Source organism: Mustela erminea, chromosome 6, assembly GCF_009829155.1.
Source record: "Mustela erminea isolate mMusErm1 chromosome 6, mMusErm1.Pri, whole genome shotgun sequence".
Lineage (NCBI taxonomy): Eukaryota > Metazoa > Chordata > Mammalia > Carnivora > Mustelidae > Mustela > Mustela erminea.
This window is the reverse complement of record NC_045619.1, coordinates 87406926-87473104: the sequence shown is the minus strand read 5'-3', so window position 1 is coordinate 87473104 and position 66179 is coordinate 87406926. Positions and strand designations below refer to the sequence as shown.

At 50.9% G+C, this 66179-nt stretch overlaps 5 protein-coding genes and 1 pseudogene across 6 annotated transcripts in view; 2 read left to right on the top strand and 4 right to left on the bottom strand.

The window, feature by feature from the left end:
• Positions 1–5445: 5445 nt before the first annotated feature.
• LOC116593800 (keratin, type II cuticular Hb6) lies at positions 5446–12475 on the bottom strand. Its single transcript, XM_032348288.1, has 9 exons — positions 12072–12475; positions 11146–11354; positions 10298–10358; positions 9444–9539; positions 9073–9237; positions 8684–8809; positions 8224–8444; positions 6346–6377; positions 5446–6211 (listed from the first exon to the last, which is right to left on the bottom strand). The coding sequence occupies exons 1-9, from the start codon at positions 12438–12440 to the stop codon at positions 6033–6035; spliced, it is 1458 nt and encodes a 485-aa protein (XP_032204179.1). The 5' UTR covers positions 12441–12475; the 3' UTR covers positions 5446–6032.
• Positions 12476–22638: 10163 nt separating this feature from the next.
• On the top strand, positions 22639–28134 carry LOC116593797 (keratin, type II cuticular Hb1). The gene is made up of 9 exons (XM_032348281.1): positions 22639–23048; positions 23765–23973; positions 24598–24658; positions 25596–25691; positions 25902–26066; positions 26333–26458; positions 26709–26929; positions 27197–27228; positions 27518–28134. The coding sequence occupies exons 1-9, from the start codon at positions 22680–22682 to the stop codon at positions 27796–27798; spliced, it is 1560 nt and encodes a 519-aa protein (XP_032204172.1). The 5' UTR covers positions 22639–22679; the 3' UTR covers positions 27799–28134.
• A 4843-nt stretch (positions 28135–32977) lies between these two features.
• Positions 32978–38085, bottom strand: LOC116593792 (keratin, type II cuticular Hb5-like). 2 transcript variants are annotated; one of them, XM_032348277.1, is made up of 5 exons: positions 37964–38085; positions 36648–36773; positions 34999–35219; positions 33983–34014; positions 32978–33501 (listed from the first exon to the last, which is right to left on the bottom strand). In XM_032348277.1, the coding sequence occupies exons 1-5, from the start codon at positions 37964–37966 to the stop codon at positions 33311–33313; spliced, it is 573 nt and encodes a 190-aa protein (XP_032204168.1). In that variant the 5' UTR covers positions 37967–38085; the 3' UTR covers positions 32978–33310. The 2 variants fall into 2 exon arrangements, with proteins under 2 accessions (XP_032204168.1, XP_032204169.1); XM_032348278.1 differs by having other exon boundaries at positions 32978–33486; positions 37964–38084.
• An 8156-nt stretch (positions 38086–46241) lies between these two features.
• On the bottom strand, positions 46242–56373 carry LOC116593793 (annotated as a pseudogene).
• On the top strand, positions 51194–58737 carry LOC116593789 (keratin, type II cuticular Hb1-like). Its single transcript, XM_032348273.1, has 9 exons — positions 51194–51998; positions 54182–54390; positions 55017–55077; positions 56012–56107; positions 56333–56497; positions 56678–56803; positions 57023–57243; positions 57429–57460; positions 57986–58737. The coding sequence occupies exons 1-9, from the start codon at positions 51615–51617 to the stop codon at positions 58159–58161; spliced, it is 1470 nt and encodes a 489-aa protein (XP_032204164.1). The 5' UTR covers positions 51194–51614; the 3' UTR covers positions 58162–58737.
• A 1526-nt stretch (positions 58738–60263) lies between these two features.
• The window catches only part of KRT7 (keratin 7), a 14035-nt gene continuing 8119 nt past the window's right edge, over positions 60264–66179 (bottom strand). The window contains exons 7-9 of the mRNA XM_032348274.1: positions 63600–63820; positions 60955–60989; positions 60264–60580 (exon numbers count right to left, since the gene is read on the bottom strand). Coding sequence (XP_032204165.1) covers positions 60426–60580; positions 60955–60989; positions 63600–63820 — 411 coding nt within the window. The 3' untranslated portion in view covers positions 60264–60425. The remainder of the gene's footprint in view (positions 60581–60954; positions 60990–63599; positions 63821–66179) is intronic.

Genomic DNA, 66179 nt, shown 5'->3' with positions numbered 1-66179 from the left:
TCAGGCTCCAGGGAGAGCCACGTGCCTCCTCTCTAGAAGGTTCCCATTGATTGCGAGGAACATGAGTGATCTGGATGTCAGATCCCCATGGGCCAACAAGCCTGAGGCAAGGTAGGTATGGGTCATGACCATCCCCAGAGTAACAGTCCCTCACCATCTGCCCAGCACTGCCTGGCAGCAGTTTCAGTTATTATCGCAAAACATGGAGAAACTGGACTTCCCAAAGCTGCAGGGCCTCGACCACGCACTTTTGGTGACCAAACCAGGACAAGAACCCAAAAGTCCAGACTTTCAATACCCAGCCTTTTACTAACCACCCCCTACCCCCTCCCAGCTATTTCGACCCTTGGAATGCTGTGCGGTTATGATACCACAGTCATAGTAGTAACAATCAGAATAGCAGCTTTGGAGTATGAGTTATGTGCCACACTATAAACTTTTATCTGTGGGTCTCATTTGATGCTCCTGTGGTAGCTGTCTTCAGATGCGGTCCCCAGCCATCCCTGTCTGTACGTGCCACTCTTCACCTCCGAGATGAAGCCCATTTCCCCTGGGTCTGGGCCGTCCTGCAACTGCTTTGACCAATAGGATGTGGTAGAAGTGACATTGCTGGGATTCTGCACCCGGCCTTAGGAGGACTGGCAGCACATGGAGAGAACAGAGTCTCCTGGCCTTCAGCCCCAGCTGAGCTCTCAGCCAGTGGCCAACACCAAATGCCCCCCAGGAGAGCGAAGCCATTGTGGACCTACGGGAGTCGCAGCCAATAACATGAAGCAGAAGAACCATCCCTCCAAACTACACGATCGAGAAAAATAGTGTTGTTTGAAGCCGCTAAGTTTTGGGCTAATGTTTGTATGGCAACAAACTAGTGTAGAAATCAGTACCTAGAAATAACCGCTACTGTAAGCAAACCTAAAACCTGTGACATCGTGAAACCATGCCCCCCAGAGTTCACGAGATTGAAACACACCAGAAATGTAAAGCCTGTTTTTCAGAGAAAATCTCCCTAATCAGCTACTGTGTCTTTACAGACCTTACTGACAAATCTACTAGCTGTCCTTACAGAAACCTGGTCAACAGATATGTTTCCAGCCCAGAAACAAAGCAGGAGGTGCCTTCCTTGCAGGAGACAAGGAGCCCACCCAGTATGAACCGGCTGGCAAGGCAAGCCCATAGACCCTCCTCCTTGTCCCAAGATAACTGCTTAACGCTTAATGGGGGGGGCAGAATTTTGCCTTCTTTGGATATTAAGTGTCCGCCCCAAAGTGAACATAGTATGTTTGTTATGAATATGTTTGCTTAGTGCACATGCGCCACCTGTTTTCCTGAATGCTTGTAAGTTTCCCGCCCTTTTCATTAAGATATTTATAATATCAACTCCTGTGATTGTAAACAAACTTGTTCTCTCCCCTTAGAAAAGGGGGATTGGAGACTTACCATCCTGTCTCCTCATTTGGCTGCCTCTCGAATAAACCTTTTCCTTGCTACGTACTCGATGTCTCAAATGATCAGCTTGGCTGCACGTCGGGCAAACAACTTGGATTTGGTTACAACTGATTTGGGGACAAGGCACCAAGCAGAGTCTAAACGTCCTCAAGGAAGCCATTAGTGAAGGCAGGAAGGACAATGAGGAAGTTATTAGTAGATGCTGTAAGTGGTGACCTGTATTATGTAGTGGTGACAAGTTTGGCAGGACTATAGCCTGTGGCGACAAGGAAGACAAAAAGGACATCTAATGGATTTGTGGACCTGGCTGAGGTATCCAGTTAGAAGGATGAAAATGCCACTGGCTTCTCCTAGCCGCTTATGATAAAATACAAGAGCAGAGAAAGGGACTAAGGAAGGAAATGTTCGGGTTTTTAGCACAATCCAGAAGAGATGGGGACTGTCTTTCCAGTCAGCAAAAGGTTCTCCAATTAAGAAATGGCCTCAGAGCAAAGATCAAACGCAAAGCACTGCTAGTAAACCATGCCCTCAAGTAAAAGTTGTATGAAGACCACGGCTGTTAGACCCTTTGCTGAGATCTCAGACTTAATTCAGAGTCTCTTAGACTCACTCAGCTGACCAAAGGTATTCTAAGAATCTTAAAGGCAACTTCACAGCTGCCTTTAAGCAGAGCTTCCAAGAATCTTCAGTGTTGTCCCAGAGCATAATGACTCACGGCCCAAGGGTGGGAGGAGCCTGTCCCAAAGATATTTATAGGGATAGCTTTTGTCTAACAAAGTCCATTATCATCTGATACACCAAAAACACTTTTAAAAGAATTATAGCAGTTCTCACTAAAAGGAATGGTTCAAAATGAAAATGTCCTCTGGGCCCCTGACCACCCACAAACAGGAAGCAGGCTAAGAAAACATGGGTTATTTATCACAAAAAAGAAATAACAACCTGGAAAACGGAACCAAGATCCCAAAGGATAGAGCCAAGAACAGAGGAGAACCACTTCTAGGGAGTAAAAGTGGGCCCCAAAGAAACACACCCTCTGCCTCGACCATGAGGAGAGTTAGCTGTGCCTGCCTGACTGTACTTGGAATTGCTTTGACTCAGTGACTTCTAAATGCTCCCAATTTTTCCTCCCACTGTGGGAGTGCCTGTTGTGGCTATCTTGTCCCTAACTTGTCATTGCATGACAGGTGTGTGGTGGACATAAAAACACAGGTCTTCTGGGTGAGGTAAACCATAATGGGTTTACCCATGGGGGAGCTGCAGAAAAGGAACCAGGTCCCAAGCCTTGTGCATACTTGGATCTGATCCAAATAGTGAGATCCTGAACTTCAAGCTGATATCATGAAGAGATGAAACTCTGAGGGGTTTTGGGAGGGGAGAGCTCATGTTCTTTGGCAGGGGACACATGAATTGTTGTGGCCAGCAAGGGCACCATTGGACCAACAATTCTTTCCTCTCTGTACATGAAGCCATCAAGAGAAGGAGCCCAATTCTCCTTCTCTGGAATCAGAGTTGGCCCTGTGACAGGTTTGGTCAGTAGAATATGGCAAAAGTGACCTTCTGAGGTCAGGCCTAAAGAGGACTGGCAAGTTCTGCCTCCTTCCTTCATTCTTCTTGGAATGTCCTGAAAAACCTGCCACCAGGTTGTTGAGGAAGTCCAAGCAGCCACGTGAGAGAGGCTCATATGGAAGATAACCAAGTCTCTGTTTGCCACTTATCAATTTATTATCTCTGACCTCCAGCTTTATATCCCTCATCGCATGCTCTGTGAAAATTTAGAGGGGCCCTTTAAATGTTTATCTGCTAACGCAATACTGAGTTTTGTCAGTAGAGGGAGGTGAAGAGGTATTGCAGGAGAAAGGGGCTTTCGCTCCTGGTTCCCCTGTCTTCTTGGCAGATTCCTGTAGCACCACGGTTCTCCAGAGCTCAGTTCTTGTATAGTGATCAGCACCATCCTGTGGCCAGCAGCCTCTGGTATCCTTCTTGGGTGGCTTTGAGGTGGTGACATGTATTCATGAGCATCTCTCCCTACCAGCATAGAAGGTAGAATACCAGCAAAGTTCAAAAGGGTAGATTACCAGCAAGTCCTACCAGTATAGTACTGTTATGTACTATGAGTCTTCAACAAAATCTGGACCTCCACCACAGGGTGTCCCCTTCCATGGATGCGCTTTCTCAGGACTGAGGGTAGGGACTGTCCCTTCTATCTGAAGCTCCTGGACGCTTTAGATTTCTTGCTTTTCACTAGTCAATCTCTCGTCACTCTAATCCCTTGTTATAATTAATAATTCTTTATATGAAACTTTACCTGTTCACTTTATTATCTCCTGATTAGACCCTGACTGGTATGCCCTGATCAGCAGCTCTAGCTGGTCTCCCATGTGAAACAAGCCTGTTTTGGACCTCACAGACACCCTAGCACCCCTACAACATCACAGAAAGTAGAGAAACTTCTCCCTAAGCCCACAGAATCATAACCAATGGAGAAAAACAGTTTTCCCTGCTATCCGAACATAGAGCATTCCTATGAAATATTTCATAAGCTGATATGCCATTAAGTGAAGAAGTGTTTACCATTAATTTATAAGGAAAAATTTTGTGAGCATCCCAGGCTCAAAAAATAGCCCCTCTTAGGCTTTTCTGCTACCTTAGGACACATCTTCCTAAGAGCACAGAAAATAAATGGGACACACAGACGCTCCCAGAGGCCCTTCAAAGCTCTGGCAGCTCCATGTTGAGATGCTGAGTGTAGTTCCCAGGGAAGGCGCTTGGAGGTGCCACTCTCACTGCTGGGCTGTGGGGTGTCTCTGTAACAGCGGGCTGCCAAACAGATGCTGACTGCTCTATTGGCTTTTCACCTCTTTTAGTAAAGGGAAAACCCTCTTTTGATTTCTTTCCATCAGTGAAAACGGGTACTACAGTCTATGTCTTTTGTAAAAACCAAAGTGGTGTAACGCACACTTTCTGCTACTAAGGTAGCAGAAAAGCCCAAGAGGGGCTATTTTTTGAGTCTGGGATGCTCACAAAATTTTTCCTGTATTTTTTCACCTGCTTTTTTTCACCTGTATTTTTTTTCACCTGTATTGTTTTAAGCCTCTAACTTTTGGAGTACTTTGGTACAAGCAATAAATATCTGACTACAACCTAGTAGGCACTGTTATTCCATTTACAGATGAAAAAGCTAAAGCTGAGTGAGGATTAGCTCCTTGCCCCATTACAGGGGAAGTGAATGGCTGACCCAGCATTCAAGCATAGGTTTGCAGTAACAGCACCATTTTAAATACATAATCTCACTTAGGAAGCCAGAAGGGACCTTAGGTTTTTTATCCAACTTCCTTCATCCCATACCCGAAGAAACTGAATCTCGACCAAGGAATGAGTTGGCCCTAAGTCACACATCTGAGAAATGGGAGAGTCCGGACTCTGAATTAGAAGCAGCGGACTCCTGACTCTAAGCCCAAGGCCCTTCCTCTCCCCAACATTGCTTGTCTCACACTCTTTCCTTCCATTCTCATCTTCACACCTTTCCTCATGCTTCTTCCCCTCCAGGTTTGACCCTGGGGGGGCAAAAATCACCCTGGTCCAGCCTGCCACAGTATATTTGGTCTTTTCTAGGGACATCTTTAATTGTCACAATTTGGGGCATCTGGTGGGCAGGGTCCCGTGATGCAGTTAGTGTCCTGTGATGCACGGGACAGCCCCCAACAAAGAAGGCGCCAGCCCAAAATATCAATGCTGTTGAAACTAAGACACCTTGGTCTAGAGATATCCATGACCACACAAGATCTCCTGCATCCGTGGGTCCTCTTTTGCTTTCCCAAGGCTGAGGTTTCTCAAGGCCAGCAGGACAACACCTACCACAGTGCTCCTAACTGGGGTGGTGGAGGGGGATGTTCCTGAGGAAATCTCTGGCAGGGACCCCCTATCACAGGATGGCTCCTGCATTTTCAAGACTCTGAGGCACCAAGCTTGATAAGCTACAATTAGTTTATTGGAAACACAGATGAAACAAAGGCAAAGAAACAGACTGGCAGTTGAGCCTTGGGCTTCGTCGAAGCCTCTGCAGGCAGCCCTGGAAGGAGGTGCTCTTCCCTTCCACCGCTCATGTCCCTTACAGAGTTTCAGGAAAGCCACCTTCAGTGTCCCCCACCTACGTTCCACAGGTAGGAGCGCACAAGAGCATTCCCAGGAAGTGCAGGACAGTGAGGATTCTGGGGCTCGCTCTGTCCCTGCAAGCTAGGGTGAAGGGGTCAGTCAGGACGCACGAATCCAGCGGAAAAAACAGAAGGCAGAAGAAAGGATGAATCCTGAAGACAACAAAGCCACTACTAGGAAAGGCTACGGAGAGAGGCCGAGGGGCCGCCCCAACCTCCCTGGGGCTCAGGGCGCCTGGGGGACGGCATACGGGGGAGGGAGCAGGTAGGGAGGATGCGCAGAGTGCTCACACCTAGCCACCGGCTGGGGGCGGGAGGGGGTGCCGGCAGCTGGCGGTCGTGGGGTGGTGACAGCGACAGCGGGGCGTTCGGGGTGCAGGAGGTCCTGGCCGGAGGATGACGCAGGTGCACGCTGGTGGCGGCGGCATTTCCCTAGCACTTTTTACAGCTCCCGCCGCAGGTGCTGGCCCCCGAGCACGGGGCGCAGCAGCTAGTGCCCACCACCATGTTGCCGCTGCAGGGGGCACTGCAGACTCTGCTGGTGACAGCAGGGGCAGCACCGGAGGCGCAGAGATCGCCACAGACGACGCCACCGCGGGAGCTGCTGACGCCTGAATGGGGAACAGAACACATCAGGCGCGGCCACAGCAGGCGGCTCTGGGGGTGGGGGGATGTCAGCCAAACCCGCCCTCCCCCAAGACAGGGGCCGCCCCAGCTGGAGAAGGGGAAGGCTCCGACTACTTACACACATTCACTGCGCCAACGCCCTCACACAGCCTGTTAAGAAATGAAAAGAGAGAGAGGTCGGTGCCACCGGCCAGCCGCGGAGCCCACGGGAGCCAAGGTGAAGGGGAGGACCGTGCCCTCCTCTGGGGCACTTGCTGAGGGGAAGGGGTGGAAACCGGCCCCTTCTGGAAGCCGGAGACACAAAGTCCCGTGTGCCCTGCCGCCCTCCTTAGCCCAGCAACCTCAGATTTGCCCTGCCTGGCTCAACCTCCCTGTTCTCCGGGGTATCTAGACTAGAGCCTCGGTGGGCATGGGATCGATGACCCATGTAAGGGCTTAGTGCCTGCCACAAGGCAAGTGCACTTCACACCTATCGGCTGCTGCTATTTCTGCTGGTCCTGATAGACTTGTAAACATACATTTCGGGGGCGCAGATTTGACTTCCTAAATCTGGCCTAATCAGGGTCACTAAAACCTGGGCTTCAGAAGGGGAAACGTTTCCATCTTGTCTTTTCCCCGGCGTGGAGTGGACACTGCCTAAAACAATGTTTGTCTCCACAAATAACTTAGAACCCATTTAGAACAGGCTCAGAGACTGTCGCCACGAGTTCCTTCATTTGACAGATGGAGAAACTGAGGCCCAGAGGGAGGAAATACCCAGTGACAGAGGCAGAGCTGTGATTTAGAGCCCTAACTCCACGCAGCAGCCCTCACACCCCTTCCCACACAACACATCTCCCAGGGACGTGAGTCCCTTTGATAGCACTGAGGCGAAGGGTTGACAGCACCAGCTTCAGACACGAGGACAATCCACAGCCCACCGTGTACTCATCCCATGCCCGGGGTTCATAGGGAACCCTCACCAAAGCTCCTGAGTTCCCCCCAGGGGCCCTATGTGGCACAGGGGTGGGCCACTCAGTTTCCAGTGCTATCTCCTGGCATCTCTTGAACTTACAAACACAGTCTTGAAAAATTCTTCATTCTGGAGGTCTCCACTAATGAAACTCCCTAGGCTCAGTGAGCCACAGGGCCTCCGAACTCTCCAAAGCAATTACTTGAGGCTGTGGCAAGTCTCACCATGGGACCATTTTGATTCTATCAAACCTGTGTCCCCATCTCCGCACTCCCCTTGTGCTCCCTGTGGCTCCCTCGCCTCCTCACCCTGCACTCTCTTCTGCTTGAGAGGAGGGGCTTGGCTTTGCACAAGACAAGGGAGGCTCAAGGAGTGAGCATCTGACCAAGCCAGGGGCAACATTCTAGAGGGGTTGTCCTCATAGGAGACCATCAGCTGCCCTCCAGCAATGCATGGGACTGGGTCTTCCCCACCATGTCCAAAACTAACAATTAGCAAAAAGGCTAGAACTGGACACAGGTGCCTCAAGGGACACATCTCTGTTGTCTGTCTACTCTCAGTCCTACCTACTGCAATGGCAGACCACTTAGGGGGACCCACTGTAGTTTGAATATATAAGAGTGAGTTGATAAAATTCCCTGTGGAGGCAGTCATTGTGGGATAAATACGAACTGCCAGGGCTGGGCCCAGGGCCAGCCTTGAGAAGAGAGCTAGAGTCTGGGTTATGTGCAACAGGGGCCAGGAATGGGAAAGCACTTCGGGGGGAAGGTGGTTACAAGCCCAGGCTAGGGTTCTCAGAAACAATTCCTATGGCCCGACTCCTGGCTCTCAGGGGCAGGTTTGCAAAAGGTTCCAATCCCATTTTAGCACATAGGTGGGCATGACTAACTCAAAGAGGGCTAGAAACATACCGAAAGGACTTACTCATTACCTGTAAATGCAGGATGGGGAGATTTGGAAATGGGAGTCCAGTGATGCCAGCAGGCACATGGCACGCTGGGAACCCAGGCAAGGCTGGGAGAGAAAATAAGCTACAGTACCCACCTCTGCTCCTCGCCTTCCAGCAGCCGCCTGTAGGTGGCAATCTCGATGTCCAGGCCCAGCTTGGAGTTCATCACCTCCTGGTACTCCTTGACCAGGCAGGCCATGTCCTGCTTGGCCTTCTGCAGGGCGGCCTCCAGCTCTGCCAGCTTGCAGCGGGCATCGCTCAGAGCCGTCTCGCCTTGTTGCTCAGCCTGGGTCACTGCGGCCTCCAGCTTGGTGTTCTGGGGACCCAGAGGAGAACAAGGTGGGTTATGGCCCAGGTCTCTCTGCCCATTTCCTGTTTCAACCCTCTTCCAGCTGGGAACACCCCAAGAGAAAACCTCTCCCTATCATCAGCTGAGTCTCCCCCAGGGACCACAACCAGGGACGCTGATCATGTTGATGGCCTGGAGCATGAATGGTGAGATCCACTGGGGACACACATGCCTCTGTGACCTGGGATGCCCCAAGTGACACTTACCTGGCACTTGGCATTCTCAACCTCAGCTGTCAGCCTCTGGATCATGCGGTTGAGCTCGTTGATCTCTTCCTTGGTGCGGCGCAGGGTCTCCCCGTGCCGGATCACCGTGGCCTTCATCTCCTCACACTGGGGAGCGGGGGGAACAGAAATGCTCCTGAGGCTCAGGATGCAGTCTCCCACCCACTCAGACACCACAGACCATTAGCAGGTTGTACAGTGCTCAGCCTGTGTGACCATACATGGCAGCCCTGCCCAGACTGTATAACCTGAGAGTTGTCTGCTCTTCTGTTACCATCCAAGGGATCAGAATCCATGGACAAAAGAGGCCTTGTTATTATACACCTGGCTTCCCTCCTACTGCCATGTCTAGGAGGCAGGTGCCTCCTCACCTTGCTGCGGTACCAGGACTCGGCCTCAGCCCGGCTGCGGCTGGCGATGTCGTCGTACTGAGCCTTGATCTCGGCCACAATGCAGTCCATGTTCAGGTCCCGGCTGTTGTCCATCTTGACGATGACCGAGGTGTCTGAGATGTGGGCGTTGAGAACGCGGATCTCCTGAAGATGGTCGGGGATGAGAAGATGGAAGGATCTTATTTACATCCCAGCCTCACTCACCAATCATCCCCGGTCTCCAGACCCCGCTCACATGACAGGCTCATAGACTACAGTGCCCAGCCCAAATCCCTGACCAACTCTTCATCTACTCTAGAGCCCCACTTCCAGGCCAGCTGCTTCTTTCTGCCTGGACCAAAGCCCCTCACCTCCTCATACAGGCGCCGCAGGAAGTCGATCTCCTCGGTCAGGGCCTCTGCATTGGCCTCCAGGTCTGACTTGCGGAGGTAGGCGCAGTCCACATCCTGGAAAGATGGGGTGTCTTTGAGTGAAGAGGACCCATGGTAGTCATCACTCCTAACTCCTCTCTTCTCCCCCATCCATGGAGGCCAGGGGAAAGGATTCCCAGTGTTCCTATTCCCATCTCATCTCCATACCCTTCTGGCCTACTCAGCATGGGCTTCACGACCTCTTGCCCTTCTGAGAATAAACCCCTTTGTGCTTGGAGATGGGCCACCAGCCTCTCCTCCTCTTGCGATCCCAGCTCTCTTTTTTACCCTCCCTATTCCAAGAATCTCCTCAAATGGACTCCCTGGTTGGCCACCTCAACCCCTCCCAGGTCTTCCCACAGTCCTCCCACACTCCACCTGGCCACTGCTGGCTCTGGTCCATCCTCCCCCACACCTTGGGGCTGTACCCCTCCTTTTGGTCAGACTTCCCACAATGCTAGACAGGTCACTGTCCCTCAATAAAGAGACTATGGCTATTCTGCCTCCCTGGGACCCCCAACAGAGACCACGACCTCTGAAGCAGAACAAGACATCCAGAGGTCAGCCCAGCCATCCCCCTGCCCCAGGGCAGGGTGTTACTGGACATCCCAAGGTTATTGCCCTTCATCAGTGATCTGAGTGAGACTTTCATGATCTGATCTCTGGGATTTCTCATCCAAATGTTGTCAAGTCATGTACCCCACACTGAGGTTGAGACCCTCTGTGTCTTCCCAGGAAGAGTCTGTCATTCCAAGATCCCTGGTGGCTTTGTTTCCAGATCCCATGTTACTCACCTTCTTCAGGGCCACAAATTCATTCTCAGCGGTTGCTCTCAGAGAAACTTCCTCCTCATACCTGAGGCAGAAGAGGACACAGAAGGAGGTCAGGGAAGGGCAGGTCTCCCCAGAGGCCATCACCACTTCATATCAGCGATATCAGGAACTTTCCAGCAGCTGGGACCCCTGCAGCTCTGCTGGATCCTTTCTTTCTGATTGGATCTGGCAGATGTCTGGGATTCTCTCCCCACTTTGAACTGAGGGGTCTAGAGAGCCTATGTCTGGGACCTCATAGTCCATTCCCAAAGCTGCCATGAGGTCCCCCTCAGGACCCAAATAATGACTCAGCATGCAGGCCCAGGCTAGGATTGCACAGCAGCTCCACTGGGACACTGTGGCACCAGTATCCCTCCCCTGGGTGTCTATCCTAGCACAGGCTAGGGGCCTATACCACCTGTTACTCACCAGCACTCAGTACCCTAGGCAGTGGGACACCCAGAGCCCCAGGGCCCATCAGCCTCGAGGGACCAGATACTCAGGTCCTATAGGTGGGAACTGAAAGATCAGCGGAAAAAGGCCTGAAGCCTGCAGAAGCCCCTGTCCCCTGCCCACTGGGCCCAGGGGACAGGCTCTGAGAAGGGAAGACCAAAGTTGGAGAGATATGTGTGCTGGGGGAGTCCTGGTTTGGCATTCAGGCAGACCTCTGGGCACCAGTGGCACAGATGATAAGATCCTGCTGCACACTACCATCCCCTTCCCGGCCGGCATGGGCACTGACCCTTCTGGAAAATTCTTCTTAAGCCTATCCAATGGGCTCCAAGTCAAGTCCATTTCCTGTGCCCAGCATTGCTCCCAGCCACACTCACTTCTTCTTGTAGCCCTCCAGCACCTCCTGCACGTGGTTGAGCTCTGAGGCCAGCCTCCCGCTGTCGGCCTCCACGCACTCGGCCTCCCGCCTCAGAGTCTCGATGTAGCCCTCGAACAGGGGCTCCAGGTTGCTCTCGCAGCACTTGCGGTTCTGGTAGAACTGCCACTTGGTCTCCAGCAGCTTGTTCTGCTGCTCCAGGAAGCGCACCTGTGTTCAGGGTGGTAGGAGGGTGTCAGGTGGCTCCTGGTGTCCCAGGGCCAGTTTGGGGGTGGGCCCGACAGCTTTAGGGTAAAGTCCCAAGCCTGCAGCTCAGCAGAGATTTGGCAGAGAAGGGCAGTGGGAGACAAGGTGACTTCTGGCCTTTCTGATTGTCATGCGTGTCTGCAGTGTCCAATGTAGGGATAGGAGCCAGGGTTGGGGAGGGTCAGTCCCTGCTCTCACGGAAACGGACAGATCCCGACCTGGTGAGTCTGGGTGGCATGTGGTTTGGAGATAGCCAGAGGTGTCTGTTTTGCCTCTGAGCCCGTGTTCAGCCTGGGTCCTGAGCATGGGTGGAGTACAGGAAGGGTGTGGCTCAGGACCTCCACCTAGAGGATGCCCCTGTGGTCCTCTTCCTAGTTCTTCTGTTCATTCTTGTGTCTGTGGGTGCAGACTGCCCTCTTGCTCTGGCCTGCCAGTTCCAAGCCTGTCTCTGTCTCTCTGTGGGGACCTGACTGCTTGAGTGGAGGTCGCCTGTACTAGCAACACTGTCAAATCAGGAACCTCTGCTACTGTTGTCTTTGGTCCACCTGGGCCCTGGGTGTGCTTCCCTCTCCTCCATCAGACTGGCAGCTCCTCTGAACCCTATGTCTCCTGTCCCTGACTCTCCTGAGTGCCTAGTCCAGGACCCAGAGGTTCAGGAAGGGTGTGATCAAGGGCACCCACCTTGTCGATGAAGGCAGCAAACCTGCTGTTGAGGCACTTGATCTGCTCCTTCTCCTCATGCTTCACACACTGAGCATTGGGGTCGATCTCCAGGTTGAGGGGCGTGAGGAGGCTCTCGTTGACAGACACGCTGGTGATGCAGGGTGGGCTGGGTCCACACACACCTCCGGAGCGGTAGCCGAAGCTGCGGCCACAGGAGCCAGCGCGGAAGCCCCCACAGACACTGTGGCTGCCAAAGCCCCCAGTGAGGCCACGGTAGCAGGAGACTCCGCGGTAGGGGGCGGCTGTGATGCAGCAGCGGCCTGGCCGGGGCCCACAGGCTGACATGCAGCTGAAGGCGGGGCCAGCACAGTAAGATCCACAAGTCATGGTGTTTCTTGGGGCAAGGGAAGCTCTGAGGAGGGAGTCGTACTAATGGAAGGCACAGTGGCTGAAGTGTCTGTGTGTCGGACATCTTTGGGCCTTTTATATATACGGAGAGCCTAATGCGTCCATGGATTAGGGACAATTAGATGTCTTTATTGGCTTGGGTTGTTTAGCTGCCTTGGCTCCTCCCTTAATGTGCTTAATTGGGGGCCAGATGTGGCCAAATATTTATGGCCTTTTACCCTAAAATCCACAATGTTTATCTTCAAAAGCCCAGCTCACCTCCCCCACACACTCCCCACAGGCTCTCCCATACACATGTGGCGGAACTCAGGGATTCCAGGATGGGGGGAAGCAATGACTCATTAGAATGGAGGGAGGAGAAAGGCCGGGCTAGGGCTCCTGTACCCGCCCAATTTAAGATGTTTGTGCTGCTGTCCATGGTGCTGATCAAACCGGCCTTGGGACCCTGGGAGACTACGAGATTAACAGAAGATGATTTGAAAAGGGGTGTGCCTGGTGGTTTCCCACACACCGTTAGCACATTTCTCCACCGCCAAAGCTCCAACACCCCCACACCTGCCCCAAACCCTCACCCACACCTATCAACATACTCCTTATGACTCTCCCTCTCTCTCTCTTTGTCTCACACACACACATACACACACACCATGAATTCACATACTGGCCCTCCCACCCACAATCTCACACACACATATACTCACCTTCTCATGTGCATTCTCATCTACCTTGATTTGCACACAGACCAGTCCCTAGGCGAACTTATTAGACAGTCCTGGACAGCCTATGCTGAGAAGAGGCATTCCCTTCCTAAGACTCTTCCATGGGGCCTAAGGGGGCACATAGTGGTTTCACCGGCTTTAGGAATGCCCAGCTTGGGTGCCTAGGTGGTTGAGTTGGTTGAGCTACTGCCTTCAGCTCATGATCCTGGAGTCCCGGGATTGTGTCCTGCTTCAGGCTCCCTGCTTAGTGGAGAGTCTGTTTTTCCCTCTGACCCTTTTCACTCTCAAGCTCTCTCTCACTATCTCTCTCAAATAAATAAGTAAAATTTAAAAAAAAAAAAAAGGAATGCCCAACTATTTCCAACAAGGCCCCAAGAAAAGATAGCATATCTGGATTTCACCTCAAACATCCACTTTCTTCCTGGGTCCAGGAAGCTTGGAGTAGACACTACTGTTATAAGTCTGGATAGCATTTAGCTCAGAATACAATCTAGACAGAGAATAGAGATAGATAGAGAATACATTTAGCTCAGAATAAAGCTAGATAGAGCCATGAGGAGGGTATCCAGCCCACTGCCACCACCTCCCCCTACCTCAGATCTGTGCCATTTCCTGTGCTATACCAATCCTATAACCCCGTTCCCTTTACAGCAACCTGTCAGTAACCTTGGCAGATGTCAAAAGATATCACAGACCCATATCGGTGTGTGCCACCCGTAGTGTGTATAGTGTGGGCCTTGAACTCAAAAGGTTGGATGGGAGTCTGCCATGAATAGTTCTGTGTGATATGAGGGCAAGGCACTTCATTCCTTTGGGAAGTACGTTAAGTCTTTCCTTTGGGAAAATTACGGAGATGTCCACATGCTCAGTAAACTCCAGAGCACAGTGCAGATGTTCTTTGTTCAAATAATTAAGAAGCTGTGGTGCTTTTTAAAAAAATTTTCTTTTTCAGAGTTCACATTGAATTATTTGATTTTTTTTTTTTATTTGACAGACAGAGATCACAAGTAGGCAGAGAGGCAGGCAGAGAGAGATGGGGAAGCAGGCTCCCCACTGAGCAGAGAGTCCGATGTGGGGCTCAGTCCCAGGACCCCGGGATCATGACCTTGGCCAAAGGCAGAGGCTTTTTTTTTTTTTTAATTTGACAGAGAGACATCACAAGTAGGCAGAGAGGCAGGCAGAGAGAGAGAGAGGAGGAAGCAGGCTCCCTGCTGAGCAGAGAGCCCAATGCGGGACTCGATCCCAGGACCCTGAGATCATGACCTGAGCCGAAGGCAGCGGCTTAACCCACTGAGCCACCCAGGTGCCCCAGGCAGAGGCTTTTTAACCCATTGAGCCACCCAGGTGCAGGTGCCCCTCGCATTGAATTTTTAAAATTTTTTAATTTTTAATATTTTTAAATATTTTTTTAAAATTTTAAAGACTATATTTACTTCTTTGAAAGAAAGAGAGAGCACATGAGAGACAGAGTGCACTCACAAGCAAGGGGCAGGGGTAGAGGGAGAAGCAGACTCCTGACTGAGCAGGAACCCCCACATGGGATTTGATCTCAAGATCCTGGGATCATGACCTGAGCTGAAAGCCCAACTGACTGAGCCACACAGGCACCCAGAAAAAAACAGAATTTTAATGAAATAGATTAAAATAAAATCAAGTAGAGTAGAATAGAAAATAGAATAGAGTGCATTATATGTAGTAAAAATAAGATATCATTTCCTTTTTGTTTCAATTGTATGTGGTATGTGTGTATGTGAGTACTTTGTCACTACACAAAATTATTTCTTAATATGATTGAGAATAAAAAAGTTTAAATATACAGCATATCAGTTAAGAACACAGACCCAGATTCCAAAATGCCTAGTTTTAAAGTCCAGCCCTGCCACTTTCTAGCTATGTAATCTCAGATAATTACTTAACCTCTCTGTACCTCATGTCATGATTTATAAAATGAGGATAATAGTATCCACCTCATAAAGTTGTTGTAAGGATTAAAAGACTTAATCCGCGTAAAGCACTTAGAACAGAGCCTGACACACTCTAATTATGTAATCATATTAGAAGTTGTTATTGCTGCTAATGCTGCTGCTGTAGATATACCAGTAGGTTTGATGGAATATACCTACCCACATTCCTAAACCACCTATGTAAAACTCCCATTAATGGTGTCTATCTAAAAGGACTGGTAAAAGGATTAGATTAAATACATGGATAACGCTTAACACAGCACCCGGCACGTAGCAAGCGCTCAGGAAATGCTATGTACTTTTATTCTACCATGGGATCAGTCTAAGGAATAGGGAGGACCTGAGACCTTTGGCCATAGTCATTTCTTTTATCCTGGAAAAGAACCCAAAACCAAATGTCCCTCCTTCAATCCCCACTCTAGCCCAACAGTCCCCAGGGAAGGCCCAGTGATAATCTCTCCTCTTAGGCAAAGGGATAATGTCACCAGTCCTTGGACAACTGCACTACTGGATAAAAAGAGAAACTTGGGCAGTCCAAAAAGTCTGTTATCTATTAATAATTCATCAATATTTATTTCTTCTTTGGCCTTAACAGACCACCAGAAATCCTCAAACATTAATTAATGACATACTCATTTTTCTTGCTTTTTTGCCTGATCCTAAAACCTCTTGATTTGTCAGTAGCCCAGGGATATCACAAAGTTGAAGGTGGGGGATATGCCACCCATCCAGGTAAAATGGAACTCCAAAGAGAACAAGAGAAGTCAGATTTTCACTACAGCTGGACAGGTGGAAGTTGGAATTGAGGAGAATTTCCCAGAAGGAGAGCAGATAGTCATTGTTTCCTAAAGGAACTTGCATTATGTCTCCCATTTAGGGAAGCTTTGTGTAAGAGAGAAAAATTATTTATTCTGGAGCAGCCACCATGTTTTTGGAAACAGGGTAAACAAAAAAACCATCAGCAATGAACCCTCACAGCCTGGAGGAGGTGCAGAGTTTGAACCTAATTAGTGGGATGGACTTCACCCACTGACTCAGACTGACTTAGACTGACTAAGAACAAAAAAAAAAAAAAAAAAAAACCTTGTTGATCTGGGGTTACAACCTCCTTTTTTAGCCTAAGTGGATCTTGGTTCAAGGGACACCCGAAAAGAAGGGGCAAATCTGGTGGTTTTAACATTAGGAAGCTCTTGTTCACACCTCTCTTCAGTCCATCCTTCTCCTGTGAAGAATGTTATAAGGCAGATTCCCCCAAATGGGTGGGGGTTAGATGAGATAACATCTTGTTGGGGAATTCAGTGATTATGTGATGGCTATATCACTGTCATAAGCTGAAGCCTGTCTTAATTTTGGAAAAAGGGGGGAAGGCGCTAAAAGGAGGAAGGAGACACAGATTCTGGAACTCCTAATCTGACAGGGAAGACAGAACCACATTCATGAGAAAGTCCAGACGTCCGAAGAGGGCTGCTTTTCAGCTATATCATCAGTTGCTCAGGAATGCAGTGCCTTCTGGTAGTGCCCATTCTGGGGTGATATAGAATGGGAAAGGTAAGAAAGGCTCCCTGGAAAGGGTGAGAACAGACATCTGTAACGACGTAGGTGGGGCAGTATTGGTGAAAAGGTGTGCACGGAGGTATTTCAGAGAGTGGACAGTAGGGAAACCTGAGCACCCTTGCAGGAGAGTCTGGGACTGTGAGATGTTGTGATAGTGGAGAACCAGTTGAAGCAGAGACCTCAGAGGCAGGGAGTACTGTCTCTGGGATTCTGTTTCAAAGCTACAGGGTGGCAGGAAGCCTGTGGACTCTATATTTGAGGGTACCAAAACATCTACACACTAGGCTTGCAGGTATCCAAAGGACTGTGCCCTTTCTAACCTTGCAGCTCATGCTTTCTATTCACAGAAAGCAGATGCAGAGCAGGTTTCAGTGAGGAGAGTTGATGGGAGAAGGAGAGGCTATTCATATAACACTCAGGCTGTTGAGGGAGTTGACCCTAGGCCAGCTAACAGGCAGGACAACTAGATTCATGAGTTGAGAGATCCAAGTCAGAGAGCCCTGCCTCCTCAGGCAAAACAGCCTGGGACAGTGGCCAGTTAAGCAGAAGAATTCACCAGAGGAAGGAGGGGCCAAAGGCCTTTGTGGGTAGCCTGGAGGAAGAGGGGAAGTGGATGAAGACTAACTCAGAAGCTCTGCCTTTGGAGAAGTCCATCCCACTAATCAGGTTCAAACTCTGCACCTCCTCCAGGCTATGAGGGTTCATTGCTGAAAAGCTGAAGCCAAGATTGCCCACCTCTTCAGATATGTCCATACTTTGCCCTCAGTGCTGCTCTCCCTCCCCCATCAACCTCCTTTTCCTGTTCTTCCACCCGTGGAGTGTCCCCCCACCATTCTCCCATGGGTCTCCTAGTTTTTCCTCCGTTCTCCTCCATATCCCTCCCCTTCCCGCCATCTCCCCCGATCTTCCCTCCCTTCCATTCTCTTTGCCCCTCCCCCAGATGGTCTTTGTCCTTCCAAATAGCTCTAAAGAGTACTAATCTAAGACCAAGCATCTTTTCCCTTCTTTTCCCTAGAAATCTACCTCCCATCCACTTCTTTTCCTTCCTCAATCCTGCCCTCAGTTTCTACTTTTCCCATGGCCTTCAGGATTCTTGGTCTTGTTGGCTGGCTTTCCCTACCACTTCTGTCATTATTCAGGTCAAGGACTTCACTTTGGTCAAGGACACATCTACTCACTTCATCCCTCCTTCAGGCCTCAGCCAGGAATGTCTCCCCACCCAACCCCCACTCCCAGGAATGGCTGCCCTCTGGTCTGCTTCATCCGATCATCACCCCAACCTACCAGAAAGCTTTGCACAATTAACCACCAAGCTTTGATGGCTCCATTACTCAGCATTTAATATACAGTTGTTATTCATTTCATTCATTCAACAAATATTTATTGAGCACCTACTATGTGCCAAGCCCTTGGAATATATCCATGAACCAAACATCTGTGCTCATTGGTATATTGTGAGGTTTGTATTTTTTGTTCACAATCTAGGTGTGTGTGTCCAGCTTTTCTCTTATAACTGGATGCTTACCACAAACAAGGGTGAGCTCCCCTCCATACTCTGGTCCTGAACCCTGAAAGCACTGTAAAGGGCCGTGAAGAGGATCGGGGGGGGGGGGGCTGTTAGTGAGAGTGTGTGCTAACATGCTATATACAAACACTATCTACTGTGTGATACTTCTAATGATGGTAGATGGATAGATAGGAGTGCAATGAGATAAACTCATCCCTTCCACTGGGATCAAACACACCAGCAGACTCTGAGCACCAGCTTTGCCACTAGCTACACAACCTACAAAACTTTTAACCTTCTAGGCCTCAGTGTCCTCACCTGACACCTGCCTCAGAGGCTAATTATAAAAATTAAAATTAATGCTTGTTGGGCAATTAACATAGTATCTAGTATAAAGAAAAATTATGTTTTTTAAATTTAGAAGAATTCTCATAAAATGGTTTTCTACACTGAGCATATACTACTTGCATAATTTTTTTTAAATAACCACACACCCTAGAAAAACTCTTGTGTAAATATACCTTAAGACATGGAAAAGAATGTTCATGACAACTCTGTTCATAATACAAACTCTAGAAACATCCCTGAGGCCATCAGTGTGGAGAGATAAATTGTGGCATTGTACAATGAGTACAATTCATTGTGAAAATGAACATTAATGCAGCTACAGGAAGCCACACTGAACAAACTTAACTAGACACGAAAGAATACACACAATATAATCGCATTTATATAAACTTCAAAAACTGGAACATGAAGGGCACCTGGGTGGCTCACACAGTTCAGTGTCTGCCTTCAACTCAGATCATGATTCTGTAATGGACCCCTCACTGGGCTCCCTGCTCAACAGGGAGCCTGCTTCTCTCTCTCCTTCTGCTACTCCCCCTGCTTATGCTCTCTTGCTCCTTCTCTCTGTCCAATAAATAAATAAAATCTTTTTTAAAAAAACTGGAAAACTGGGGCGCGTGGGTAGCTCAGTGGGTTAGGCCTCTGCCTTCAGCTCAAGTCATGGTCTCAAGGTCCTGGGATCAAGCCCCGCATCGGGCTCTCTGCTCAGCAGGGAGCCTGCTTCCCTTCCTCTCTCTCTGCCTGCCTCTCTGCCTACTTGTGATCTGTCAAATAAATAAATAAAATCTTTTTTAAAAAACTGGAAAGCTAAATAATATGTTTTAGAGAGGCATGCATTGGTTCTAAAATTGCAGAGGAAAGCAAGGGAATGAGTCAACAAAAATCCCAGAGAGGAGTTGTCCCTAGGCCAGAAAGAAAGGAAGAACAATCAGAATGAGGCTCCTAGGAAGCTCTTGAGTTACACATTTGTGTTCTTTCTTCCTATAGGTGGCAGGTTCATCCCCTATACATTCTTTCATGTGGGTGACCTATAGCACAATTTTACCTCCTATAAAGCTCATATAGCCAAAGCAAAGACTACAGGGAGGATTTGGCCAAACTTCCTCCCTTCTCTCTTCCCCCTCCCCCTCCACAAGTCTTTTTACTCCAATTAAACATACAGATTGAATGTCCTTTTAGGTCTCCAAAATATATCAGCCTGCAGTTTAGCAAAATTTTGTCCCCTTTGAATTTTTTTGTATCTTGTTTCTTTAAAATTGTTGAGGAAGGGCCAGCCATTAGTAATTAGCTCATGTTTATGCATGTCATTTTTTTATAAGGAGCTACACTGGGGCAGAAGGGAACACATGTGTGAGATGCACCTTGACTCATGGCGCTTCTCCTCAGGTCACCAGCTGACTTGCAGGGAGCACTGAGGCTCAATTGTGGGTAGTGCCCAGAACTGTGATGAGGGTATAAAGGGTCTCGGAAGTGTTGGCCCAGCTCACCAAACACATAAAGTGACACCAGGTGACACACCCTCCTCTGGATGTCCAGATGGCTGACACAGTCCCTGAGCCCATGTTTGTCCTGTCACAAGGCCTCACCCCTGAATGTTTCACACAGGCACCCCTCCCCCAAGCCCTGGTCTGCTCTCCCACCTTCCCTTTTCCCATCCACCCCGCCCCTTCCTCCTTCCCTAATCCACCCAGCCTGCCTTTACCCCTAAGACACAGCAGCTTCAGGGGGCTTCCGGCCCCATTTTTTCATGCTTCTCTTTTCTTCTCTTTGACTTAATGCAGATCTCTGTACTTCGTGAGCTCATTTTTCGAGACCTGTTCTATTGGAGTAGGGTGCTTCATAGGTAAGGAGAACACAGTACTCTCTGTCAAGACACCAACAGTACACCAGATGTGTACACCTGGGGACGCCCAGGTGACTCAGTCGATTAAGCATTTGCTTTCGGCTCAGGTCTTGGTCTCAGGCTCATCGCAGACTCTGTTTCTCCCTCTCCTTCCCTCTCTCTCTCTCTCTTTCAAATAAATAAATAAATAAATCTTTTTAAAAAAATTTTAGGGACGCCTGGGTGGCTCAGTGGGTTAAGTCACTGCCTTCGTCTCAGGTCATGATCCCAGGGTCCTGGGATCTAGTCCTGCATTGGGCTCCTTGCTCCGCAGGGAGCCTGCCTCTCTCTCCGCCTCTGCCTGCCTCTCTGCCTGCTTATGTGCTTTCTCTCTCTCTCTTCCAGACAAATAAATAAATAAATAAATAAAATCTAAAACAAAAAAATTTTAAGCTTCCTTTTTCTGTCCTTTCCTTCAGTTCTCAGCCACGCATCCTACAGACCTCCAGCGCCAGCCTCACATTGTCCCTGTGCTACATTCCCACCTCCCCGGGCCCCTCCCGATTCTAACCATCCCAACCCCCTGTGACTCTGTCCAGTTCCTTAGACTGATTCTTCCCAGTCATAAATCCACAGATATCCCTCCTAAACAACTTTCTCTACCCTCTTGAAATTTTCCAGAGATTAGGAAATCCAGGTGTTGTCATAGCTTATAGGTGAGAAGGCATGGCATCTCCTGGGTTCCAAAAAATTCAAAGGTAACTAGCTAGGAGACACTGGGCAAGTTACTTAAGCTCACTGAGTCTCAGTTTCCTTTCTTGTAAAATGGGGATGATGATACGTACTTCCTAGGGTTGATGGAAAAATTGGAGATGGTTTATGGCGTGTATGATATCATATAGGAAGCGACAAAAAAAAAGGAGAAAGAAAAGAAAATATCCTCTTATCAGAATAGGACCTATGTTTTCCTAGGGTGTTCTAATTATAAATGGGAAATGTGTGCAAGTGATCTGATTTAGCATCACGGATGATGGAACAAGCTGATAATTTGTGCTTCATGGGGTGGTATAATAAGAGGATAGCCTTAGTTCTGAAGTAGTCTGCCCAAAAATGTTTAAGTCGAACCCAATCAAGCCTCCAGACCAGCAATATCCAGCAGTGCTGTTGTGATGGGGGAAATGTTCTTTATCGGCTCTGTCAAGAAGTTAATCGGTGACTGTGTGGCCATGTGGCTCATGCAATGAGGGAACTCCATTCTGGGCTTATTTAATTTTAACCACATACACCTACAGGCTACCTTATGAAGAGCCCAACTCTAGTGTTAACTTCCAGTTTAAAACACGGGGGACAGAGCCACAAGTTAAGTCACATAAAACCGATTTAAAAAAAAAAAAAAAAAAAACCTCTTGAGACTACTAGGAAAATTAAAAATGGAATGGCTAGTCAATGATTCTTTGGAAATATTAATTTTCTTGAATGTGCAATGGGTATGGTCCCGATTTCTATACATGTGATACTTCCTGTAACTGTCAAATAGGCAGGCAAGGATGGCACCGTGTTAACCGCAGTTGAATCCAGATAACTAAGGGGGAACATTTCAGGGTGTTTGTTATGCTCTGCTTTCAACTTTTCTATATGTTTGGAAACTCTCATAGTGAATGTTGAAGAAGAATGTTGAAGCAGATATTTAATAATCTGCCGGCTGCTAGCTACTGGCTTGGTAGGAGAAAGGGGTTGTATCTTAGTAGCCTACCAGACAGATGGAGATGGGGGAAATGCAGATATGTGTTCCAAACGCACTTCGGCCACTACTACTGAGATAGAAACTTCTAGATGTGATTTGTTAACACCTCAGTGTTTCGTGGGTCCCCTCCCACCTACCCCTGACAATCACACAGGTCCCCTGCTTCTCCCAGAGTCTGGTCTTCCTTCTCCTCTGCTCCCCTGGACCCCTTCCCACCTCCCCTGCCCTGCCCTTCTCTCCCCAGTCTCTGGTGAGTGCATGCCTGCTGACAGGACACTTTGAAGATGAAACATTGCTGAGTCCCCCTGCAGCCCAGAGGCTGGCATCCCATACACAGAGGAGGGTGCGGGCCACTCCACCATTATTAAAGCACATTCTAAAGAGGTGCTGGACTCAACTAACCGCCCAAGCCTATAAAGCACAAATTGACCCAACTGCACAGCCAAGCCCTTCAGATCTGAGCATAAATAGGACCGGGGCACCTTGTAGAGCACATTGGAGTTTCCACAAGACTCCAGACCTCATCCCTGTACTCCGAAGCCCCAACGTCCAGAAGCACCATGACCTGCGGATCGGGATTCTGTGGCCGTGCCTTCAGCTGCATCTCAGCCTGCGGGCCCCGGCCAGGCCGCTGCTGCATCACAGCCGCCCCCTACCGCGGAGTCTCCTGCTACCGTGGCCTCACTGGGGGCTTTGGCAGCCACAGTGTCTGTGGGGGCTTCCGCGCTGGCTCCTGTGGCCGCAGCTTCGGCTACCGCTCTGGAGGCGTGTGTGGACCCAGCCCACCCTGCATCACCAGCGTGTCTGTCAACGAGAGCCTCCTCACGCCCCTCAACCTGGAGATCGACCCCAATGCTCAGTGTGTGAAGCATGAGGAGAAGGAGCAGATCAAGTGCCTCAACAGCAGGTTTGCTGCCTTCATCGACAAGGTGGGTGCCCTTGATCACACCCTTCCTGAACCTCTGGGTCCTGGACTAGGCACTCAGGAGAGTCAGGGACAGGAGACATAGGGTTCAGAGGAGCTGCCAGTCTGATGGAGGAGAGGGAAGCACACCCAGGGCCCAGGTGGACCAAAAACAACAGTAGCAGAGGTTCCTGATTTGACAGTGTTGCTAGTACAGGCGACCTCCACTCAAGCAGTCAGGTCCCCACAGAGAGACAGAGACAGGCTTGGAACTGGCAGGCCAGAGCAAGAGGGCAGTCTGCACACACAGACACAAGAATGAACAGAAGAACTAGGAAGAGGACCACAGGGGCATCCTATGGTGGGGGTCCTGAGCCACACCCTTCCTGTACTCCACCCATGCTCAGGACCCAGGCTGAACACGGGCTCAGAGGCAAAACAGACACCTCTGGCTGGCTCCAGATCACATGCCACCCAGACTCACCAGGTCCGGATCTGTCCGTTTCCGCGAGAGCAGGGACTGACCCTCCCCAACCCTGGCTCCTATCCCTACATTGGACACTGCAGACACGCATGACAATCAGGAAGACCGGAAGTCACCTTGTCTCCCACTACCCTTCTCTGCCAAATCTCTGCTGAGCTGCAGGCTTGGGACTTTACCCTAAAGCAGTCGGGCCCACCCCCAAACTGGCCTTGGGACACCAGGAGCCACCTGACACCCTCCTACCACCCTGAACACAGGTGCGCTTCCTGGAGCAGCAGAACAAGCTGCTGGAGACCAAGTGGCAGTTCTACCAGAACCGCAAGTGCTGCGAGAGCAACCTGGAGCCCCTGTTCGAGGGCTACATCGAGACTCTGAGGCGGGAGGCCGAGTGCGTGGAGGCCGACAGCGGGAGGCTGGCCTCAGAGCTCAACCACGTGCAGGAGGTGATGGAGGGCTACAAGAAGAAGTGAGTGCGGCCCCCAGGGTTGTCTCAAACGAAAGGGGATTAAGCCCAAGCAGGATAGATTCGGGTTAGACCACAAGAGGAACTTCCCAATAGGAAGAAGACGGGGCCAGGAAGCCTGTGGGGACAAATGCCCTGGGTGTTTACACCCTGGTGAGAGCAGGAGCTGCTCCAGCTACCTCATCCTTATGTATCTGTCTCATTAATTCATCGAATTTTTATTGACATCTACTCTAAGTCCCAGGTGCTGTGCTAGCCCCTAGGTGGGATGGGGGAGGGACGAGGGGCACCAGAACTCCTATGGGGTTCCTGCCCCCACCCCAGGGAGTTACAGTCCAGAAACAGAAGATCTACAAAAATGTGCACGGTGTCACCACCCATCCACCACCCACATCAGGAAAGAGAGTCCCTGAAACCGGAAGTCCCCTGGGTGACAGGTTGGATGGAGCTCCCACAAGAAAGGGATGGACAAGTTCCCTTCTGGTCCAGCGATTTTTGATTCCATGACTTCCTCCCAAAGATCCAGTTCCTGGACTGTGTTTGTCTGGGCCTCCATTCTCTTTTTGTCTCTTCAAATCCCAGCGTATTAAAAGTCTAGCCACTGAACCCTGTGCCCTTTATCTCCAGATATGAAGAAGAGGTGGCACTAAGGGCCACCGCTGAGAATGAATTTGTGGCCCTGAAGAAGGTGAGTGACCCTGGAATACTCATCCCCCAACTCGGAAAGCAGAGCAGAGGCAGGAGGGAACGATCTTCAATTCAGAGAGGCTGAGCGACTTCCCCAGAAGCAACAGAGCAACCCCGCCCTTATTTTCTACCCCCACCCCCTAAGGCCCCAGCCCTCCCAGGGAGGCCCCCAACAGCACAGTACACTGCCTGCTTCAAGCAGGGCACCCTCCTCGTCCATCCCATCCGAGATAACTCCCATCTGGCCTATGGCTTCCCACCCGTTCTGCCCTGGGCCTGCCAGAGAGCGCGCGTTCCTAACTATGGTGAGTGAAAGAGCCCATGAATGCTAGGGGATAGTCACATCCTCAGCCCCCCCGCCAACAGCGGGGAGACACTGGCCTGAGCACTGCTGTTGTTCCTCACCCCTTACACTTGATCTGCCACAAGTGCCATCATGTGGACCCCCCAGGTCCTTCCCACCACCTCCAGAGGAGGAAGGCAGGGATTACTGTGAGGAAACTGAGGCACTGAGGTCAAGGCTCTTGTCCAGAGTTGCCCTGGTTTGGAAATGACAGAATTGATCCCTGAGATCTCTTCTGACCACAGACCTAGTTTTCTTTCCCTGGGGTGTCAGGGCAGAGAGGGCTGGGGTACCATTAGAACAGACCCATTTTAAACAAGACCCTAAGTTTCAGTGATAGGGCAAGGTGTGGGTTCTGGAGGGATCAACGCGTAAGTACCAGAGGAAGTTCCTGGAAACCTCACAGTCCCCCTCCCTTACCCCTGCACCTGACCCCTGTGTAAAGAATTCCATCAGTTCCAGGATATCAGGCATAAGGATGACCAGTTAAGGAGGGTTACCAGGGAGTTTTCCAAGCCCAGTGGGTGCTCTCTGGGTGGCAAGAGCTCTGTGTGGCCTTCCCAAAGAGACATCAATGGCCCCCTCTCCCCTTTAGGATGTGGACTGCGCCTACCTCCGCAAGTCAGACCTGGAGGCCAACGCGGAGGCCCTGACCGAGGAGATTGACTTCCTGCGGCGCTTGTATGAGGAGGTGAGAAACCTGGCAGCCAACCTGGAAGAGAGGCCCTTGGCCTAGGACTGGAGTTGGCCAGGGATTTGTGCTGGGGCTGAAGTCCATGAGGCTATAGTGGGAGCAGGGGCTAGAGACCAAAGAAGGGGTGAGAAGATTGGGACCACACTGGTGAGTGAGTCTGGGATGTAAATAAGATCCTTCCATCATCCCACCCCCCACGGTCTGCAGGAGATCCGCGTTCTCCACGCCCACATCTCAGACACCTCGGTCATCGTCAAGATGGACAACAGCCGGGACCTGAACATGGACTGCATTGTGGCCGAGATCAAGGCTCAGTACGACGACATCGCCAGCCGCAGCCGGGCTGAGGCCGAGTCCTGGTACCGCAGCAAGGTGAGGAGGCACCTGCCTCCTAGACATGGCAGTAGGAGGGAAGCCAGGTGTATAATAACAAGGCCTCTTTTGTCCATGGATTCTGATCCCTTGGATGGTAACAGAAGAGCAGACAACTCTCAGGTTATACAGTCTGGGCAGGGCTGCCATGTATGGTCACACAGGCTGAGCACTGTACAACCTGCTAATGGTCTGTGGTGTCTGAGTGGGTGGGAGACTGCATCCTGAGCCTCAGGAGCATCTCTGTCCGCCCCCCCCCCCTGCAGTGTGAGGAGATGAAGGCCACGGTGATCCGGCACGGGGAGACCCTGCGCCGCACCAAGGAAGAGATCAACGAGCTCAACCGCATGATCCAGAGGCTGACAGCTGAGGTTGAGAATGCCAAGTGCCAGGTAAGTGTCACTTGGGGCATCCCAGGTCACAGAGGCATGTGTGTCCCCAGTGGATCTCACCATTCATGCTCCAGGCCATCAGCATGATCAGCGTCCCTGGTTGTGGTCCCTGGGGGAGACTCAGCTGATGATAGGGAGAGGTCTGCTCTTGGAGTGTTCCCAGCTGGGGGAGGGGAGAGACTGGATACATCCAGAAAATGGACAGAGAGACCTGGGCCATAACCCACCTTGTTCTCCTCTGGGTCCCCAGAACACCAAGCTGGAGGCCGCAGTGACCCAGTCGGAACAGCAGGGCGAGACGGCTCTGAGCGATGCCCGCTGCAAGCTGGCAGAGCTGGAGGCCGCCCTGCAGAAGGCCAAGCAGGACATGGCCTGCCTGGTCAAGGAGTATCAGGAGGTGATGAACTCCAAGCTGGGCCTGGACATCGAGATCGCCACCTACAGGCGGCTGCTGGAGGGCGAAGAACAGAGGTGGGGCCCAGCCCAAACAGGCTCTGAGCTGCTCATTCCTGCTCCTTGAATAAACAGCACCCTTTTCTCCTGGGCTGGGAAGGACCAGGGATCTAGGACAGCCTCTCATCCATCACTTTGGGGGAGGTCATGGCTTGGGATGGCTACTCTCAGACTCTCTCCTCCTACCCTGACCACTAGGGATGGACCCCACCCCAAGGATTTGGGGAGCTCTATTTGCAACTCTGGTAGAATCACTCACGTTGCCTTTTTCTTCTTCCCCCTCAGACTATGTGAAGGCGTTGGCGCAGTGAATGTCTGTGAGTAACACAGCCCCTGTGTGCGTGGATTTATTTCATTCCTAGAAGGGATGGCAGAGTTTGGAGTGAGGGCTTCCACTGAAAGCTGAATATGATAGGGTGGGTGGGCTGGCATCACAGCAGGAGGGACTGGGAGTCAGAGAGCAGCTTTGAAACTAGATGCACCTACTGTTGTAAGTCAAAATTCTCCTGATTTTGAATATGCAGTGCTCAGGGCATGGGGAGGGACGTCATCGGGGAAGCTGATGACCCACCCCCAGAATTTTAACTGGGCCTTTGGGGTTCACAGGTGTCAGCAGCTCCCGCGGCGGGGTCGTCTGCGGGGACCTCTGCGTGTCCGGCTCCCGGCCTGTGACCGGCAGTGCGTGCAGCGCCCCCTGTAGCGGGAACCTGGCGGTGAGCACGGGCATGTGCGCGCCCTGCGCCCCCTGTGCCCCCTGTGCCCCCTGTGCCCCCTGTGGCCCCTGCAACTCAGTCACGTCTTGTGGCCTGGGCACTGGTGGCGTGGGCTCCTGTGGCATCAGCTCCTGTGGCGTGGGCTCCTGCGCCAGCAGCTGCCGCAGATGTTAGACACCCCAACTCGAGCCTCTGGCCTGGGGTCTCTCCCACCCAGCCTCCCAGTGGAGCAAGCTCTCGACTACTTCTCTGGCACTTTGAACGGTCTGTCCCACTCCCAGCCTCTCGTATCTGTGCGTGATCCCTTCTTCCTCAGCTGTGCTGCCTGCGCTGGGAAGGGCCGCCCGTCCCCTTGATACCCGTGGGAAGGGGGCTCAGGGGCCAGAGGGCCGGGACAAGGGCCCCACCCTACGCTGTCCTGGGTGATGGCCGCACCCCATCTCCCCAATATTCCCCTTCCATCTCTGCCGTGTTCATCTCTGTCTTGATCTGTGTTTCCAATAAATCAATGTAGCCAACTCTGAGCCGTGTCTGCATCTCTGTTATCCACAAGGGTCCAGATATGGAAGGGTCCCCAAAGTCCCGTGGAGCAGAAAAGGGTCTAGTCTGAGGTCTCCATCACAGTCCTCTGTCCCTGGGCTCACAGTGGTCTCAGATTGACCCCAAGGGTTGTGCTAGGGTTCTACATGATGTCATTTTACACACACGACTGTAATGATCTTATCCGCAATGATGCACCTTGCAGAAGAAGCAGCCAGAGATGCTCAGGAATTAGGGCAGCACCCTACAAGTTTCAGCGTCTGGCTGGGGCTTGAACCCTGTGTGCACCACTCATGGTCATTTCACCAACCCACACTTGCCTCCCAGAAAACTTCCTGTGCATATCTGTAAACTGATGGATAATGAAAATTCGAGTCACCAACCACTCAAAGCTTAAGGAAACAGCAGTCATTGCTTTGCTGGGGAAGACTCATGCCTGAGCCATTTATGAGGATTCCTTGAAGGGTAAATACATGAACATAGTTTAAACTTTCAAAAAGCCTTTGATGTGGCTACTTCTTTTTTTTCTTTTAATGGAGTCCTTTTGGGCTTTGGAGACTTGTCATAGCTGACAAATTACCTCTGAGATAGGAAACCGCACATAGCGAGAAGATGAGCTGGCACAGAGGGGAGCACATGGACCCTGGAGCCAGATGACTTGGGTCTAAAACTGGGCTCTCTTCCTGCCTGACTCAGTGACCTTGGGCAATTTACTTATCTGCTCTGTGCCTCAATTTCCATGTCTCTAAAGTGAGAATGAAAAAAGAGCACCTCATAGGGCAGATGGGAGGACTAGGAATTTCATACAAGTAACAAGTCTAGGCAATTCCTAGATTACGATAAGGATCACGATATGGGCTTGCCTTTAGCAGTATATATTTGCAGAATATAAAGTGGAGATCCCTCCAGGAAGCAGTGGCCAGCCTCCCATCAACATCCATAAACTGAATACATGTACACATTGACATCATATTAAACTTATATCTGTGATCAGAGACAGCAAATAGAGAAATCTCCATGTCTTGTGGGGCTATTGAGCTCCTTTATGCAGAGAACGGTTTCCCTCTTGACAATGATGAAGCTCTGACAAGGAGCAAAGGAACCAGGAAGACGGCCTCTCGGCTTCACTATGGGCAAAGGCAAGTCCCTGAATACGCATTTGTACAGCAGGGTCAGTTTCTAACCTTCCAGGCTCAGGCCCCAAAAAAATGGTAGCGGAAATCTAAGTCCCCCTCCCCACCCCTCAGAACAGTAGAAATAAGGAAGAATTTTGAGAGACCAGAAGTGAGTGGTCTGAAAAGACGACACTCTTTGGAGGGAGAGGATGGATCCAGGGCCTCCCACCCACCAATACCGCCTCTCCCCCCACCTGACGGAATTCTGAGCAGGGCAGAACCCTGGGAGAGTTCCAGAGTGTGCAGTTGCTCTAACCAGCCCTCTGTGCTGTGACACCACACGGCTCAGAAGCAGGCTTCCGGGAGTCTCGACCTGAGTTCCAAACCCCAGCTCCGTCTCTCTACCCTTCAGTTTAGAAACCACCCTCGACTCCAGTCCCAATGAACTTCTCACCTCTTCCAGCTGACTCTTCCCTTCATATCCCACAGGTCTTAGCAGCCCCGCAGGGCCCTAATGACTGGCCGCACTTACTCTCACTCAGCCTCCCTCCAGCTCTGACTTTCGGTCCTATACTACTCCAGGAGCACAATCCTCACTCCATCTAGTTCCCACTCCTTCACAGGCTCAGGGAGAGAAGCAAGAGTGAAGGAATCAAGCACCTAATACTCATGATGCCAAATGGGGGGGGGGGGGGCGGGGATGGTGAAAAAAAAAAAGGAACACCTTGCTGTGTGACCTTTAAAAAGTCACCTCCTCTCTCTGGGCCTCCATGTGTTCACTGGTTAAATAAAATATTTAGGTAAGATGGCTGCTAAGGTCCCTTACCGGTTTAAAGCTCTGTTAGTCTTCAGAAGAGCTGGGACAAGATTGGGAGCTTTGGGAAAGTGGGGAGACCTCGCAGCTGTGCTGGGTTCACGCTATTCGTAGCTTCGTTCTGTATAGCTCACTGTCTGTGCACAGCTGTCTGTGAGTACAAAAATGTGATTGCATCCAGATCAATGCACAGCTCACATGTGTGTGTGACTGTGAACCTTTCCAGTGTGCGATTGTGTGTGTGCATGTGTGTCTGTATGTGCCAAAGAGGGGAGTTTTATTTTGTGGGTACCTGTGGATAGGACCTCAGTGTGAGCACACAGGGAGACTCATGCTGGTGGCGGGGGGCCATGGGGTCCCAGATGGAGAACTGGACTAAGATGGGAATGGTGAGGGCGGTGCTGTCAACTGTCATAATGGGGAGGGGCCCTCTGGCCAGGGAGCCCCAGCTCTAACCAGTATGTTCCCCTAGCTCCCCTCCTGACCTGTAAACACCCGAGCTCCAGCTGGAGCAGCAAGAGACCAGCCAGCTCTAGACTTGTAGAGCCTTCTTTAAAGGTGTCCAAAGCCCAGTCCATGAGATATTAATTATGCTTGTTATTCTTACTATGTTTTCAGCACTATATATTTTTCACACAACCCTGTGACAGGCACATTCGTATTTTATGGGTAAACCATGGTGCAGAGAGGCCAGGTAGAGAGGACAACTAAAAGGGATAAATGAAGCTACACCAGTTAGATCTGGGGAGGGCAGGACTGGGGTTCAGAAACGGCAGAGTTTGGCCAGGATAACAGCAAGATTGGAAACAGAATCCAGATCCTTCCATCCTCCCGGCTGGCCTAGCTGAGACACTACGGTTGGAATGATATCAGGAAGGATTGCATTTAGACTCGAGAGACTCCTAAGGGGTTTCTGTAGGGTGAGATGTGTTAATGGTGGAAGAAGGACCCAATGCATCCAAGGACAGAGGGGACAAAACATAGAGCCTCTCTCAACCTGTTCATATCAACTGCGTGGCAGGCCCTGGATTTGTGTGACCGGGACAGTCACCAGCCTTGAGAGGCTCATGTAGAGATGCCAACTCAGCTAAGTAACATCTATCATGCTTCCGGACTATTAAGTGTGAGGCAGACATGAGGATCCAACAGAAGGCTGACCCCTAGTGGTCCCCTCCTTCTGCTGAGACATGACGACTCCGGTGACAACCTGCCTCCCTTCAGAAGTCACCTCTACTAACAATGCTTCTAAATAGGCTGGCAAATGACTCTCTATAAATGTACCAGACAGTTCTCTCCCACCCCAACATGGAATGTGGCCTGTAGCCAGGGGAACCACTCAGAAAATCAGTCCCCAAACCACAGGCATGGCTGGTGGCCCAGGCAAGACACACAAGCCTGACCCGGCAGCCTTTGGGATCTGAAGTGATATCAGGCTTGGGATTTGAAGTAGGAAAATGGGAGCAAGCCAGTCAGGGATGTAGGCTGTAGAACGCTCACCCTAAGTCCTGCCAACAGCTCCTAGGTGAGGTTTCCTTCAGCACTTCCCTTGACATGATCAGCACAGCAGGAGCTGGAAAAACCTGACCTTGAAAATCACAGAATGTCATTACCTCTTGGCAAAATGCAGGGAACATGGAGCCCAACTGAGAAATCTCACAGAGGGGCAGCTCTGCTTTCAGGCAGTGACTTCCCTTCGGGAGTGTGGCAAGAGCGTTGACACCGTGGGTGTCAGTCTGACCAAATGGGACTCCAGTGGGTCCCGTCCCCCACCCCTCAGGTGGGAGGCACTCTTGCAGCCAAGTTTCCGTCTCATTCCTCTTGCATGAGACTGCTCTGTTTACCCGGGAAGGGGGCCCTTTGGATACCTGTTTTCTGGGCAAGGACCCAGGAGAACACAGCAGACACCCTGGCACTAGCTTTCCTTAAAAGGTAAAGCCAGGGCCTCCTGCCAATGACGCACCTTCACCCCACCCAGGGACACAGAAAGTAGAAACCATTGTTCCCAGATGTGTTAATGATGTAACCCTTTGTGCAACAGAAAAGAATGTGAGCTCACCAAATGGAAGCTTCTCTCGGGCCTAAGGGACGAAGAAAGAGCCCAGAAACCCAGCCCTTCTCTGGCCACCCACCACCCCAAACTGGCCTATCTTCTGCCCCCCAAAGTCCAGTTGCCTTGTGAAAACTCAGAGCAAACTACACCTTAGACCTAGAAGTAGAGGCAAAGTTGGAACTCTCCATCCGATTCCAAAGACTCGCCCAAGACACTCCTCCACCAGGGTATGCCATTCCCAACCTACCATCAGGTCACTTGTCACAGGTCACTAGGGCCCGGGGCCCCCAGCCACCCAGTGCTGTTCATATCCCCCAGCCCCAGTGTGGGAGGGCCATCTTCCCCAGGGTGAGTCTTCAGGTGCCCCTGCCAGGGCAGTGGGAGGACAATTCGTCCTCATCCCCATCTCACACCGTTCTCTTCGGGCCTGGTTTTCTGGTTTCTGGCCTGCTTCCCTTCCAGAACCAGGTTCCTTGCCCACTCAGCACTACACTCGACCCTCAGAGGCCACAGAGCCAGTGAGTGGATGAATGAAGGCAGAGCTCAGCCACTCAGCAGAGGGGCCATGAGGCTGGGGAGCAAGCAGATCTGAGGAGGAATTAACCCCTTCTTTCACTTCCCCCAGGGGCCTGCAGCCGCCCAGCCCTTAGGAGCCTGGTTCATATCACCGCCAACTGAAGTCATGTGGACCCACACACCACAAGGGGAGGTAACTTCCTGGTAGTGTCCCCTCCTTTTCTCCCGTCCCTGTTAAACCCGATCAGCTTCCACCATGCTCTGTACACAGCTTGAGGAATCCAGGCACAAACAGCCCCTCGGGGGCTCAGTCCACTGAAGAACTTTTTATTGCAAAGGAGGAGTCCCAGGGAAAGAGGAGTCTGGGGGTGGGTCAGAGCAGCAGGGTACTGGGTCCAGGTAAACCACCAAGCTTCCCCAATGGCACAGCGACTCGGCTGTTTTCACCCAGGGGACAGGGCAGTGACCATTCCGTAAGCTAGAGTCCAAGACTTTCCGCTCTGGGGTGAGGTGGGGGGGGAGGGTGGGTGACCATGATGGAAAGATGAAGTGAGGTCCAGTTCCGTGGGAGAGGGCGTCTGAGGCACAGGGTCAAGTCCTTGGGGGCAGGGGCTAGGGGTCTTTGACTTCTCCACAGCTGGGCAGGAACATTCAGTATCCGCGGGTGCCTCGGCAGCCTAAGCCACCGAGGCAGGCGAGGGAGCCGCAGAGCGCGCAGCCGCCGCCAGGGGCGCCCGTCTGCAGGGCGCCGGAATCCCCTCCGGGAGGCAGCAGGCGGGCGGGGCCCGAGGCTGAGCCGAGTCCGCAGGTGGAAGCGTTTCCCAGGGCTGAGAAGACAGTGGCTGTCGGGGACAGGAAGCCCTCTTCTCCCGCTCCGCCCCCGAAGGCAGACAGACTCCTCTCCAAGAGGGAAGATGCGAAGACCCTCCTCCACCCCCACAGGAGACCGGTGCAAACTCCCCAAAGTAATAATACACAGAACCCTTCCCCCAAGAAATAGACTCCAGAATGCCCCCTCCCTGGAGTCGGACACACAGATTCTCCCACGCCAGAATGAAACAGTCTCCTCCACAAGGACAGACCCACAGAAGCTCCTCCCTCTGCCCAGGACAAACCAACAAAACCACCCCCCAAAGGACAGACCACCAGACCTTCCCCCCCAGCACACAAAAAGAATTACTCCCAGGAGAAGGAACAGACTCCCAAAAAGAGAGACACAGTGGAAGCAGACCCCTCTCCCTTCCCAAAAGAATACACCACACCCAAAGAAGAGAGGCTAAGATTTGACTTCCCCAACCCAATCCGGGTCTAAGATTTACTTACAGAAGCTCCCTGCCCCAAATCCCAGACCAAGCCTGCAGGGGGGAAGGAGGAAGTGAGTGAGTGAATATACCTCCTGGGTATAATAATCCCCATCCTTTAAAATAAAACTCTCCTGGCTTTACCCAACAGGCAGAGATCCGTCCATCCCGCATGCTCCCGGTTCTCTCGGATCACCACAACCCTTTTGCTTCACATTCCTCAGGACCTTAAACTTAATCCTCCCTCCTTAAATTCAGATAGCTCCGTTTTACTGATGACTTCCTGGAGGAGGGAGAAGGCTAGAGATCTTTCTTCAGCCTAAACCTAGCCTAAAAGAAGAAACCGTGAAGGGGGCATTTTAAAGGACACTACAGAGAAAATAGCTCCACCGCCTGAAGAGCACTGGTCGAACTTCATCCAGTCACTTTCTACCTGTGAGTCCTTGAGATGGGCTTTTACCCCGAGACTCAGTTTCCCCATCTGTAAAATGGGAATGACAGCACTTCCCTCCCACGGGCTTTGTGGGGTTGAAAGGAGAGAATAAGTGCAGGCTGCCTGACGCATAGTGGGTTCCCTTTCCCTCCCCTCGGCCTGGAGAACCCAGCTGCAGCCAGCAGCCCTTGGATCTCTGCTGTCTAAGATTAAAAGCCATAAACCATGCCTTCCCCATAAACCATGCCTTCCCCAGGACTGGGGGAAGAAAGGCAGAACCGAGGAGAAGGCGGGGAGACCCTTATTCCCCCCCGGCTGGGCCTTGGTCCTTGCAGCTATCTAGATGGACAGACTGACCCCGGCTCTCTGCTCCTGCAGGTGAATGACTTCACAAGTTGTCCTATCCCAGGTGCCAAAGGTGCTCATCAGCTGGAACATTTTGTCTTAAGGCCCTCAAGTTGGTGGGGGAGAAACTGGCTCCAGGAGAACAAGTCCCAGGTCATCTCTTCCCACCCCTCTCCAGCTGGCGAGGACCCAGATAGTGACCTCCCTGCGTCCCTGCCCTCCTCACCGTGGCCACATCCAAAGCACCGGCCAGCCCTCACCTGCTCTCCTCGCCCTCCAGCAGCTTGCGGTAGGTGGCGATCTCAAAGTCCAGGCCCAGCTTGACGATCATGAGATCCTGGTACTCGCGCAGCTGGCGGACCATGTCGTGCTTGGCTCTCTGCAGGGCGGCCTCCAGCCAGGCCAACTTGCCCTGAGCGCTGTCTGAGGCACCCTCCTCCGGCAGAGCCCGTGGCTCTGTGCCTCTGTCTAGTTCACAGGGCTGGGGGCAAAGGGAAGACCACGGGACAGGACATCCTTGGTCCCCCCCTCCCCCACATCGAGGATCCAGACCTTTCTCAAAGGTTGGAGAGTGAGCGAGGGATTAGAGATCATTGTAAGGAATGGGTGATCCTGTTCCGAAAAATGAATGTGTGTGTGTGTGTGTGTGTGTGTGTGTGTGTGTGTGTGTGTCTGCTTGGCTCCCAGGATGGAGACTTGGGGCCAGGCATCTGGGCTGGCTGAGACAGAACCTTTCACACCTAACGTGTGACTTTTCTAATAGGAGCTCAGATCCAGGAAGCATCCAATGCTCCCGAAGACCTCATTAGCGTTCCATCAGGAAAATTAACCAGAAGAATATCCTTTCCTCATAGGAAACTAGCATCTGTAGTGTCTGGGGAAATACAGCGATGATGATGATGATGGTGATGGTGATTGTACGACGACGATGATGATAAACGCTTGCCTTTTGAGATGTGTTTGCTGCTCAGGAAACTGGGGTGGGAGGGGTGGGAATCAAAATGGCTGAGGCGAGCAGTAGACTGAACTGTGACAGGGTTACCCCCTGGAACCTGAACAGCCATCCGTTCCTAAAGAAAGGCGAACCCCTCAAAGTCTGAGATACTTATACCTGCAGAAAGCCCTTCCCTCTGCAGGTAGAGCAAGAGCCGGGGTCTCAACGGGGCGGCTGGGGGGAAAGAGAGAAGGATGAGAGACAGAGAAGTGGGAAGAAAGAAAGCACTCATGTGGGAACCTCTCCTTTCTCAGGTCTCGAGCCTGAGCCACCACCCTGAGTGCCTAACGGAAGCCCGGTTAGAGGCATCAAAAGGTAAAGACCAAATGTTAACTGTATAGCAAGAGTATCCCATGCCATGAAGAAGTATGCACAGTCTCATTCTCCTGCAATCACTAGGACCTCTTGCACATTTCAGTCTTGTTTCTTGAAGAGAAGACTCTGTGTTAAAGGAATCAACTTGGGGCGGTGGGGTCAGGGGCATGCAAGTGAAGGCAACAGAGAAGACAGAGGCCTCTCTTCTCTAGCCAAATGTCGCTAAATCTGCACATTTTTGAAGAGGACCCAGAAAGCTGGATTTCTAGGAAAAATCTTGCTATTTCTGAAGACGGGCTCAAGTTTAATGTTACATAGGACAAACATAACACACAGACATAAAAATGTACAACACATAAAAAGTGATATGCAAACAAACATGCATAGGATACATATTTATCTACATGTTAATTACTTGCCCACATGAAAGACAGAGTCCTAGGCAAATGCAGCCACACTTCCATTTGCTCAGACACTCACAAGGAGAAACTCTATCCACCTATTCCAGAGGGTAGGGGATGACCGACTAGTTGTCACAGATAATGGACACCCTCCCACCATTCCTCATGCCGCCGCTACCCCCACACCGCCACCCCTCACCTGACTCTTAGCACTGTCCACCTCCGCAGTCAGCCGCTGGATGGCCTGGTTGAGCCTGTTCAGCTCCTCCTTGCTGTGCCTCAGGCGCTGCGTGGGTTTCCGCACGGTCGCCTGTACCTCCTCGCACTGCGGGGTGGGGTAGAAGCAGCACAGGGAGGCTCAGGGAAATGAGAGCTGACAAGGCCATCAGCTGAAGCCGGCAAGACAATCCCAGTACCAGCCCCTCCACCATCCATCATGGACAGATCCTCTAACTTCTCCAGGCCTCTGTTTCTGCATCTGTAAAGTGAGGACGGTAATCTTTTCTATCTCCAAGGGTTGTATAGAGAATGAAATGTGCTTGGCAGGTGCCCTGGAGGGTGCTCTATCAGGTCTGGGAGATGCCTAAGGTAACAGGGGCAGAGGGCACAAATGATCCCCACGTGTGGTGACATTCTGTTGAGTCTGTGGACTGGGATCACATAGGGCTTATTCCGAGCGTTGAGGTAATTAAACTTCAGGAACTCGGTTATGGTCCTTCACCACATATGATCACCTCAACTAATAGAAAAATCGTTTTTAAAAACCCAGCAGGGATTCCTAATTTTAAAAATACTTCTAAAAATCTAGGAATGGGGAGAAACTTCCTTAACTCGATGAATGCTATTAGTAGTGACAGGGATCCCGATTCTAGCTCTTTCCCCAAAACTAGGGCCACTATGTGGAGTACTGTCTGCAAGGGACAAGACCAGTGGGCCTTTCCCCTTCCTGTGCCTTGTCCCCGCACACTGGTCTATTACCAGCCTGGGCTCGGGACCATATACCATTCAAGGTCCTTCATCTCCACATCACTGGGGCTCATGACCACCTATGAAGAAGGCCAGGTGGATGTCACTGTCTCCATTATCTTGCCCTGGGCGAGCTGAGTCTCACTACATCTGCCGAGTGAGAAAGTAGGGACCCAGCGGGCTGTGAGTGACCCTGCCAGTCAGCAGCTGAGCTAGACTGCATTTTAAGCCCACGCTCTTTGCTCTACACCCAGAAGAACACGAAGCCACACACTCTTTAACCAGAGAACAGGCGCTGTTCACACCAGCCCAGTGCCAGCTGCTTTCCAGGGCAGATGGGGAGTGGGAAATGGATATGAAACAGACAGCAAGTAACATCATCTCCCCTCTATGTCTGCCCTGGTCCCACAGCCCACGTTTTCCTGCTCCCATTCCCAAAAACTGCAGACACAACAGACAAGCTTGAGCATGGCTGGGTCCAACAGATCTGGGCAGAGTCTAAGACCCCTCACCCCGTGTGACCCAGTGCGCCACGTGGACAAGTCTCACCATGATGAAGAGAGCTGTCGTCTCCTCCAAGCCTCCAGTGAGCACCAAAGCTCAGCTCCAGCCCAAGCAGCTCCCAGAATCCTTGCCTCTGAGGAAGTAGTCTCTCCTTCCTGGGGGCTTTGTGACCTCACTTTGTTATAATTGCAGAATTCTGACAGGGGCTGGAAGGGGCTGTTCTGTCAGCCCGGGTGGAAGAGTGGAGGTCCCGTCTTGAAGGAAGGAGGAGGAGAGGGAAGGAAGGGTCCTTCAGGTGGGGGAGATGTGTGGAGGCAAGTAGTTTGGGCGTATGGAGTGAGAAATGGGGAGCAGTAATAAAAATAATCGTTGCGCACCCACCCCTAGCTTCGGAGCTCCACATGGGACCCTTCCTGATCACAGTATCCTCTGTCTCTGACCCCATCCGATCTCCAAAGTAGCCAGCATCCTGGGCTTTTGTATTAAGCATTCCTTGGCTGTTCTTTAGTGCCATGTGCGTAGGAAACCCTAAGCAATTGGTTAGTTCTGCCTAACTTTAACTTTATAACAGTAGACTTACACATTCTATGACTTGCTTTTCCCTCCCCAACATTCTGTTTGTGAGATTTTGAAGCATGTAACGTTACTTAGTTAGTTAGTTAGTTAGTTTGTTTGTTTTCACTGCTGTAGTTCTTTCTCCATTCTCCTACAGGTATACACACATGGGTACTTTGGTTTTTGTGCTAATACCGCTGGTAGGAACTTTTAGGTACGTTATCTGTTGCTGTGCTTCGACAAGAAGTTGTTTAGGGTACTGGCTGTCAAACCATTTTTTTTAAAAGATTTTATTTATTTATTTGACAGAAATCACAAGTAGTCAGAGAGGCAGGCAGAGAGAGAGGAGGAAGCAGGCTCCCTGCTGAGCAGAGAGCCCGATGCGGGGCTTGATCCCAGGACCCTGAGATCATGACCTGAGCCGAAGGCAGAGGCTTAACCCACTGAGCCACCCACGCACCCCTGTCAAACCATTTCTTAACCATAACTCAAAATAAGAAATACATTTGATATCGTGGATCAGTACCCACATACATATTCACGCCCAAATGAGGAAATAAGTTTCGTGAAGAACTTCTCACTCCTCCTGTGTACAATGCCCTCTGAACCCCTAACCACTCACCTTAACACACTCTTCCACTCTGAATTTATGGCCTTAGGTTTTAGGGAACACTTTCTGTTTAGGTTTTTCTGTTTTATCTTTAGGTTTTCAATTAGGCCTTCTGTTGAGGTTTCATGTCTTATAAATAGTATATTGATTTTATTATCTAATACTATAATAAAAATGAAATACCCAGGAGCCCACTTAGAAGCACAAAGCCAAACGTTACTAGTAATTTACATGTGCCTGCACACTCTGTCCCCAGACTGTCCCCTGCTCTCCCTAGGGGTGAACCCTTCCTTGAATTTGGGGACAATTATACCCTTGCTTTCTTTTCTTCCAGTTTGATCACACACATGCGTTATCAGTTTTCCTTGTTTGGTTGAGGTTTGGTTTTGGGGTTTTTTCTAAAGATATAACTTACAAAGGAAGTTTTTTGTTTTTCTTTTTAATTAAAGAGGAGTCCTCTGCTAGGATTCATAGCATCTTATTAAGTGAATACACAATATTTTATGTAACTCTGTTATTGTTTTGTTTTGTTTTATTTTCTCTTACAAAGATGGTCCTATGAATACTTTTCTGAATGTCCCCTGTTGGGCATATGTGAGGATTTCTCTGTGATACATGTCTAGGACTGCAATTTCTGGGTCAAATGTTCAATAATACAAGACAAAAATTATTTTCCAAAGCTGTTGTAATAACAATTTAGACTTTGATCAGATTTCAGATTCATATCTTTTCTGACACGTCTTTAATTTTTAATAATGAAAGGATATAATCAGTTTTATTTTTGGTTTTGCTTTGCATTTTCAGAGTCCTATCGAGGCTGAATATCTCTTTAAATGTTTATTATCTCTATGGATTTCCTTTTCTTTTGCCATTTTTCTTTTGGGTTGTTTGCCTTATTTTTATTAGATTCCAAGTACTTTTATATTTCTATATAAATCTCTATTTCTATATATTATACTTTGTCACTTACATGTATCATGAATATCACCTTCAAGTTTATGGCTTGTCTTTTCACCTTGTCCCTACTTGATGAATAAAAGTTCTTAATTTTAATGTCTACTTTACCCACCTTTTCCTTCATATTAAGCATTCAGTGTGCCTTGCATAAAAATCTTTCTTATAGGGGCGCTAGGGTGGCTCAGTCCATTGAGCATCAGTCTTTCGCTCAGGTCATGATCCTAGGGTCCTGGGTCTGGGGTCCTGGGATCGAGCCCCACGACAGCACCCTGCTCAGTGGGGAGTCTTCTTCTCCCTCCTCCCTCCTGCTTGTGCTCTCGTGTTCTCTCTCTTCCTCTCAGATGAAGAAATAAAAACTTAAACTTTAAAAAAATCCTTCCTTATACCAAGGTCAAAAAGACACCAGTTTTTTCTTCTAAAACTTTTAAAAGTCTTGCATTTGACATTTATAATTTGAATTGACTTGGAATTGACTTTGTGTATAATAGAAGGCAGGATTCCAGTTCCATTTTTTTCCCATGCATATAACCAATGCATAGTCCCTCCTTTACTACTGATCTGCACTGTCACTGCTGTTGCATATCAAAGATACAGACATGGATATATGAAGTATATCTAGAACTACATATTACATATAACGTTAGTTGTACATTCATACATGATGATGTATGAATCTCAGGCTCATGACCCTGAGATCGAGACCTGAGCTGAGGTCAAGAGTCAGACACTCAGGGTGCCTGAGTGGCTCAGTCAGTTAAGCATCTGCCTTTAACTCAGGTCATGATGTTGGAGTTTGGGAATGCAGCCTCACATAGGCTCTCTGCTCAGCGGGGAGGCTGCTACCTCTGCCCCTCTGCCTCTGCCCCTCCCCCTGCTCATGCTCTCTCTGTCACTCTGTCTCTCTCTCAAATAAATAAAATCTTTAAAAAAAAAGAATCAGACACTCAACCAACTGAGCCACCCAGGTGTCCCATCATATTTTATATTTATATATACTTAACATATTTAATATATTTATATAATATATACACAAAAGAATAGACAAATGATCAATGGAACAAACTAGATAGCCCCAAAATTGACATATTTTATGTATTTTATGTATATAAGATTTTATATACATAAAATACATATGTTTATAATAGATGTGTTTTATATATAATGTATGTTGTACCATATCTATATTTATATGCTATATATATTATATATTATACATGTGTGCCTATGTGTGTATGCAATATTATATATTAAAATATTGTGTATAAAACATACCTGATATGTATATAATATATGCTATGTTTTATATATAATATATGTCAATTGAATTTTGAATATGAATGCAATCTAACTCCTCATTTAGTTAGAGCTTCTTTGTTATCTTTCATTTAGGATAATGTTTATATTTCTTTAGATATACGTCTTTCCAACCCTGATATGAGGAAGTGGAGATGCAACGTGGGGGGGTGGCGCGTTGGGGGGTAGGAAAAGAATAAATGAAACAAGATGGGATCGGGAGGGAGACAAACCATAAGAGACTCTTAATCTCACAAAACAAACTGAGGGTTGCCGGGGGTAGGGGGTAGGGAAAGGGTGGTTGGGTTATGGACATTGGGCAGGGTATGTGCTATTGTGAGGGCTGTGACGTGTTTAAGCCTGATGATTCACAGACCTGTACTCTTGGGGAATAAAAATAAATTATAAAAAAAAATTTTAATGATATACATCTTTCACATATTTGTTAGACTGGGTTTTTAAGTCATTTTATTAAACTTTATTATTGAGAAAAATTATTAATGTTAATTATTAATAATAAAATAATCAATAAAAATAATTAGTATTTCTTATTCTATTCTATTATTAATTTATTGAAATAAAAAATACACACAGGCACACATATCATACAGTCCGACATGTTTTGACAAAATGTATGCCCCATTTAACCACAACTGAATGAATGTACAGAACATTTCCACCATCTCAGAAAGTTCCCTGTTCTCCCTTTGCAGCCCATCTCCCCACCCCACCCCAGACAACCACTCACCCAATTTCCATCACCATAGGTTTGTATTGCCACTTCTAGAACTTCATTTGAATAGAAGCAAACATTCAGTATGTGCTCTTTTGTGTCTGACTTTTTCACTCAGCACAATGTTTTTAAGGCTCATCCATGTCATTTCTTGAATTAGTAGGTCATTCTTTTGTATGTCTGAGTCATGTTCTGTTGTATAAAAATATCTCAGTTTTGTTTGTCCATCTACCTGTTTTTTCTGATTGGGAACTATTCTAAATGAAGCCCCTATGAGATTCATGTACCAGTCTCTATGTAAACCTACTTTTCATTTCTTTTGAACAAATATCCAAGAGTGGAATTGCTTTGTCTTTTGGCAGTATATGCTTAACTTGATAAGAAATTCCCAAACCGGGGACGCCTGGGTGGCTCAGTTGGTTAAACAGCTGCCTTCGGCTCAGGTCATGATCCCGGCGTCTTAGGATCGAGTCCCACGTCGGGCTCCTTGCTCCGCAGGGAGCCTGCTTCTCCCTCTGACTCTGCCTGCCACTCTGCCTGTGCTCGCTCTTGCTCTCTCTCTCTCTCTCTCTGACAAATGAATAAATAAAATCTTTAAAAAAAAAAAAAAAGAAAGAAAGAAATTCCCAAACCGTGGGACGCCTGGGTGGCTCGGTTGGTTGGACGACTGCCTTCGGCTCAGGTCATGATCCCGGAGTCCTGGGATCGAGACCCGCATCGGTCTCCCAGCTCCACGGGGAGTCTGCTTCTCTCTCTGACCTTCTCCTCGCTCATGCTCTCTCTCACTGTCTCTCTCTCAAATAAATAAATAAAATATTAAAAAAAAAAAAAAAAGAAGAAGAAGAAATTCCCAAACCCTTTGCCAAGGTGACTGTACCATTTCATTCTCCGTGAATGCTCCAGCTGCTCCACACTTAGTATCCTCGGTCTCTTAAATGTTCGCCTTCTCATGGCTGCTGGGTTTTCCTCATAGCAGATTTCCCTGATGACTAATAATGATGAGCAAGCTCCCATGGGTCATTGGCCCTTAATACATTTCTTTTGAAATCTTTTGCCTGTTTTCACTGAATTGTTTGTCTTCCTGTTTTGAGGGGTTAGTTTTTAACATAAACACCTCATGTAATTATTATGTGATTGGATTTGAGTCAGCCATCTTGTTTTTTGTTTCTTATTTGTCTCAGGTGAGACAATTGTCCTCCTCTTCTTTTGTTCCTTTCTGCTTGCTTTTGAGTGAATCAAATACTTTTAAATGCTTAACATTATTTATTCTATTAAAATATCTTATTTTGGGGGCACCCAGATGGCTCAGTTGGTTAACTGTCTGCCTTCAACTCATGATCCCAGAATCCTGGGATAAACCCTGCATCAGGCTCCCTGATGGGCAAGGAGCCTGCTTCTCCCTCTGCTCCTCTGCCTCCCCCCTACTTGAGCTCTCTCTCTTTCTCCTCACTCTTTCTCTCTCTCTCAAATAAATAAATAAAGTCTTTTTTAAAAAACAAAAATTTTTTTAATGTTTTATTTTTATTTATGATAATAAATATTTGTTTTTAGTGATTATTCTAGAACTAAAACTATACATCCTTAATTATCAGAGTCTATTTGGAATTAATACTGTGCTACTCCATACTTCATCACAGTGTAATTCATTGGCCCACCTCCCCATCATCTGTGTCATCATTGCCAGATCTTTTCCTTCTACAAATGTTATGAACAATATCATTATTTTTTGCTTTAAACAGCCGGTTGTCTTCTTGGCCACTACAAGAGTTCTTGGACCAAATATGAGGAGTATTCCTTCAAATATTTTCCCACATCATTCTCACCCTTTTCCTTCTAGAACCCCAAGTATGCATATGATAGATTATTCGATACTGTCCCACAGGTCTCCAAGGCTCTTACTTTTTCTTTGATCTTTTCTTTCTGTTGTTCAGATTGGAAAATTTCTACTCATCTGTCTTCAGTATACTGACCCTACCCCCTGACATCTTCAATCTTTCATTAAGCCCATTCATTGAACTTTTCATTTCAATGATTATACTTTGCAATTCTGGAATTTCCATTTTGTTCCTCTTTCTAACTTGCCATACCTTCTTGCTAACTCCATGGTGCATTAAAATATATTTTTTAAGTATATTTTTCAGAACTGTAAGTGACTAATGACAAAAGGGTTTTCCAGAGGTCCTAGTCTGACATTTTGCAAAGAAAGAAGTTCCTGGGGGCATTTTTCAAAGGAAAAAACAGGTAGATTTCTGTGACTCTTTGGGTGGGGAAAATGATATCAAAGGGTTTGAAGCTGGAGTGTTGGAAAGAACTGGTAGGAAGAGGCTAAGCTGACAAGTGGGCATCAGTACAGGGGGAAACAACGAGGTGATTTCAAGGCATTTTGAATTCAAAATCAGTGCAACATTTAAGTGGAGATGCCCTGTGGGGAACTGGAAACCTTAGAGATGAATTCATTTATTCTCTTAACATTTCTCAGGGCCCACTGCAAGCCAACACTGGGCCAGACATATTCTGACAGTGGAGCATTTCCTCTGGAGCCCTGAGCCATTATAACACCCCTCCTCAGTGTCTCCAGCCTTGACACTCACTTGAATAAGTAGCTGAAATGACCTTAGCACATTGAATGTCCTCCTAGAAATCCCACCCACCCTTTCCAGGACAGAAAGAATGTACAGAAAGATCAAAAGCATGACAGGAACCATGTAGCTTTAAGCACTGACAGCATGGAGGGAAGGAAGACCTAGGAAAGGAAGGGATTAGCCAGAGTTCAGAGATGGGTCAGGGTGAGGAATGGGAGCTGAGGGACAGTCCTTTTCAGGAGTCAGGCAGTCCAGATTCCTCCAACAGATCATACCATGTGCCTCTCCTCCCAATATCCTTCCTTGGCCTGAGGGAGACAGGAGACAAGGAGGGAGACCCACACAACAAGAAATGAGAAGTGGACAGCATGGGAGATGGCCCACGGTGAGATCAAGAGGTTATACCCCACTACCATGGTGGGTTGGGTAGAGGGTCAACTGGAGTCCTCAGGGAGGGTGTGAGGGCTGGGGGCCTGGTGTTCCATCAAGCCCAGCCAGCTTGATACTTTTTAGAGCTGCAGTCACAAGCTCCTATCCCACAGCACCTGATGCCACAGGAAAGAATGACTGAGAGGTCTCCACGTACAGATCCGGCCCAGAGCTGCTCACACCACACCAGCACAGGGATAGTAAGAAGTCCAAACCATTGGCAGGGGTGTGGAGCTGGTCCCAAACAGCCAGCCACCACCACCTAGAACCCCTCCCTACCAGCCAAGAGCACCCAGGTGGATGGGATGTCTCAAGCTTATCCACCAACGATAAAGAAAGCCAACAGAAGCTTCCCTGTGACCTGTTCCCCAGACTCCTACGCTTTACTGGGAGTCCACCTTGTGGTTTAATCTCAATCCCTTCTTAATCTATTCTTCTGCCACTGACTTCAAGAAGATCTGCCTGGTGACAGCCAAGCTGATGAAACACCTGCTTTAGTCCATCTAAAGTCAGTTTAGAGACATCTTGAATGTGGACAAGTGTGCTTGGACAGGGAGAAAATGTGAGCTTCCTAACAATGGGAAAGTAAGACTTGCACGTCAACAAGCGTGGGGTGAAGAACTGGTCCACTCACGACCTGCCATCCAGCTTCCTCTTCATCACTGTGGGACAGGAAAAGAAGGAAACCCCTTCTCTCTGGGTCTCTCCACCCTTAGAGCTAGAATGTTCTTCCCACTGTCTAATGTTTTGCACATTTCTAGCCCACCCTTAATGAAGCTGCAGTCAGCCAGGACGGAAGAGATTATACACTGAAATTGGCAAGCACTGTAAAAGGGCATTTTCTTCCCCCCAAGAGCTGGTTCTGAAACGTTTACCAGCAAGCCGCTGTCCCTAATGAAATCATACAAGAGGCGCGTTAGAAATCAGGTGGTGTGGGACACCTGGGTGGTTTAGTCGTTAAGCTCCTGCCTTCAGTTCAGGTTACTAAGTCCCAGGGTCTTGGGATCAAGTCCCGCATCAGCCTCCCTGCTCAGCAGGGAGCCTGCTTCTCCCTCTGTCTGCTGCTCCCCCTGCTTGTGTGCGTTCTCTCTCTGACAAATAGATAAATAATATCTGAAAGAAAGAAAGAAAGAAAGAAAGAAAGAAAGAAAGAAAGAAAGAAAGAAAGAAAGAAAGGTAGGTAAGGAATAAATAAATAAATCAGATGGTGGACCTCAGCTAAAACTCTTCTCCTTAGCCTCTCCTCAGGGCTGGGAGGGGCCCTGAAAAGTTTCCAAGATGGCAGAAAAGAAATGGACAATGGAGAAGTCCTGGAGCAAAACAGTGCGTCAGGCCCTGCCACTGCGGTGAGAGCTATGCCCACCTGTGCTCCTTGTCTTCCAGCAGCAGCCTGTAGGTGGCAAGGCCCAGCTTGGAGTTCATCACCTCCTGGTACTCCTTGACCAGGCAGGCCATGTCCTGCTTGGCCTTCTGCAGGGCGGCCTCCAGCTCTGCCAGCTTGCAGCGGGCATCGCTCAGAGCTGTCTCGCCCTGCTGTTCAGACTGGGTCACTGCGGCCTCCAGCTTGGTGTTCTGGGGACCCAGAGGGGAACAAGGTGGGTTATGGCCCAGGTCTCTCTGTCCGTTTCCTGTCTCAGCCCTCCCCCAGCTGGGAACACCCCAAGAGTAGGCCTCTCCCTTTCATCAGCTGAGTCTCCCCCAGGGACCACCACCAGGGACGCTGGTCGTGCAGATGGCCTGGAACATGAATGGTGAGGTCCAATGGGGACACACACATGTCCTGTATGACCTGGGAAGGCCCAGGCGACCCTTACCTGGCACTTGGCATTCTCAACCTCGGCCATCAGCCTCTGGATCATGCGGTTGAGCTCGCTGATCTCCTCCTTGGTGCGGCGCAGGGTCTCCCCGTGCCGGATCACCGTGGCCTTCATCTCCTCACACTAGGGGGGTGGGGGGTAGGGGAAGCAGAGACATTCCTGAGGCTCAGGATGCAGTTTCTCACCCACTCAGACACCACAGACCATTGGCAGGTTGTACAGTGCTCAGCCTGTGAGACCATATGTGACAGCCCTGCCCAGCCACTATAACCTGAGAGCTGTCTGCCCTCCTGTTGCCGTCTAAGGGATCATAATACCTGCAAAAGAGGCCTCGTTATTATACACCTGGCTTTCTGCCCGCTGCCATGTCTAGGAGACAAGTGTCCTCTGTCCCTCACCCTGCTGCAGTACCAGGACTCGGCCTCAGCCTGACTGCATCTGGCAATGTCATCATGGTTGGCCTAGATCTCAGTCACAGTGCAGCTCATGTTCAGGTCCCGGCTGTTACTCCTCTGGATGATGACCGAGGTGTCCGAGCTGTGGACGTGGAGGACTCTCATGTCCTGTGGGACCAACAGCCATCCACATCACCTATACCATCCAGAGCCAGGTAGAACGAAGCTCATGTTCCCCCTTCAGACACACACATACCACAGAGCCACCATATCCAAAACCCTCATGTCTGAGACCCCTCTGTCTGTTTCCTCTGTACAAAGGTTGACCTGGGACAGAGTGAACAGGATGGCTGACGGGCCCCAGCCAGTGCTCACCTGTCACACATGGAGCTCGGAGGGAACTCCATCTCCTCTACCAGCACATGGGCATTGGCCTCCAGCTCTCCCTCAAGCACATAGATGCAGTTACCCTCCTGGAAACAGTGTTCAGGTGGTTCCTTGTGGTTGCAGAGACTTCCCAGGGGACCCTACCTTCCCAGTCCAACCCTGGAAATTTTCTTATCCCATCCCCAGCCCTGCAAAGCAAGTCGGAGGCATAGACCCAGAAGCCAAGGGATGGAGAACTAAGCTCTCCCTTCTGCTCTAGCAAAATATAGTATGAGACTTTGGGGAGTTCTTTTATCTCTCTGGGCCTCTCTGTAGAAGAAGATGCAGAGAATTCCTGCCCTGTGGATCTCCTGGGGTGTGAGAAGGAAAATGCCCTTCCATGGGCGGAGATAAAATATGAGCGTATTAACGGAAGGAGAGAGTACTGGGTGCCCCTGAGGGCGGCCATAGGCAAGCCACTCACTTCCTTGATTCTGACAACCTCATTCTCTGCCATGGTCCCCAAAGTGACCTCTTCTTCGTACTTCCACAGGGAAAGAGCTTTAGTACAGGAGGATTTTTCAGAGATTTGGCTAGTAATGCAAGGGAGGAAAGACCACCCCCAACATGACCTATTCTGCCCCTCCCCCAGGATGCCTGAAAGATCCCTCTCACCCACATCCCTAACAGTACATTTCTCTACCTTAAATAAACATTACTCATTTTAAAGATCCTGGGTCTTTTTATTATTATTATTACTCTAATATAATAAGCTGATCGCCTGAGCTTAGGTCCAGGATGGTGGGTGGAATTAACAGCATGAGCCATTGAGTGTGAACAGCGGACCAGAGGTGCTCATGCCTTTGCAGCCCTAGTACTTCTGGAATAGAATGAGTGCTCAGAACAGGTCCAGAGGATGGATGGATGAGTCAGGAGATGGCCCCTGTCCTGAGGTCATAATGCCATAGAAAGGCTCTTAGCTGGTATTTCAGCTTCTCTTCCTTTCCTGGGTCTGCCTGTCGCTGCCTCTAATGCTGACAAAAACACAAAGTGGCTTAACGAAGGAAGAAGTTTCCAAGGCCACTCGGTTCGGTGGCTTCCAGTTGTCATATCACGTAACCCCTTCCAAGAAAACAGACCTTCCCCCACCAACTTCCTTCCTGTAGCCCTCCAGCCCCTCCTGCACTTGGTTAGGGGCAGGGGACCGTGTGACACAGCAAGGCGACTGGCCCAGGGACCGTGGAATGTGCAGCCTGAACTATATCTTTGAGTGGTCCTACAGGAGCTGGATTTGGGGACTTCATTAGGGGCCCTAATCCAAGCTGATCCACAGGCTATGGTGAGCTAGGCTAGAAGAGATAAAGCCAGAGGAAGAAGAGGATTCTGACCCCTCCTTCACTGCCACTCCCTTTTAGAAACCCACACATCTGGGTCTACCTGCCTCACCCAGTAGAGTGACCATGTTGTCACCTTTATGGGCTTGAGGGATATCACAGCCATTTTCCTCTTTTCCGGGGTAATATCGTCAAGATGGGGCTTTACAAAATCCTACACTCAGGCAACTCTGAAGCCTTGGCAGCATTTCTTCCATAGTTGGGGGCCTGAAGTTGCCCAAAAGAATCAAAATCAGCCAAAGCCTGTGGACTCCACACTTTGTGAGATAATTCAAAAGGGGAAGGGAATCTGGGCTGGGACGGTTTCTTTCAGGGGACCCTGGTAGCTTTGAGGGGGAAAAACATTCCAGGGGATCCGAGGGCAAGGTTTCAAAGGACAGGTTTCCAAGGCAACCCATGATAGTTGACCCTTGGCCGGGTGAGAAGGAGACTGTGTATACTCCTACCAAGACACGGCAAAGTCAACCACACAACCAAAAAGGTATTTGCTCAGCTACTTCATGCCACAGGACCCATGAAGTTTGTGGATGTGGGGGTGGGAGGGTTCCAATATCGAGATACCCAAAACCCACAGCCTGCCCGTTCACCTCCACCCCTTCCCAGGGTCCCTTTAAGACTTATCCCCACCCAATACAGTGTCTCCCCCAGCTAAACCACAAGTTCAGGGCCACACTCTCTAGAGAGTCCCCCTTCAAAGGGCTCCCTCGGAGACACTCTCAGAAGAGTCAGCTCCATCCACCCACCAAAACCCAGAAAGAGGTCCCAACAAGCATTACATAAGGGCCTCTGAGAGTCTAATTTAAGTCGTCCATGCTTCAAGGTAACTCCATTTCCTCTAGGGAGGGAGACACCACAGGAAGACGTCTCCAATACCTACTACTGTTCACTGCAGAACACTGGAGTAGGAATGCCTGCTACTAAAGCCATCAGTTCCACCACCGGCCACCCTAGCTAAAGCTGGGATAGGAGCACAAGACACCTCGGCCTTAGACTTCACCTTCCACGGAGGACAGCACTGAGGTTGGGATGAAGCCCCGCTTCATCCAGGTGAAGTCAAGGCTAGACCAAAGGCATTCAGGTCCACCAGAGTGTTGGGAAAGACAGCAGAGGGGACCAAGGGACGCTCACCGGAAATAGGGTGCCCAGCAGTGGTGGCCATGATGACTTCTGGAGTTCCAGGATTTAATTACCCTTTGCATAATAACAACTTATATTTAAAAGCAAAGGAAGCTAAGGATGATTTGCATGTTTTTCTTTAATGCTGCCTGCTGAGTTCACATTCTAGTTTCCTCTGTCCGTAATTGGACATATAATTAACTTCCATTATAATGGATCATGGCCTTCTAGAGTTGGTGGCCATGACCAAGCACCAGTGGAGGGGAAGGCTTTGGATTGGGCCTATTGTTCTAAGAGCCCAAAGCCCAACAGTCTGGACTCCTGCCCAGGAGAACTCAACTACCTCACCCCTACCCCCCAACCCCTCCACCCCATCCCCACCCAAAGACTCAGAAAGCCCCCAAAGACTCAGACCTTCAGAGAGGCCAGTGTGGGAGAGGGCTGAATCCCCTCCTCTATAGAGCTTTCTGTGTCTGACCTTAAACAAGTCATTGAACCACTCTGAGCTCACCTTCCCAGTCAGGTAAATGGGCACAATAACTCTGACCAGCGAAGGACGCCCTGGGGGTAAAGATAAGATAATGCATTATAGAGCCCTCACACACTATAGGCACTGGATTGATGCAGGAGAGGCGTACAAGAAGCAATTCAAGGGACTGGGGGATGGGGGCAAGACACTTAAAAGGAGAGAAGCTATGAGCTCTGAGAAAGAGGGAAGAGAAAGTTCCTGCCCAAAGGGAAACAGGATGCATGGCAAATTAACAGTAGTAGAATAAATAGAACAAACAAATAAATAAACATTTATGGAGTTCTTACTAAGTGCTAGGCAGGGCCCTAAATGCTTTCCTGTCCATTACGTCATTAGGTCCTGCGAACAGCTCGCAGATGGTTACTATTTATTATTCCTACTTTGCACATGAGGAAACTGAGGCTCAGGTTATTCACTCGTCCAAGGTCAAGACAAGAATCTGCAGATCCGTCTTCCCAGACCCCTCCCGTTGGACAAGCGCGCGCGCTCAATCGAAGCCATGCAGGGGTGCTCAAGAGACTAAGGCCGCTGGGCCTGCAGGGCGGCGGCGCCGGGCTGAGAACCAAGCGGCACCGGCTGTGCCCCGGGGGCCGGCCCGAGGACAGAGCCGCTGATCCAGCACCGCCCAGGCCGAGTCCCCCCGGTAAGGAGCGCAGATGGGTGCCTGGAGTCCGGCGCGCACGGCCCGCAAACGTGACCGGGCGTTTCTGGGCCCCATAAAGCGCGGGCGGGATGTGAAGCCGTTTTATGGAGGCGGCCCGGCCCGCTTTGATTCCCGCCTCGATGAGGGCGAGGGCCGACCTCCAAGCTCGTAAACGCGTTCGCCGCGCGCTCCCGCCGGGCCGGTGGGCCACGATATAAGGCGCCGCGCGGGCCCTGGGCTCCAGCCACCCGCCGCCGCCAGCGCCGCCGCCGCAATCATGTCCTGCCTGTCCTCCCGCCTTGGCGCCCCCTGCGGGGTCCGCGCCTTCAGCTGCGCCTCGGCCTGCGGGCCCCGGCCAGGCCGCTGCTGCATCACGGCCGCCCCCTACCGCGGAGTCTCCTGCTACCGCGGCCTCACTGGGGGCTTCGGCAGCCGCAGTGTCTGCGGGGGCTTCCGCACTGGCTCCTGTGGCCGCAGTTTCGGCTACCGCTCCGGAGGCGTGTGCGGGCCCAGCCCGCCTTGCATCACCAGCGTGTCTGTCAATGAGAGCCTCCTCACGCCCCTCAACCTGGAGATCGACCCCAATGCACAGTGCGTGAAGCACGAGGAGAAGGAGCAGATCAAGTGCCTCAACAGCAGGTTTGCTGCCTTCATCGACAAGGTGGGTGTCCTTGATCACACCCTTCCTGAACCCCACCTATGCTCAGACTCAAGCTGGGGCACTGAGGGTAGAGTCAGAGGCAGGAGGGATGTGGCCCAGGTGAACTCCTAGTCTGATGGAGGACATGGGCACACATCCAGGGTACAGACAGACAGACAGATGATTATAGGGCAGTAGCTCCTGATTTGATCAAAGAGTATTATATACAGCCTTTGTCCAGACAGGCAGGGTCTCCACAGACAAGGGGGATGTCTTTGCTCACATTCTTGGTGAACGTGGAAGTCCTGGGAGAACCTTGGAATTCCCAGGCCAGTCTCCAGAAATGGGGAATGGGAGCTGCTGATATTGTACGTGATCAATAGGTGGTACATTAAAGCATTAAATAACATTGAAACACCAGATGGGAAAATCCATCTCTTCTCATGCTTGTTTCCTTAAGATTAAATCTCATTAGAGGCTAATAGTCTTCAGTATCTCTCTAATACTGGCTGTTCTTCCACTTGTAATAAAGAGAGCAAGCCTCAGGTTCAGAGCTGCCTAGGACAACAGTTTCAGCTAGAATTTAATGTTTTATGACTTGCTTTTATGTATGCTTGGTGATACTGCTTTTACAACTATGGTGGTAATATAAAGTTAGCCCTTGAACCCCATCTAAGTGTAAATGCTAAGCAGATCCACTTACAGATAAATCGTGAGTAAAATCGTACAAGGGGATGGCAAATCCTGGAGTCAGCCTGCAAGTGTTTCATATTTGAGAATCGCTGCCAGCAGACTCGCCCTTTGAGTACACAGAAGATAAGGGAGACAGGGGTACAGGGCAGGGGGCTTGCCCACCGAGGGTGGACTCTAAGCCCAGGTTCTCTCCAGCTCCCAAGGTGCTCCAGGGCTAGAGGGTCCAAAGCTTGGGGATAGCTCTGTGCTCCCCTCCAGAGGAGCTGGTCCATCTCAGCGGGTTCTGCATCCCGAGTGTGCTGACATTCACACCGGAAAAGGCAGCCAGGGAGTGGAGCATGAACAATGTCCTGGCCCAGGAACAGGACGCCTGGGCTCCACACGCTGTCTCTTCCCCGATCGGCTGTGTGCCACTGGGCAGTGGCTCCCCCTTTTGGCCCCAGAGTTCTCTACACCAGCAGGACTAAGTGTCACCCAGTGTGTGAGCTGGCCACGACTTTGAAAGGCAAGATGGGGGGCTAAGGCAGCCACGAGAGTCTCTACCACAGCGTGAACCCTATTAGCTAAGACCTGCCCTGAAGTGAACCCATATATTATCAGCAGTCCCCTGGTCCCCATTTCTGGAAGTTCCAAGTAGGGAATTCCCAGCCATACTCATCAGGTGGATAGAAGGACACCAGGGCTAAAAAGCAAGGTAATGTCTCAACTCCAGCTAAAAGGTCAGAGCAATGAAACCCTGGAGGTGGGGGCGGGGAGGAGGGATGGGGCTCGTCCTGTTTGCTGGCATCTTCTCTGGCCTGCACGGTGTTTGTTCACCATTGCCCGTCTTCAGTGTGAATGACTTCCAGTAAAGGCCTGCAAGCTACACTTCCCCCACAGTCTTCACCCTCCCCATTTTCCCCATTCCCATCAGCTGCCTGGCCTACAGAAAAGAATGAGCGTCCCACACAGGAGTTCAGGCCACCTAAGACCGTACCTCCCCATCCCCCGGACTTCCTCGGGCCCCAGCCATCTTCCTTGCTGAGAACCTGCCCTCTCTAAGCACCCCAGTTAGGTAGCCCTTCCCACCTTGAATTTCCACACAAACAAGTGCTCAGCAACCTCAGCCTGAGTATGGGGAACAGAGATAAATGAACCATATAGGCCCTGTCCCCGCAGAGATCATAGTGAAAGACTTTCATCCTCCTCTGTCCTTCCTCTACATTCCTTTTTTCCAGGAAGCCTTCCATGGTTGTCCCTACCTCCCCAGCCCAACAGTAGCCCAGCATGGCCCATAGGCCCCTCAGTTTCTCACTCAGCCCAGCCAGGCCCACCTGAATTGACCCTCACTCGGGCCGAAACAAGAATTCTCCCGGTGCCTTGTCAGGTCAAGGGAGCACAACAGAACCCTGCTGTCCACCCCTTTCCTCTGCACACCTCACTGCTAATTCCGGCTTGACTCCCCCTGCTCCCTGAGGAGAGTCTGGGGATACTGGCTTCTCCCACAGACTTTTCTCCCATTTGCACTCCAGGTGCGCTTCCTGGAGCAGCAGAACAAGCTGCTGGAGACCAAGTGGCAGTTCTACCAGAACCGCAAGTGCTGCGAGAGCAACCTGGAGCCCCTGTTCGAGGGCTACATCGAGACTCTGAGGCGGGAGGCTGAGTGTGTGGAGGCCGACAGCGGGAGGCTGGCCTCGGAGCTCAACCACGTGCAGGAGGTGATGGAGGGCTACAAGAAGAAGTGAGTGCGGCCCCCAGGGTAGTCTCAAGAAACAAAAGGGGATTAAGCGCAAGCAGGATAGATTCGGGTTAGACCACAAGAGGAACTTCCCAACAGGAGAAGACATGGAAAGGAAGCCTGTGGGGACAAATGCTCTGGGCGTTTACACCCTGGTGAGAGCAGGAGCTGCTCCAGCTACCTCGTCCTTATGTATCTGTTTCATTAATTCATCGAATGTTTATTGACATCTACTCTAAGTCCCAGGTGCTGTGCTAGCCCCTAGGTGGGATGGGGGAGGGACGAGGGGCACCAGAACTCCTATGGGGTTCCTGCCCCCACCCCAGGGAGTTACAGTCCAGAAACAGAAGATCTACAAAAATGTGCACGGTGTCACCACCCATCCACCACCCACATCAGGAAAGAGAGTCCCTGAAACCGGAAGTCCCCTGGGTGACAGGTTGGATGGAGCTCCCACAAGAAAGGGATGGACAGGTTCCCTTCTGGTCCAGCGATTTTTGATTCCATGACTTCCTCCCAAAGATCCAGTTCCTGGACTGTGTTTGTCTGGGTCTCCATTCTCTTTTTGTCTCTTCAAATCCCAGCGTATTAAAAGTCTAGCCACTGAACCCTGTGCCCTTTATCTCCAGATACGAAGAAGAGGTGGCACTAAGGGCCACCGCTGAGAATGAATTTGTGGCCCTGAAGAAGGTGAGTGACCCTGGAATACTCATCCCCCAACTCGGAAAGCAGGGCAGAGGCAGGAGGGAATGATCTTCAATTCAGAGAGGCTGAGTGACTTCCCCAGAAGCAACAAAGCAACCCCGCCCTTATTTTCTCCCCCCACCCCCAAAGGCCCCAGCCCTCCCAGGGAGGCCCCCAACAGCACAGTACACTGCCTGCTTCAAGCAGGGCACCCTCCTCGTCCATCCCATCCGAGATAACTCCCATCTGGCCTATGGCTTCCCACCCGTTCTGCCCTGGGCCTGCCAGAGAGCATATGTTCCTAACTATGGTGAGTGAAAGAGCCCGTGAATGCTAGGAACAGTCACATCCTCAGCACCACCCCCCCCAACAGCGGGGAGACACTGGCCTGAGCACTGCTGTTGTTCCTCACCCCTTACACTTGATCTGCCACAAGTGCCATCACGTGGACCCCCCAGGTCCTTCCCACCACCTCCAGAGGAGGAAGGCAGGGATTACTGTGAGGAAACTGAGGCACTGAGGTCAAGGCTCTTGTCCAGAGTTGCCCTGGTTTGGAAGGAGCAGAATTGATCCCTGAGACCTCTTCTGACCACAGACCTAGTTTTCTTTTCCTGAGGTGTCAGGGCAGAGAGGGCTGGGGTACCATTAGAACACACCCATTTTATACCAGACCCTAAGTTTCGGTGATAGGGCAAGGTGTGGGTTCTGGAGGGATCATCGCGTAGGTACTAGAGGAAGTTCCTGGAAACCTCACAGTCCCCCTCCCTTACCCAAACTGCTCCTGACCTTTCTCACTGTATAAAGAATTCCACCATTTCCAGGATATCAGGCATAAGGAGGGTTTCCAGGGAGTTTTCCCAGCCCAGTGGGTGCTCTCTGGGTGGGAAGAGCTCTGTGTGGCCTTCCCAAAGAGACATCAATGGCCCCCTCTCCCCTTTAGGATGTGGACTGCGCCTACCTCCGCAAGTCAGACCTGGAGGCCAATGCGGAGGCCCTGACCGAGGAAATTGACTTCCTGAGACGCCTGTATGAGGAGGTGAGGGGCTGTGGTCCAGGCAGAAACCTGGCAGCCAGCCTGGAAGAGGGGGCCTTGGCCTAGGACTGGAGTTGGCCAGGGATTTGGGCTGGGGCTACAGTACATGAGGCTATGGTGGGAGCAGGGGCTGGAGACCAAGGAAGGGCTGAGAAGATTGGATCCACATTGGTGTGTGAAGCTGAGGTATAAATAAGATCTTTCTGTCTTACCTCCCACGGTCTGCAGGAGATCCGCGTTCTCCACGCCCATATCTCAGACACCTCGGTCATCGTTAAGATGGACAACAGCCGGGACCTGAACATGGACTGCATTGTGGCCGAGATCAAGGCTCAGTACGATGACATCGCCAGCCGCAGCCGGGCTGAGGCCGAGTCCTGGTACCGCAGCAAGGTGAGGAGCCCAGCTCCCTCTTCTCAGGATCTCAGCAGGAGGGAGGCTAAAAGGGCTCTGATCTTTGTCTAGATGGGATGGACAGGGGAAGGACAGGCAGCTGTCAGGATGGGCTGGCAGATGTACAAGTTGTGGGGCTCTGTGGGATAACATGTCCTGAGCATCTCTTCTTCCCCCCAGTGTGAGGAGATGAAGGCCACGGTGATCCGGCACGGGGAGACCCTGCGCCGCACCAAGGAGGAGATCAACGAGCTCAACCGCATGATCCAGAGGCTGACGGCTGAGGTTGAGAATGCCAAGTGCCAGGTAAGGGTAACTTGGGGCATTCCCAGGTCACACAGGCATGTGTGTCCCCAATGGACTCACCATTCATGCTCCAGGCCATCTGCATGACCAGCATCCCTGGTTGTGGTCCCTGGGGGAGACTCAGCTGATGAAAGGGAGAGGCCTGCTCTTGGGGTGTTCCAGGAAATGGACAGAGGGACGTGGGACCATAACCTACCTTGTTTTCCTCTGGGTCCCCAGAACACCAAGCTGGAGGCCGCAGTGACCCAGTCGGAACAGCAGGGCGAGACGGCTCTGAGCGATGCCCGCTGCAAGCTGGCAGAGCTGGAGGCCGCCCTGCAGAAGGCCAAGCAGGACATGGCCTGCCTGGTCAAGGAGTATCAGGAGGTGATGAACTCCAAGCTGGGCCTGGACATCGAGATCGCCACCTACAGGCGGCTGCTGGAGGGCGAGGAGCAGAGGTGGGGCCCACATCTGTGGGAAGAGCTTCTCTTCAGTCTCCTAGAAACTGTGCTTTGAGCAAGGCGCATATTTGTGTGTCATTTGCGTGTCATTTGCATGTTATTTGCATCAAGCTTATGTGGAGGAGGGGATTTGCAAGGATTGCTCTCCCCAGCTAATTTTTGTCTCTCTGCTCTCCCTTAAGGTTGTGTGAGGGCATTGGTGCTGTGAATGTCTGTAAGTCATCCATACTGTGGGTTCTGAAATAAGGGTTTGGGTTCCTGGCGGGGAGGAGGGCCAGATCGCATATATTTCTAGCCTCTGTCTCAACTACTCGACTTCATCGCTGTAATGTGAAAGCCTTGGCCATAAGCAATACCTAATGAGTACATATGGCTTAGTTCCAATACAATTTTATTTGCAAATACAGGAGGCCACCACAGGCCATCTTTGAAACCCTGAAAGGCAGGGGGTGGGTGGCAGTGAATGATTATAAGTTAAATTACTATTTATGATAAGTTAAATAGCTGTTTTTGCCTATAGGGAGGACCTTGGAGAAGAGTTTATCAAGGATTCTTGAGGCCTGAGTGCAGGAAGGGGAAGGAGGGAGGAGGCATGAGGATGTCTGGGGGGAAGGCAGGAATAGAAATGGAGGGAAGGAGATCTGAGCAAGAGAAGGGGGTGCTCTCCAGTAGGCAGGGGCCTCTGGGGACGACCTTGCGGGGGGGCGTGAGGCGGGGACTAAGCCCTGTTCTCCTGCAGGTGTCAGCAGCTCCCGCGGCGGGGTCGTCTGCGGGGACCTCTGCGTGTCCGGCTCCCGGCCTGTGACCGGCAGTGCGTGCAGCGCCCCCTGCAGTGGGAACCTGGCGGTGAGCACTGGCATGTGCGCGCCCTGCGGACAGAGGTGCAGCCCCAGCTCCTTGGTGCGGTTCCCGTAGTGCCTCGGGCTTGGTCAACACACTGCTCTCCGAGTCAACAGTCCCTGCCTCCAGGGGTGAAGCCCGCAGCAACCCAAGTCCCTGGGCTTGAAGCAGAAGGGTTTCCAGACCCAGCCGGCCTGACCTGCCCAAACTGCAGCCTTATCTTCCTGCATCTCCTCCACCTTCTCGCGGTCTTCACTCGCGGTTTCTTCCGGGGAGGGCTGGGCTTCCCGCCCAGCTGGCAGCTGCCCTCGTCCTTACCGCCAATCCCTGAAGTCTAAATACCTGGGCTTCTCGCTGCCCTGGGCAGAGATCCCATCCTGACTCAGGCTTTTCTGGGGGGTCTGGCCTGGCAGAAACCTGTGGCTTCAAAGGGACAGACTGGTGCCCATCCCCTAGGCTGTGCATGTCCGTGGATGCTGCGTCTGTGCTGCTATCCTGCAGACCTCTCCTGCCTTCCGAACCCTCTAACCCTCACAGTGACCGAGGCTGCAGCTCCACGGGGACACCTTTTGGTGGCTGCTCTGGCTCCCTCTCCCCTGCTCTTAGTGCTTAGTCTCCACAGCTCCAATAAAGCTCATGGGTCATATGTAATGTGCTCAGAAAATCTCCCATTTGTGCCTACACAAGTGGGCTTCCAGCCCAGTTTTTCGGAGGCTACAGAGAAGGTGTTCATAGCCATGGTTAGTGGGGGGAGGAGGGTGAGAAGAGGGTTGTCTCCAAGGCACCCCACCCCTAATGCCTCATTCATACATCCAGAAGACTACAGGGGGATGGGTGGGCAGCCCCAAATGCCCAGATACCCAGCATGAGGGGGAGCTCGAAAGGAAGGGAGAAGGCCAACAACTGGGATACTTAGTGGGGGCTAGGGGGTGGGGGCTGGCTCTCTTGCCACCTTTGGTGGGAAACCTTATCACTCATGGCTGGTGGGACACCACTTCCTCCACCCCCCAGTTCCACCTCTACCTAAATATAAGATAATTCCTGGCCATGGGATCAAATGTAGACCTCCCCTCCCCCCAGAAACCAACACTCTCTTGGTAGCCTCTCACCCCCACCCACCACCAGCACAGCACCATCACCCCCGCGGGTGTCCGAGACAGAGACCGCCCCACTTCCTCTTCCCCACTATCCATCCTATGTGCTGTTGCTGATCCAGAACAGATGTCCCCAACATAGACCACAAAAACACCCCCACACTTACATAGACACACAGATATCCTCCCTTCAGACACGCTGACACACAGACGTTCTTACCAAGCAGACAACACACAGATGCCCCTCCCCCTACTAGGGATCCAGATCCCCAGCCCATGGACCTGGCACAAAGCCTCCTGCCAGGGATCTAGACTCTGGGACCTCCTCACCCCACTCCCTCTCCAAAACACACAGACCTCCTCCCATGCCATCATCACCTCTCCCCCAGAATCTCGGACCCAGAAAGCCCCAGTCAGGGCCCCAGGGCCAGACAGACCCAGCACCAGCAAAGGCTGGCTGGCCTGGGAGTTGGCTGGTGTACCTGAAACCCAGGCCTGTGACAACTGAATGTCTGGGGCCTGCTCAGGGCCAGGAATGTACTCTGGTGGCACAGGCCGGGTTGCGGTAGTGTGCCAACAGCCCTCCCACTCCCTCAGCAGGAGAGGACTTCAGTGCCCCCTCTGTAGCAGAGCCAGATTTCCCTGGGTATTATTTCTGGCTTTCAGGAGAGGAACTGGATTCAGCCCCAGCCCTGCGAGGAGGCCAAGGCCTCACACAGGCTATGAGCCGTGCCCCCTTCAATCACCAGCAGCAGCACGACCCCAGTGTGCTTTCCCAGTCTCCCGCATGGGTGACTCCTCAGTACTCAGAGCAGACCCTATGCTCTCTAAGGCCCCTTCTTCCCCAGCCATCTCCATCCAGCTGATGAAGCCAGGATACCACGTACCACAATGGGCCTCACCCAGGCTTCAGAAAGGATGCTTTACTAAAAGCTATTTGGACATGATTTTTTTTTTTTCATTTCATTTATTTATTTGACAGAGAGAGACACACAGAGAGAGAAGGAACACAAGCAGGGGGACTAGGAGAGGGAAAGCAGGCTTCCCACCACCGAGCAGGGAGCCCAATGCAGGGCTCAATCCCAGGACGCAGGGATCATGACCTGAGCCGAAGGCCGATGCTTAATGACTGAGCCATCCAGGTGCCCCCAGACATCATTTTCCAGCCTGCAGGGCAGTCTTGGTAGCAGGGACGAGAGTCCTCCTGGGACCACGGGGAGCCAGTGGTGTAGGGCACACTGGGGCTCATTTTCGTATGCTTCTATGTGTGGCTGCTGAGGTCCTGATGGAATAGGACTTGAAGGTCCCAGGCCCGCTGCTTGAGAAGCTCAGGGCATTGCTGCCCATGGTTCCCCCAAAGGCCACCCCGCTGCCCCGTCCACCAGTGGAGTTCACCACAGCTAGAAGGAAAGGGAAGAGGGCTCCATCAGCACCTGGCACCCCAGACCTCACTACACCCACTCTCCTGCTGTGCCTGCCCCTCTCCCTCCCCACAGCCTCTCCTCCCCCACCCCCACCCTCCTCAGGCCAGCCCAGAAGGAGCCTGGGACAGCGGTGGCCTGCCCAGGTACCCCCTGTCCCACTCTGCCCTCTTGCATGGCTTCCCTGAGCCCCTGAGCCTGACTGGCTAGGGAGCTCCAGGGCACCTGCTAAAAGCTGGTGAGGGAAAGAAGCTCCTGGTCTACACAAGGCCAGGCCCTCGAGCCAATGTGCCATCCTACAGACCCAGCCTAATCTGGACAGCACAGGACATGGGCCATAGCCAAGGACTTACAGATGTTCACAGCTCCTCCTCCATCTCCGGCCAACCTGGGGGCAGAGGAGAGACTTGTGAGAGCAGCTCTTTCCTCCAAGCTGGAGGAAGCAGCACCGGGACCCCCTCCCCCCAGGAGCTAAGCAGAACCAGTATGCTTTCCTCTGTCCCACACCTCAGTCTTCCTTCAGCCTTGTTGCAAAATGGGGGGGGGGGGCGTATGAGGGGAGTTCATGTAGGCCCTCCTACATACAGGCCCTGTGACCTGGGGCAAGGTCTCAAAGCCTCCATTTCCCCACCTATAAATCAGACCTAACTTAGCCCCAGCCTCACAGAGTTGTTTGTGGGGGCTGCATAATATAATTTACCCAGAGACCTGGGCACAGGTCACCCTTCTGTGATGAAGGGTAGTCATGATTATTTATGAAGACAGCTGCCTCCCCTAACCAACTCATAAAACCCTCAAAGTGGGCTGTAGCTTACTGATTCTTGATCTCTGGCCCCTGGCATGGGGTCTGGCATGTAGCAATTATTCTGTATGTACCGAAATAATTAGCTAATTGTTGCTTTCCTGAATGCAGCTAAAGCTGGGACTGAGGAGGGAGCAGAAGGTAGTTGGGCTGGCTTTAAGCAGCCCTACAGGAAATCAAAAAGCCATGGGAGACAGTTGGGTGTGTTTGTTTTGTGACTCACAGCTCCATTGTCACCAAGCCCTTGGCCTTGGGGTTGAGTTTGCTCTGCAGTGGGGAGGGGAGCCCTTGCCTTGGTAGAAGGAGTGAGGGGAGCCCAGCTGGCCTCATCAGCCCCAAGTTCAGGAAGAGGGCAGAGCAAAGGACAAGGGCAAAAGATAGATACGCTAGGAAAATGCCAGGCCCCTTGTTCAAGGGGCCCCAGTGAGTGCTGGGAGTTGCTGTCATCTGTGGGTAGGGAAGGAAGCCAGGCGGCAGTCAGGTAGAGATTCCAGGAACAGCTTCTGGTGCCGTGCCTAAGAACTCGGGAGGAAGAGACCTGAATGTCTAAAGCTCTGGGGATGAGTGTGACTTGTCTCTTCTCACCCTAAGTAAATATTTGTTTTTGTGCCGAATTCTCTATTCGTAACTCTGTATCCCTAAAAGAAGGTGCCCCAAATCACATGAGTTTCTAAATCCACAAATACTACACCTGCCCCTGGGAAGGGTGGAGGGTTTAACGGGATTAAAAGCAGGGAGTCCATCGCTATGTCCTCTAAGAAGTAGAGGGAGAAGAGTTGCCTCTCAGAGAACAGGGATCCAAGCCCTGATGATAACAATCTACCCTGAGATTAGGCTTTAAGACGGAATGTTTGCACTCTGTGAGAACTTGGGCATGCCACTCCCCGTCCCAGAGCTTCAGCCTGCTCAGTAGCCCACGGGAGGAAGTGGGTCTGGCCCCATCCTAAGCGTCCCCAACTCTGGTTCTATGAGGAAAAGAAGCCCAGGTTGTGTATTCCCAATAGAGTGTGGCTCCCACACCCATGGTGGCCGAGGGTGCAGAGAGAGGCATCATGGCCAGGACTGGGCAGCCCAGGGCTGCCCTGTGCCCCAGATCACCCGCTCTCTCTTCCCAGGGGCCTTTGGTGTTCAGCTTCTTTTCCCAAAAAGACCAGATGCCAACCCAGGCGGGGATAGGTTAACTGCAGTGGCCGAGACCTTTCCTCCTCTCTCCTCTCCTTCCCCGACTCATACCCTGTGGCCATGTTTCTTCTCTCCCTCCTCCCTGCACGGCACTCGGCCCTAGCACTCCCTCGTTCCCCGGTTCCTTCCTGTTCACATCATCCATCTTCCAGCCTGTCTCCCCAACCCCTTGGGAAAAATTCTCCCCAAAGAGAAAAGTTCTGTGGACATTCAGCATTTTACAAATGCATGTCTCTAGATGCTCCCTTGACAAATGTTTGCTGTCCTCAGCCCGTGCGCGAGCTCCCCGAGGGCAGAAACCTGTCTTATATACTCTCTATCTCCGTGCTGGGCCAACAAGGCAAGCCCTGAGAAGTCCCACCACCAAGTCTTGGCCCACACTATTCCCTCTCGCCCTCTCCACACCCTAACCTTCGCCTAGGGCACGACTCTAAAGCCTGGCAAATTGACTGAATGAATCAACCAGTCCATCCAGGTGAGAATGAAGGCCGAACTTCATGGACATAGGTTCCGTGTGTTTCATGAAAAATTCCTATAACACTAACCCAGCCCAGCCTGCTCTCTGGCAGCAGGCATGCAAATATCTGTGGGACCTCCCAACATTCAGTCAATATCATGTAACTTAACACTCAGTGATGCAGCAGAAGCAGCTTGGCAATCATGAAAGAAAGGAATCAGCAAAGCTTGACTGCATACCCTCCCCTCAATTCAAAAAAGTAAACCACAGTTTCCCCTCTGTAAACTAAGCAACAATACCTGACCTACTCATCTGAGTATGCTGTGAGAACCAAATAAGATGACCCTGGCTGTTGAGCTTTACACCACGTGGTCTTTCCTACTAGAAGGTCATCCCATCAAGAGCGAAGGAGCAAGCATCATTTACCCTCCCTACACTTCCCATCCCCAGGGCCTTGCAGAAGAAAGGCACGGGAAATGTCTGTAGATGGATGAATGTCAAGCCCCAGGCCCCACCAAGCTCCAGAAGGATCCCCTTCCTGGCTTTTGTGTTCTCACCTGCTCTCCTCGCCCTCCAGCAGCTTGCGGTAGGTGGCAATCTCGATGTCTAGGGCCAACTTGACGTTCATGAGCTCCTGGTACTCACGCAGCTGCCGGGCCATGTCCTGCTTGGCTCTCTGTAGGGCGGCCTCTAGCTCCTCCTGCTTGGCATGTCCATCCTTGAGGGCCAGCTCACCACGTTCTTCGGCCTCGGCAATGGCAGCCTCCAACTTGGCACGCTGTGGGCAGCAGTGATAGCTGTGAGCTGGGGTGGCGGGTCTTACCAATCACCACCTTCCTGCCTCCCCATCCTGCAGTGAGCGCCCGGGTGACTCGCTTACGGTGGCTTCACTGGCACCAGTCTACTCCACTGGCATCAGGGAAGCCCAAAACATGGGCTCTGATACCCAATGCTTAGGCTCCAATTCCGGCTCCACCACTTACTGGCCACATGCGTGATCTCAGACACATCACCCCTTCCAGACCAAAGTCGCCCTCTTCTAAAATTAGATGAGGCAATCGGCAAGTCCCTGGCATAGTGTCCAGCACACAGTAAGTGCTTAATAAATGCTATTATAACCATTACTCTTTTGTCAACCACAAATCTGTTTTCTGTTGCTAGGAGTTGTGCTTCTTTTAGATTCCACCTGTAAGGGGCTCCTGGATGGCTCAAATGGTTAAGCGTCTGCCTTCAGCTCAAGTTATAATCTCAGGGTCCTAGGACCGAGCTCTGCATCGAGCCCGGCATCGAGCTCCAGGCTCAGCAGGGAGTCTGCTTCTCCCTCTCCCTCTGCCTCTCCTTCCCCTGCTCATGCTCGCTCTCTCTTATCTCTGTCTCAAATGAATAAATAAAATCTGAAAAAAATAAGTTCCACCTATAATTGAGAGCATACAGCATTTGCCTTTCTCTGTCTGATGTATTTCGCTCAGCGGAAGTGCCCTCAAGTTTTGTGTTGTCGCAAATGGCAGGATTTCTTCTTTCTGGTGCCTGAGTAATATTCTATTTTATGGCTGAATAATATAATATTTTATGTGTGTGTGTGTGTGTATACACATATATATATATATATATATATATATATATATATATGTAATCACATTTTCTTTACTAATTCACCCACTGATGGATACTTTAAGTTGTTCCACATCTTGGCTATCGTAAACGATGCTGCAATGAACATGGAGATGCAGAGGTCTCTTTGAGATAATAATTTTATTTCCTTCAGATATATACCTAGAAATTAAATTGTTGGATTCTACGGTGGTTCTATTTTTAATGTTTTGAGGCCCCCTCCATACTGTGTTCCACAGCAACTGCACCATTTTGCATCCCACTGAAAGTCTACAGGGCTCCCTTTGCTCCACATCCTCACCAATGCTTGTTAGTGCCTGTTACAATCACTGTAATTAATAAATGCTATTATGATTTTCAAATGCCCCTCCCCTCAGTCCCCATCTGGAAGAGATCTGAAGCCACGGGATCTTAGTTGAGTCCTCAGATTTGGGGCAGTTAACAAGAACAAACACCATCTTCAAAACATGCCCAGAACAGGGCACTTGGAACAGGGAGACACTGCTTGGAACCCCCAAACTCAAAATATATGATCAGCAGCCCCTCTGGTTTGGGCCAGGCTGGTCGGATTTGCAGCCGCTACTTCCTGCCCAGAATGAGCATTCCTTCTGTCTGTGGCTCATCCCCACACCAGAATATATCTATCCCTGGGCCTCATGCTGTTGGGCTCTGAGATCTCCCACCCCTACCCCTACCCAGCACACCCCTTCCTTCTCACCAGCCGCTCTCCCTCCTCAGCTCCTCCCCTGTCCCCCACATGCTCTGCCTCTCTGCCAGGCCTCCCAATCCCCCCAGGAGGCCCTCCCATGCCCTCTGCCCTTTGTCCCCCTGCCGGTCCCCTTCTCCATCACACTGGTGCCCTCTTGGCCCTGCCTCATCCCACTGCCTCAGGGCCCCTCCATGGTGGTTAGGACACCCCAACTCTGGGACCTGGTTCTGCCTCATGGTACAAGAAGAGAAGCAGCTATGGCAGAAGCTGCAGGGTCTGGGAAACCACCATTCATTGTTCTGTGCCTCCCCTCCGGCCTGGAAGGTTCTTCGCTGGGCCAGTGATTCATACCTCTGCATTACTGCCAGGAGGCAGCCTCCACCCTCGTGTAAAGTGGCCTGTGGGGCTCCAAGGGGAGGGCATTTCTGGGTACATCACCCCCACATCCCATCCCCCCAGCTCATCTGGAGATTAGCTCTCTGAAGCTGCAGCCTTGGTTACTGGCCCTCCCTCCCTCTCCACTGCTCAGGCTTAGCCGTCCTGTCCATCCCCACACCTTGGCCAGGGCCTGTCCCCCTGCCACCAACATGGCACACCCTCCCAACAGTCTGTCCTCGGAGGCCCGTGCCCCACCATGTACCCAGAGCTGAGAAGCAGCAGCGAGTCAGAGAGATGGGGTCTGGCTCCCAAGGCATGATTTATATTTCAGCAGAGGTGGAGGACAGCCAACCACTTAATAAGCCAGAAGATTTCAAATAGTGATGGGTGCTTTGGGAAAGTTCAGACACCCTGCTGGAGTGGCTAGAGAAGCCGGCTC

Coding starts and splice junctions, on each gene's coding strand:
- LOC116593800 (XM_032348288.1), bottom strand. CDS start 12,440: ATGACTTGTGGATCTTACTGTGCTGGCCCCGCCTTCAGCTGCATGTCA. Junction 11,355..12,071: donor TTGCTGCCTTCATCGACAAG/GTGGGTGCCCTT, acceptor CCCTGAACACAG/GTGCGCTTCCTGGAGCAGCA. Junction 8,810..9,072: donor AGTCCTGGTACCGCAGCAAG/GTGAGGAGGCAC, acceptor CCCGCTCCCCAG/TGTGAGGAGATGAAGGCCAC.
- LOC116593797 (XM_032348281.1), top strand. CDS start 22,680: ATGACCTGCGGATCGGGATTCTGTGGCCGTGCCTTCAGCTGCATCTCA. Junction 23,974..24,597: donor ATGGAGGGCTACAAGAAGAA/GTGAGTGCGGCC, acceptor CTTTATCTCCAG/ATATGAAGAAGAGGTGGCAC. Junction 26,459..26,708: donor TTGAGAATGCCAAGTGCCAG/GTAAGTGTCACT, acceptor CTGGGTCCCCAG/AACACCAAGCTGGAGGCCGC.
- LOC116593792 (XM_032348277.1), bottom strand. Junction 34,015..34,998: donor CTGGAGGGCGAGGAGAGCAG/GTGAGGGCTGGC, acceptor TCCCCCCTGCAG/GCTTGGTCTGGGATTTGGGG. Junction 33,502..33,982: donor ATTTGGGGCAGGGAGCTTCT/GTAAGTAAATCT, acceptor TGTCCCCGACAG/CCACTGTCTTCTCAGCCCTG.
- LOC116593789 (XM_032348273.1), top strand. CDS start 51,615: ATGTCCTGCCTGTCCTCCCGCCTTGGCGCCCCCTGCGGGGTCCGCGCC. Junction 56,108..56,332: donor TGAGACGCCTGTATGAGGAG/GTGAGGGGCTGT, acceptor CACGGTCTGCAG/GAGATCCGCGTTCTCCACGC. Junction 57,461..57,985: donor CATTGGTGCTGTGAATGTCT/GTAAGTCATCCA, acceptor GTTCTCCTGCAG/GTGTCAGCAGCTCCCGCGGC.